The 71,808-nt window shown below is 47.4% G+C and overlaps 1 long non-coding RNA gene across 5 annotated transcripts; it reads left to right on the forward strand.

The window, feature by feature from the left end:
* Positions 1-2,442: 2,442 nt before the first annotated feature.
* Positions 2,443-27,407, forward strand: LOC112129071 (uncharacterized). 5 transcript variants are annotated; one of them, XR_010137171.1, is made up of 5 exons: positions 2,443-4,859; positions 5,329-5,837; positions 5,967-12,000; positions 18,124-18,250; positions 25,746-27,407. It is a non-coding gene; the product is annotated as an uncharacterized LOC112129071 (long non-coding RNA). The 5 variants fall into 5 exon arrangements; XR_010137172.1 differs by lacking the exons at positions 18,124-18,250; positions 25,746-27,407 and adding an exon at positions 12,310-13,134 and having other exon boundaries at positions 5,967-11,800; positions 11,881-12,000; XR_010137169.1 differs by lacking the exons at positions 18,124-18,250; positions 25,746-27,407 and adding an exon at positions 12,310-13,134.
* Positions 27,408-71,808: the final 44,401 nt, after the last annotated feature.

The raw sequence follows: 71,808 nt of genomic DNA on the forward strand, positions 1-71,808 counted from the left end.
CCACAGTGCTGGAATTACAGGTCTGAGCCACTGGGCCTGGCCTTTTTTTACATTTTTAAGTGACTGAAAATAAAATATTTTGTGAATCACAGAAACAATATCATATTTAGATTTCATTGTCCACAAATAAAATATTATTGCAAGTGCAGACAGGCTGATTTGTTTCTATATCTATGACTGCTTTCACTCTTTTGTGGTAGGGTAGGCAATGCCACAGAGAATGTATGGCTTGCAAAGCCTGAAATATTTACTGTCTGGCCCTTTAAGAAAATGTTCACCAGCCCCTGTTCTACAGTGTGAAAAGTTTGTTTGTTTCTGTTGGGCACTTGGGCTGCCTTATTAAAGACTGCATTGCCCAACTTCCCTTGCACCACCTAAGTGTGACATGGGACTAAGTTGTGCCAGTGGGTTGTAAGTAGAAGTGATGTTATCTAAGGAGAGAGGACATGTCCCTCCATCCCTTTCCTCTGCCCAGAATGTAGATGGGAGCCCACAATGGATATTCCAAGAGGGCAGAGCGGCAAGATGGGAGGAGCCTGGGTTCCTGGATGACCCTGGAGTAGGATCGCCATCCCAGTCTTGGACAATCTACCCCTGGAGGGCCGCACCAGAGAGCAGTCAACTCCACTCTGACATGACCCTGACTAAGGCACCTCACATTCATCTCCCCCAGCAGAAAACAGGCTCCTTGAGGGTAAGGGCAGAGCCTGCCTTTTTCACCAGAGCTCCCAGAACATGGCCCAGCACATTGGAGATCTGGGTGTGCCCCTTATTGGCAAGTGACCTGTGGCAAATGACCTCCCTGGCCCGTTTTCTCTTCTATGAAATGAGACTTAGCACCATACTCACAGGATTATTGTCAAGTTTACTAAAATGTGTGTAAAACATCAGCCCTGTCCTGTGCCGGCATGTAATAGGAGCCAAATAAATCGCGGCTATTGTGAGCTATTAAGTTTTCTGAAATCTGATCCTGTCCCCCACCTCCCTGCCGTAAACCATGGCTCCCTGGTTCTCTTAAGTCTGAAGCTGGAACTATGACCCGCAAGATCCTTTATACCCCGATGCTGTCCATCTCCCCAGTCTCACGGCTCATCCTCCAAATGACTCAGGCAGGTGCCCCTGTCGTGGCATCCCGTCCTTCACAGTGGGGGTTGTCTTAAGGTTGGAGTGAAGGAGAGAAATGTGCTAAGTCCAGATGACCCCTTGAAAATGTCTTCAGTCACTCATAGGTGTAGTACCCGGAGTTAGTACCTCTCAGTAAGTCCACAACAGTCTTCCTCCAATGTGGGAAAATGTGGCTATATCTTCAGATGAGCACCAGATAAAGTAGCTGGCTTGCGTTTAGGGGCCTTATGGGATCAAAAATATGCGTCTTTAATCGGCAGAGTCACCCTGAGGATTGAAAGTTCGTGCGATGCTTCTCTGCTGTGCTTTCAGTCCTTGCCGTGTGCCCTGTCTTCTCACCTCCAAGCCTTTGCACCTGCCGCTCCTTCCACCTGGAGTACCCAACCTGCCTCTCCCCACAACAAGGCCCATTCCTCTTTCAGGCCTCTGAGCAGGTGCCACTTCCTTCAGGAAGCCTTCCCTAACTACCTGGCTCCCATCCATATACCCTGAAACACCTCTGCCTGTGCAGTGGCCTCCCACCTTGTGGTCACCGCCTGACTGCCTCTACGTCTTTTTATCTTTTACACCAGGTCCTTCCTTCTCTTTTGCTCGCTGCTGAATTCCCAGCGCCTAGCATTGAATTTGGTGCACAAGAGGTGCACAGCAAACGCCTGTGGAATGAGTGAACGGTGGGGACGGTCAGGGCTGCCTCTGCTTGCACCCGCGGGCAGGCTGGGGAGGGCAGGAAGGAGAGCGCTGTGGGGCCCTCCCCTACCCGCCGTCCTCCCAAACCCTTTCCCTGCCCAACAGGGCGCCACTGGCCTGTCCCACACCCTCTCTGCCGCCTGCCCAGTGACCTAATTATTGTTTTTTCTTCCAGCCCCGCGGAGGGGAAAACAGAAATTCCTGGTGGATGACACAGGCCCGGCGGCCGCCTGCGAGCCGAGCACGGGACCGGCTGGGCCGGCTTCGCCCGCCCTGAACCCGCCGCCCGCCCCGCCGAGGGCCGCGGAACCCGTCATCAGCTAAGTACAGAGCGGGCGGCGGGCGGGGCGGCGGCCGGGGAAATTGCCGGTTCCCGTGCCCCGCGGGGCCTGCGGGCGCCCCGAGTCTGGGGGCCCGGGGCGGGCGGGCCGGGGTCCGGGGGATCCCGGGGGGTCGCGGGCGGCCCGGGTCCCAGTGCGCCGGTCCTGAGCTCGAGAACGGCCCCCGCTTGGGAAGGAGCCGCTGGCAGCGCGGGGGCCGCGCGCGGGGCAGGGGGCGGCGGCGGCGCCGGCGCGGGCGGGGAGGGAGGGCGCGGCCCCGGGCGCGGGGCCAGGTCGGGCGGCCCGGGGCTCCGCGGGGGACGCACGGCGAGGGCGCGGGGCTCTCGGCACCCCTCTCCCGTAGCGGGGCCCTGCCCCGGCTCTTAGAAAGAGCACTGGGCTCGGAGCTAGAGCCCCGTGGGGCCGGCGCCCCAGCCCTTAGTGAATTGCTTCATCTGCCGCTCATGTCCTGCGCCCTGGAAGCTGCAGAGAGAGCCTCGGCTCCCCGTGCAAGCGCTGGGCTGACAACCGACAGAGGCGACGCTTGGAATGAGACATCCAAGGGTTCAAGGGTCAACCCTTTCCTCTAGGCCTAGCAGATCATACATGCTCCTTCTTCTTAAACTTATTAAGGAAAAAGGCAGCCACTCATGCCTTCTGCCAACAAATATTGATTGAGCACCTACTATGCGCTAGACACGGTGCTAGACCTTGAGGATGGAGGGGTGAATGAGACAGGCAAAGCTTCATGTTCTTTTGGTGGAGACAAGCAATAAACACTTGAATACACATCTCAGACAAGATAGTGCTGCAGATGGTGATGGGTGTCAGGGAGACTCATCACCTGAGGCAAGAGGAAAAGACATTGTGGGAGACGGGGGAGCTGTTCTGTTTGAGACTCAGTGGCCGCAGAGGAAGGGCTTCCTGGGACAGTGCCCCTTAAGCTGAGACCTGAGCAAAGTGTGAGATTTAGCAAGGCAATTTTCTAAGGGAAGGTTTTTTAGATAAAGCAGACTGCAGGTGCAAAGTTCCCAGCCCTCTCCCCAGCCCTTGCTGGTAGAATGATCTCTCAGGCTCCTGAGCCCCCAAAGCACAAGATTGCACCCCTTCCTCTGACAAGGGAGGAGGCGTGAAGCCCAGATCTGGAGTCAGGCAGACCTGGCTTTACATTCTGGCCCTGGTACTCACTAGCTGTGTGACCTTGCACACATCACTTAGCCTCTCTGAATGGTAGTTCCTGCATCTGTCACATGGGGAGAATAATGCTCTGTTCTTTACAGGTTTGTGTGAGGATTCAATGCAGTAACACCAAAATGTTGCAAGCCCAGACTTGGGCATCCTTATGTGCTCAAATAAATGATCTCTGGGTTCCCTAAGAAGACCTCAGCTTCTGCATCTGAAAACTAGGTCTCTCTCTGACTCGGAGTGAAAAGCGAATTTACCTTTCCCCATCCTGGTGGCAACGAGGGGGCCCATGGTAGAACTGTGTGCAGCTTGGGCAAACTCTGGGAGAGGGGTCCCAGCTGGGGTCTCCTGTTGGACACCCTTTGGAACTCAGAGCCGTGTTTACAGTAGGAGAGAGGAGCAGTTGATTGGACAGCTCCCCACCCAGCCAGCCACACTATCCGAGTCTCAGGCATTTGGTGGAGTTCAGAGAGGAGGCCTCCAGCAAACGCAGGTCAGGGCCAAGCTGTCACACTGGTGAGGTTCATACTTCACATTCTTACCCTCTTCCCTAGGCTTCCCCTCCCTGCCTCCTTTGCTAAACTTGCCCTTCCTTGAGAAAGGACGGGAGGTCAGTCGCTTTACAGCGACTAAGAGAGGACGTCAGTCTTTGGAGATACTCCTTCATTTGACATGTGGGGAATCTGAAGCCCAGAGATGGCGGGGCTTTGCCAGAGGCTACACAGCAGTCCTGAGGATGAGAATTCATGCCAGAGACCCTTGATCTAGGGCTGTTTCTCTATGGTACTTCATAGCCTAGTTCTGCCCATTTTACAGATGGAACAAACTGGGGCCCAAAACTGTAACATAAGCCAGCAAAGGCTTCCCAGCCAACATTAGCAATGAGGAATGAGGAATGTACTTTAGGCAGGGGTTGGGGGAAATGGGATCCTTCCAGGACCCCTCCAATTATTCCTAGACCCACCTGCTTTGAAGATGATCTCTGCCTCCCCTCTCCCCCCAGGGAAAAGACATCTGGAGAGATCTGTAGCTATCATCTCCCCTTTGTCACCCAGGAATCCTAAATCTCCCCATCCTGACAGATCAGCCCAGTTGGGGCCCAGATCCACATTGGTGCCCTTGTCTCTCTGGCTCCCGTGAAAACTGGCTGTGATGGTTGTGCAACTGGAGGCCACTAAGGTCAGGCTGGGCACCGCCTCCCTCTGCCCCAGGGCTCTAGCCCAATGCCCAGGTGGGAGATTTTTCTCAAGACTCGGACATCAACAGCCAGGCCTGGCATCAAAAGCCTCTCCTCACCTGCAATGTTTGCTGCCAGCTGCTCTGAGGGGTTGTGTTTCACTTGTTCATTAGCTCATTCATTCTTTCTTTCTTGCATTCAATATCTCTAGAGAACCTGCAAGGTGCCAGGCACTGCCCCACACATTGAAGGTGGAGCAGCAAACAAGACGGTGAGGCCCTGCCTCCTGGAGCTCACTTTCTGGGGTGGGGAGACAGGCAGTAAATCAATATACACAAGACAGAAGGTCAGATGGAGGTAACAAGGTGAGGGGTTGGTGCATGATGGGGGTGTTCTTTTAGACCAGGTAGTTGAGCAGCGGCCATGAAAACGTGGGGGTGGCGGGTCAGGGGTTCCTTGCTGATGTCTGGGGGAGAAATTTAGAAAGAGGGGCCTGTAAGTGTCAAGGCCGTGAGTCAGAAACATGCCTGGTGTTTTGGGGGATAGCAAGGAACGCAGTGTGGCTGGAGTGAGGGGGACAGATGAGTGTGTGGGCAGGGATAAGACTGGAGAAGGGAGGGGCCGCACAGTGTGGGGGTGGGCAGATGGGGGACCCTCAAGGCACCGAGCTGCCCCACTGATTCTGTGTCAGCCTCTGTCCAGCCCCTGCCTTGGGTGGCACTGTGCTGTCCTAGGCAGCGTGGACATCCCCCAGGAGCTTGTTACAGAGCAGGCTGTCTGAGGGGCTTCTCTGCTTCCCCAACATCCTCACACCCCTTTCACCTGTCCTAAAAGGCAGGATGAAAAGGATGAGAGAGGAAGCTGGCCTCCCATGAGAAGATGCTGGACTCAGAAATCTTTGAATTCTAGGCTTCACCTCTGAGTAACTGCGTGAACTTGGATGAGCTACTTAAACGCTCTGAACTTCTGTTTCCATATCTGGCTAAATATACTGACAGCACAAATAGCTATGAAAGCTAAGGGTCCACCACCCCCTGACCCAGCAGGTACACTCCTAGCTACAGACCCAAGAGAAATGAGCACACGTGTCCAAAATGCATGGACAAGGTGTTCGTGGGGGTTGTTCACAATGGCCCCAAATGAGTCAACCCTGAGGCTCATCATCAGAAGAATGGCTGAAGCTGTGTGGGATAGTTGCAGAGTGGAATATTTCATAGCAACAACATAAAGAAACTGCTGATAGATGCAGCAATGTGGAAGAATCTGACATTTTGTTGAGTGAAAGAAGCCAGACACACAAGAATAGGAGCTGTGTGATTCCATTAAGCCGAATTCAATAACAGGTGAGGCTAGTCTGTGGTGAGAAAGGTCAGGATAGTGGTTACTGTTGGGGGTGCTGACTGGGAGGGGGACTGAGGGAAACTTCTGGCATGTTGGAAGTGGTTTATAACCTTTTTTTTTTTTTGAAACAGAGTCTGGCTCTGTTGCCCAGGCTGGAGGGCAGTGACACCATCTCGGCTCACTGCAATCTCCACCTCCCAGGTTCAAGCAATTCTCCTGTCTCAGCCTCCCGAGTAGCTGGAACTACAGGCACCCAGCACCACGCCCAGATATTTGTATTTTTAGTAGAGACGGGGTTTCACCATATTGGTGAGGCTGGTCTTGAACTCCTGATCTCACGTGATCCGCCTGCCTCAGCCACCTAAAATTCTGGGATTACAGGCGTGAGCCACCACGCCTGGCTAGAAGTGGTTTATATCTTGATCTAGTTGGTATCACATGGGTTTATACCTATGTGAAAATTCATTAAGCTTGAGCTCATCAAATAATTTGAGATTCATGCAAGTTGTACCATACGTACGTTATATTTCAATAAAAAGGTGTTTCAAAATGCCTAGCGAGCTGGTGAAGGATAAATGGGATTGAGAATGTAGCTATGCCTGCCTCAAAATAGGGCCTTGTGAATGTTCCTGCCTCCCTAGTGCCACTCTGAGGGACAAGGGGTGCCCTCCAGCAGCCAGGCTCTGTCTAGACTGTTTTGACATCAACTGCCATTGACTGCTGTGATCACCATGACAGAGCACCAGCCAGGGTCAGGTGATATTGTGCTGTGCTGTTGGGTTTTGTTTTGTTTTGTATTTTTTTGTTTTTGCTTTATTTTTTCTGTTGCTTTGCTTTGTGATGAGAAAATTATTGTGCTTATCATCATTAATTTTATTTATTTATTTTTGAGACTACAGTCTCGCTCCGTCACCCAGGCTGGAGTGCCGTGGCGCAGTCTCAGCTCACTGCAACCTCCGCCTCCCAGGTTCAAGCAATTCTCCTGTCTCAGTCTCCCAAGTAGCTGGGATTGCAGGCATGCACCACCCATGCCCAGCTAATTTGTGTGTGTATGTGTGTGTGTGTGTGTGTGTATTTTTAGTAGAGACAGGGTTTCGCCATGTTGGCCAGTCTGGTCTCGAACTCCTGACCTCAGGTTATCCACCTGCCTTGGCCTCCCAAAATGCTGAGATTACAGGCATGAGCCACTATGCCCAGCTGCTGGTTATCATCATTCAATGAGGCAGCTTGCTAGCGTTCAGGTCCCCCGGCCTGGTGTGTGCAGCAGAGACCCTGGAGTGGGGAGCCATCCCCTCCCTTTACAGAGGGGCAAGGTCCACCAGAGATGAGCTTGGGAGCCTTGGGTTCACCCAACAATAGAGTGGCAATCCCCACCCCCAGCCTCCCTTGGCCCACATCCCCAGTGCCCCCAGGAACAACTGGCTGCACCACTTATGCCCTTCCCCCCTGCCCCAAAGTCACTGCCCCAGGCCCAGAGTGGGGAGTGATGTCCCCAAGGCAATACAGGAAGTCTGCAGCAGAGCCAGGCTAGGCCAGGGGAGGCAGGGAGATGAGAGGCTGAAGGCCTGGGCCACCTAGGCCACCTTGGCACCAGCCAAGCTTCCCCCTCGAGCTCAGGTGGGGAGGCCCTTCCTGAGCAAAGGCTAGGGGTCCATGTCCTCTCTCTGCTCTGACGAAGGGGTGCAGTTATAAGATTAACGAGAGGAGGACTTTTATCATCAGCTCAGCATCGGGGTGGGCATCCATTGTACCCCTGTCTGCCAGGTACCATGTGGGGTAAACCCTGCCGCCTAAGCCTAAGCCCCTCCTATCTCAGGGTTACAATCTGGGGTTCTCCCTCTTCTTTTGGCCACTCCTTCTCACTTACCACGGAAATACCCTAGACCCATGAGGCAGGGGTGGCCCAAGAGAAAGATTCCAGAGGTGAATGTGACCCAGCCCAGGACCGAGCACAGGAACTGATCTTCCCTCCCTTCTCGCCACCCTCCCTTCTCACTTTCAATGTCACCTCCTCAGGAAGACCTCCCCTGGCGGACCTCCCCTCCGCCACCTGCCTGATCCAGCCTGTGGCTCCTTCCTTCTTCGCCGCCTTGATCACTCCCTGTGGTCTTCTAGTCGTTGGCCTGATTCTTGGGCTACAGTCTGCTCCCCTGCTTGAGACTGGAAACTCCTTGGAGGCAGGAGCTGTGTCTATTTTATTCCCCACTGGGTGTCCAATGGCCGTGTGAGGGATGAAGGCATGGATGCTGAAGAACCGCTCTGAAAGGGATGCAGACACCAAGGGGAGCCACAGCCAGAGAAGGGAAGGAAGGGTTAGTTTTGGGGTGCGTGGTGTTTGGGGCTGAGCCTGTATGGTTGCACAGGGTTCAGGGAAAGCTGGCTGGGATGGGGTTTACAGGAGAGGGCTGCAAGAGTGTAACCTGGACACCTGGAGATGCCAGGCCCTTCCTCTATGAGCTGAAGGTCCCTGATCCTGGTGAGAGGCCCGGCTGAAACCTCTGGCCAGGGGCCCTGTGTAGGGGAAGGCAGTTCCTGGGTCCACAGGTACTAGAAGCCTGGGTGCCTACTCTCTGCTGTCCACAGGACTCCCATTCCAGCCGGGAGAGGCGCTTCTCCTCCCTGGGGAGGGTAGGCCGCCCAGGCCTTTTCCACCAGTCACACTGGCCCTCCCATTAGGTCTCTCCCTTGGAGCTTCTATTTCTAGGAGTTCCCTGTGAGCCTCCAGCCCTCTCCCTCCCTGTGTGACCCAGAGAAGCCCTCCAGCCCTTAGAGAGGGTCACACAGAGAGGGAGAGGCAGAGCTGGGACTAACTCCAGGCCAGGACCTCCAGCTCCACCTCCACCAGGTGCAAGGTCCTTATTCAGGCTGGCTGCCATGGGGTGTCCCCAGCAGCAGGTCCCACGTTCTCACTGTGGTTCAGCCAGGAGTCCAGCATTCCTACACTGCCCAGGGGGGGCTGCTGTTGTCAGGAGCGTCTTCCCTGGCAGTGCTCACGGCCCCACACCTGAACCTGAGTTCAGGGCGCTGAGAGTGCTGGCTTCAGGAAAGCCTATTCTCTGGGTCTCTGCAAGGGTCTCTTCTGACACCCCCCTGAGACTGGGTCTTCCCCAGGGCAGGGCCTGTGCTTCCTCCATCAGACTGGAGACTCCTTGTTCACAGGCCCCTCAAGCTTGAACTCTCCAGTCCCGTGGCACTGAATCTCACTCCAGGATCCCCCAACACCCTCAAGGCTGGCGAGATACATCCTCATGCACCTCCTACTCCAGGCCAGGCCTCTCCACAGGCTGGGGGTGGAGGCCTGGCCTGGGTCAGGTCGGGGTGCGGGGGGCAGATCTTCTAGCCCCCTCTCCCTGGAAGGTCCTTGTGGTCATGGACCACATCTTATTTGTTCCTGTATCCCCTGTGCCTATTGCAGAGACTGGCGTAGAGTGGGCTCTGGTGACATGAACAAGGGGGATGTATAGAAGGTGACTTGGGGTGTTCTCTGAGGGCATCCAGAAAGAAGTTCCAGGCCTCCATATCCCCATCCCCGACAGCTCCCCAGGAGCCACAGTCTGGAATTCCACTGAGGGAGATATGTCTTTGACATTCTCTTCCTGGGAATAATTCAGAGGGTTCATTTACTGCACTCAGGCCCGGAGGCTTTAGGGACTTTTGAGTCAGGAAACCAGGGTGGAAACCTGGGTGCTGGGAGATCTGGGCAGGGACAGGTCTGCCAGCCTGCTTTTCAGCCTCCAGTGGGGAAGGGGTGAGCCCCCAGGGTGGGACTGATCTCCAGACAGGCTTGCGCTGCAGGAGCCCTTGGGGCCTGTGGGAATAGCGGGGCCTCTGACAGACGCTTTATCACGCCCTGTCGCCAGCGTTATCTGCGGCTTCTCAGCAAAGAAGGAGCTACAGTCACTCAGATCACTCCAGGCTGGGAACAAAGCAGCCGAGTCAGCTGGCGTCCCATGGCTCTACTGCCAGACCCGTGGGCTCGGCAGCCTGCGCCCCAAGCTGGGTGTTCAAGGAGGTGGCTGGCCCAGCCAGGCGACAGCCTGTCTGCTGGAACTCCCCCGCCAAGAGCCCCCCGTCACTGGGACCACCTCCCTTGAGCCTATCTTCAGAAGGGGGATGGGGCATGGGGTCACTCCAGTCCTTCCAGGGCCCTGCTGAAATGTCAGCCACAAAGGATGGGACACAGAGGGGCCTGTCCGGGAACAAGGGCCAAGTGTCGGTGTGGGATGAGGGCTGGGGCAGGGCTGGTCAAATGTTTACTTGGAATGATTTGAGTGGGCACCCTCAGGCCACGGGGGCAGCTGGCGCCTGGCATGGAGCCCCTCTACCCACTCCCATGGGGCACTGCAAGGATTCAGGCCCACCCCAGATGGGGCCTGAATGAGAAAGCACCCAGAGAGGGCAGCCAGCCAAGGCCTGGGCATGGTCCTTCTCTGCCAGTCTTTGCCCTCTGTTGGGGAAAAGAGGGAGCTGGGGAGGCCAGCTCCTCTCATTCAGGAAGCACCTGCTTCTCTGGTCTCCTGCAGGGCTGCCAGGAATGGTTGGGCAGGTCACACACTGCAAAAGGGCACCTTGTCGCTGAAATAAGTGGGTCTGAAATTTGTGCAATGCGGTAAGGGGCTGATTTAGCCCAGAGGCTGCTTTTTGGCAATTTTCTGCTAGGAGAGGGCGCCATTGCATACCGGGCACTGGGGATGACAACATGGTTCTTTTGGTAGGAGCTCACAGCATTTTCGGGGGAGGGTTGCCAGATGTAATACAGGATGCCCAGTTGGATTTGGGTTTCAGATAAACAACGAATATACATATATAAAATATGGGATATTATAAACGTTATATATGTAATGCTTTTAGTATAAGTCCCATGCATTATTGCAATGTCTGAAGTGTCATGAAGGACACCTCCCCCCAGCACGTAGGGTTAGGGCCCTGGGGCCACGCGGGAGGCTGAGCAGCCGGGCACTGTGGCTGCAGAGGAGCCTGAGAGGCAACAGGGACAAGATGGAGTGTGGCCTTGAAGTGCCGGGAGTGAGCGGGACCAGGAGGGGTTGACTGGGGCGCGCACCGTGGCAGGCTCCCTCTGGCGGCCGTGTGGAGAACAGGCTGCAGGGCGCCGCGGAAGAGGCCACCCCGTGAGAAGCCCAGGGCGCTGGGCCCCGGGCAGGGAGCGTGGAGCTGGAGAGAAACGGCTGACTCTAGACATCTGAACTTTTTATGATGGAGAACGGTAAACGTATACAAATGTAGTGAGACGAGGCACGCCCATGTCCTCATGACCCGCTTCAACCATCATCAGCTCATGGCCGATTATGTTTCATATAAACCTCTCACCCCTCCCAGCAACGGGATTATTTTGAAGCAAATCCCAGACTTCATATTATTTCATCCATAAAAATGTCAGTATATATCACTAAAAGATAAGGCCTGGATGTATTTTGAAGCTGGAGCCACCAGGAATTTGCTCGGAGCCTTCAAGCAGCTATTAAGAGGGAGGGGCCCCCACCCCAGGAAGCTCCACACTGTGCAGTTAGTTAGTTCCCCGCTCTTCTGACCACCTCTCCTAAAGCTTTCTAGTTTTTTTCTCCCCTGGGACAAGTCTTCCTAGGCCTGAGCCTCTTCTCTCCCGGCTCCTGACTGTGCACCCTCCTTGAGGATGACCCTTGGGCTGTGGTCTTGGACTCTCCAGAGCCTCCTCTCCAGAGTTCAGAGCGCCCACAGCACTTTCCTCTCCGTAGTCCCTTGATAACAGGATTGCCTCATGTCTAGGCCTTCCAAGATGACCCCTCCTGGGAACTCAGGACAGGCAGGCACCCTGGTGAATGAGAGGAGTTCAGGAAGTCACAGAACGAGGAACAGGGACAGAGATTCAAACATGAAGATACTGCTAAGTGCAGAGGAGGCTCTTTGCTCTCCAGAAGGCCACCTCCTCCAGGAAGCCGTCTGGCTCTGCCTCCCTGGGAGATTTTGGGTAGGTCACTTGCCCTCTCCTGGCCTGAGACAGGAACCAGTTCCTCACACAGAGCTTCTCCCTTCTCTCCCTCCTCTCAGATTCTGCACCTGCAAAGTCCATGGGACGGGAGGAGCTGAGGGGCAAACTGGACTCGGAGAGAAACTGCCAGGCCTCTAACTTCCGACAGGCATAGTAACCCCACTTTACAGGAGACGAAGGTGAGGTGAGAGAGGTAAAGTGACTTGACGGGTCCGCCAGTGTGCAGGGCGCACAACCAGGATTTGAGGGCAAGGCCAAACCCTCAGCCCTGGGCCCCAGGTGCCAGCCAGCTTTCAAAGGCCCACACCTCTGGGCAGAATCCGGCTCCGCGGTCCAAATCCCGCAACCCCGCTACCTCCCAGCCTCCCCCAGCAGCTCTGGGAGGCCAGCACCTCCCTCCTCACTTCATTTTACTCTGGCCGCCTTCTGTGTGCTGGGCGCCGTGGGCACCAGGCACACCATGCTTTTCTCTCATTCAATCCTCGCAGCAGCTCAGTGAGGGACTGTCCCCATTTCACAGAAGGGGAAACGGACACTCCGAGAGGCGCCAGGAGCTGCCCAGGGCCACACAGCTCTGCAGTGGGGGAGACAGAATGGAGACCGGGTCCTTTGACGGCAGGTGCTCCTTCCACTGCGTCGCAAGAACCTGCTTAGAACAGTCACCCAGTCTGAGGACCCGAGACCGCGTGTTCGTCCTGGCTTCAGCCAGCATTTCCTGTTTTTTCTTTTCTTTTCTTTTTGCTTTTTTTTTTTTTTTAGATTGAGTCTCTCTCTGTTGACCAGGCTGGAGTGTAGTGGCGCGATCTCGGCTCACTGCAACCTCCCCCTCCCGGGTTCAAGCGATTCTCCTGCCTCAGCTTCCCGAGTAGCTCCGGGACTACAGGCACCAGCCACTACGCCCAGCTAACTTTTGTATTTTTAGTAGAGACGGGTTTCACCGCGTTAGCCAGGATGGTCTCGGTCTCCTGACCTCTTGATCCGCCCGCCTCGGCCTCCTAAAGTGCTGGGATTACAGACGTGAGCCACCGCGCCCGGCCTTCTTGTTATTTCTTACAAATAACTCCTTTATCATGTTTCACCCACATGCTCACACTTGATCTTCCTAAAACCCACGCGAGGCAGGTCTGATGATAGTTCGACTTTTATGGGCGAACTGCCGCAAGAGACCAGCCAGGGTCGGGGACCTTCTTCTGAAACTTTGCAGATTGTCCCCAGGCTCGCGTCGCTCCCGGGAACGGCCAATGGACGCTTGTGTTCTTCCAGCGCCCCCTACAGCCTTGCAATGGCATTAAATCACCCTGCCGGGCCAGTTACTTTTGCTTGAAAAGTTTTCTTTCTTCTCAATACTTCGCTGCTGACTCTGGGCTTTTCCCTTACAAGTTTGGTTTGTTTATTTGTTTGTTTGTTTATTTATTTATTTATTTTATTATTATTATTTTTTTTGAGATGGAGTCTCTCTCTGTCGCCAGGCTGGAGTGCAGTGGCGCCATGTCAGCTCACTGCAACCTCCGCCTCTCGTGTTCAAGCGATTCTTCTGCCTCAGCCTACAGAGTAGCTGGGACTACAGGCGCGCGCCACCACGCCCAGCTAATTTTTGTATTTTTAGCAGAGACGGGGTTCACCATGTTGGCCAGGGTGGTCTCTATCTCTTGACCTCGTGATCCGCCCACCTTGGCCTTCGAAAGTGTTGGGATTACAGGCGTGAGCCACTGCGCCCAGTCTTTTTTTTTTTTTTTTTTTTTTTTTTTTTTTTTTTTTTTTAGAGACAGGGTCTTGCTCTGTCTCCCAGGCTGGAGTGCAGTGGCACGATCATAGCTCGCTGCAGCTCAACCTCCTGGGCTCAGGCGATCCTCCTGTCCCAGCCTGCCAAGTAGCTGGGACTGCAGCCCCGTGCCACCATGCCCGGCTTCCCCTCACAAGTTTGGACCCACCTTGTCCCTCCTTGCTCAACATATTTAGCAATAGTTAAAGCATGTTTATTTTCTGTAACTTCGTCTTCAGGAAAGTAAGATATAATAAAGGCTTAACCAATTGGGGAGGTCGTCAGGCTTGAGAATCACAAGGCGTGTGGATCGCCACCTGCCTGGGAACTTTAAAGGGTGAGGTCTGTGTTCCCCCATCGTCCTAGACCAAGGCTCTCCCAGGAAAGGGACTGTGTCTCCCTCACGCTCCCCTGCCCCCCACATCTCGATGAGGCTCTTCAGAGCAATGACAGGGGCAGTGAGTGGGGAAGAGGTGGCCTCTGGCCTCTGCTTACACCTTGCAGTGGGTGACACCCTGTGCCTGCAGCAGAGGAGGGGAGTCCTGTGTTCCCTGAGGCTCGGGCGGAGATTATAAAGAGCAAGAAAGACCTGGCAGGTGCAGCCTGGGGCTCTCTCTGCACATACAGGCCTTTCTCAGAGCCCAGAGGAACTTGAACCTGGGCAGCCATATGAGTGAATCTTTCTGAGGGGGGCATATTTGAGTGGAAGACTGCTGTTCTAGGAGGCGGGAGCCTGGGATGGCATTCACTGGGGAAGGGGGAGGGGCCAGGAGAGGAGAGCGGGAAAGGCCAGCCCATGTCAAAGGTCCCATGGTACCCAGGTCTCCACTCTGAATGTCCTGCCGCCCACTGGTCACCCCAACTCTGAGGTCCTGCAGGTTCCTCAACCCCCATCTCCAACATTCCCGCCCACACCTACCCCTCCTTCTGGGTTATTCCTTTTGATTCATTCATTCATCAGGCATTCGACTGACACCTAGTTGATCATTTATCAAGTGCCAGGTGTATTTTGTTTGTTTGTTTGGTGGGGGTTTATTGAAGTATAATTTACATATTGTAAAATTCACCCTTTTTTAACGTACAGTTATATGGGATCTGACAAATTTTTAACAGATGTGTAAACACTGCCACAATCAAGATATAGAATATTTCCATCAACCCAGAAAATTCTTTCGTGCTCCATGTAGTCAACCCCTCCTCCCACCTCCAGCCTCAGACAACCTCTGATCTGTTTTCTGTCTCTATAGTTTTGCCTTTTCCAGAATGCCATGAACATGAAATCATACAGTACATAATCTTTTTAATCTGACTTCTTTTGCTGGGCATCAATGCTTTTGACAGTCATCTATGTGGTTGCATGTATTCATAGTTGTTCCTTTTCATTGGTGAGATGGATTGCAGTGTGTAGGTATATACTACAATATATTTTTCTATTCATCAGATGATGAGCATTGAGTTGTTTCTAGTTTTTGGCAATTATTAATAATGCCACTGTAAACATTCATGTGTAGGTTTTTGTGCAAACATAAATGTTCATTTTTCTGGGATAGACGCCTAGAAGTGGAATTGTGGGGTCTCATGTAAATGTATGTTTCACTTGATAGAAATCTGCCAAATTCTGGCCAGGCAGGGTGGCTCACACCTGTAATCCTAGCACTTTGGGAGGCTGAGGTGGGCAGATCACTTGAGGTCAGGAGTTCGAGACCAGCATTGCCAACATGGTGAAACCCTGTGTCTACTAAAAATAAAAAAATTAGCTGGGTGGTAGTGGCGTGCACCTGTAATCCCAGCTACTTGGGAGGCTGAGGCAGGAGAGTCTCTTGAATGCGGCGGGGTTGGGGGTGGAGGTTGCAGTGAGCTGAGACTGCGCCACTGCACTCCAGGCTGGGTGACAGAGTAAGACTCTGCCAAAAAAAAAAAAGAAAGAAAAAAAGAAAAAGAAATCTGCCAAATTCTTATTCAGAATGGCTGTACCATCTCCAAAGCCATAATAACCTCTGAAGTTTAAACTTTAATTTGAGTGTCTTGAAAAATACCAGGAAGAATCTTATTCCTAACTGGAAGCATCACTTTTTTGGGCAAATGAAAGTTTTCCCTTCTCTAGGGTAGATGCTGGGTGTGGAAGTGATGGCTTGTACATTAAGCATATTCTATAAAAACTGCCAAACTATTTTCCAAAGTGACTGTAGCATTTTGCATTCCTCTAGTAATGTCTGCATTTTGATTTTTCCACATCTTTATCAGGTGCTAGTTTTTAAAAATGTTTTATTATGAAAATTGGTAACATCTGCAAAAGTAGAAAGAATAGTATTAATATAATGGGTCTCCATGTGCTCATCACCAGTTTCATCAATTAACCTTTCATGGCTTATCTTTTTTTTTTTTTTTTTGAGGTGGAGTTTCACTCTTGCTGCCCTGGCTGGAGTGCAATGGTGCAATCTCGGCTCACGGCAACCTCCACCTCCCAGGTTCAAGCGATTCTTCTGCCTCAGCCTCCTGAGTAGCTGGGATTACAGGCATGCGCCACCATGCCTGGCTAATTTTGTATTTTTAGTAGAGACGGGGTTTTTCCATGTTGGTCAGGCTGGTGTCTAACTCTGGACCTCAGGTGATCCGCTCACCTTGGCCTCCCAATGTGCTGAGTGCTGAGATTACAAGAAATTACAAGCATGAGCCACCGCACCCGGCTATTTTTTTTTTTTTTTTTTTGACAGAGTCTCACTGTGTCACACAGACTGAAGTGCAATGGCATGATATCAGCTCACTGCAGCCTCAATCTCCCAGGCTGAAAGGATCCTTCTGCCTCAGCCTCCCGAGTAGACAGGACTACAGGTGCCACCACACCTGGCTTTTCATGGCTTATCTTGTTTCATCCCCTGCTCTCTCACAATGACCAAGTTACTTCTGAAGCAAATCCTAGATGTCGTATCATTTCATTCCTATTCAATATTACATCTAAAAGACATGGATTCCTTTTTTGTTTTGTTTTGTTTTTGAGATGGAGTTTCACTCTTGTTGCCCAGGCTGGAGTGCAATGGTGCGATCTCGATTCACTGCAACCTCTACCTCCCGGGTTCAAGCCATTCTCCTGCCTCAGTTTCCCGAGTAGCTGGGATTACAGGCATGTGTCACCACGTCTGGGTAATTTTGTATTTTTAGTAGAGACAGGGTTTCTCCATGTTGGTCAGGCTGATCTTAAACTCTTGACCTCAGGTGATCCACCTGCCTTGGCCTCCCAAAGTGCTGGGATTACAGGCGTGATCCACCACTCCCGGCCATGGATTCCTTTTTTAAAAAGCCACAATACCCTTATCACATATAAAATGTGTGCTATTATCACTCTTCCTATCATGAAATCTCCTGTCAGTGCTCACATTTCCCAGTGTCTCATGAATGTCATCATTTCTTTATTTTCAACTTGTTTGTTTGAATCAGGATACAAATAAGGTCGTTGTGTTCCAATTGGTTTATGTGTCTTTAAGTTACTTTGTTTGAAAGTCATTTGGAATAGTTTTTCTCTTTGTGGTATTAAAGTAAATTAAAATGAAGACCAGGCCGAAAGAATCCCTGAGCAAACAAAACCAGTTAGGCCTCATAAATGACCTCAAACTTGCTTGATGTGCAAACAAGCAAACTTAACTTGACCTATTTATTGTAAATGCTTATATTAAAAAAAATACCAGAACCTAAACATAACCAATCAGAAATAGCCAACAAACTTATAATTATATAATGAGGGACTTTCCTATGGGATAGATTAAATAAGGCAACTGTGTAACTGTAACCAATCAAATATTTTCTTTGCTTTACTTCTGTGTTCCTTGTATAAAAACCCACCCCTTGTGTTCCCTCACTTCTGGTCTGGAACTGCCCAATTCATGAATTGTCGTTTGCTCCTATAAATTCTTTAAAATGTTATTGTGCCTCAGTTTACTTTTTTCTTAATTTTAGAGACAGGGTCCAGCTGTGTTACCCAGGCTGAAGTGCAGTAGCATGATCATAGCTCACTGCAGCCTCAAATTCCTCAATCCTCCTGCATCAGCCTCCTGAGAAGCTAGGACTACAGGTGCACAACAGCACACCTGGCTAATATATATATTAGAAACAGGGTCTTGCTATGTTCCCCAGGCTGGGCTAGAGCTCCCAGCCTCAAGTGATCCTCCTGCCTCAGCCTCCTAAAGTGCTGGCAGAGGTGAGCCACTGCACCTGTCCTCAGTTTAATTTGAATGCTGGTTAAATCATTAATTCGATGTGTAGATTTATTTGCTTTATTTTGCTTTAGGTTTTTAGAATTTTTAAAACTTTTTATTTAGAAATTTATTTAAAGATTTTAAATTTTATTTCTGGTTCCAAAATCTATCATACAAATATATTCAGAAAGGTCTAGCTTTTATGCCCCCTTCAATCCGTTCCCTTCCCCATAACTATTAATTTTTAAACATTATTCTTTATTATTACATTAATTTCGTATGTATCACATATATAATGCATATGTATTCGTATCCCTCCCTCCTTTTTTTTTTTTTTTTTTTTGTTTGAGATGAGGATCTCACTATGTTGCCCAGGCTGGACTCGAAATCCTAAATTCAAGCAATCCTCCTGCCTCAACCTCGAGTAGCTGGGACTACAGGTATACGCCTCCACATTTGGCTCTTCCTTCCTTTTAGGTAAGGATTAGCATGCAATGACACTTCTCTGCCTCTTGCTGTATTCACTGTCCATCCCACTCCAGCTGTCTCTCCCCAGTAGTTGGTCAAGATTGTCCTCAGTCCCCTTTACAGCCACAGAGTCCTCCATTGTGCTGATAACCACAGGCCTCTGCTGATGGACATTTTCCTTGCTCCCATTCTTTAGCGATTACAAATTGAATTGCAATAAAAAGCCTGTGCTTACATCTTTTGGTATTTTTGCTAGTGTCTCTCTACAGTAGATTCCCAGCAATGGGATTCTCGAGTCAAAGGTTGAACATACATGCAATTTTGCTATAGCTATTGCCAAATTCCCCCGCAGAGGGCCTGCATCATTTTGCATTCCCGTCAGCTCTGGCTAGGAGTGCCAGCAGAACGCATTGCCAAACTTTTGGATTTTTGACAATCTGATAGGTAGGAAATGGTATCTCTGAGTAGTTTTAATTTGCATTTCTTTTGTTTGAGCAATGTTGATCATATTTTCATATTTTCACAGGGTTATGAGCCATCTGCATTTCTTTGTCTGTGAATTGTCTGTTAATATTTTGTTTTGTTTTGTTTTGTTTTTGAGACGGAGTCTTGCTCTGTCACCCAGGCTAGAGTGCAGTGTTGCGAGCTTGGCTCACTGCAAGCTCCGCCTCCTGGGTTCATGCCATTCTGCTGCCTCAGCCTCCCCAGCAGCTGGGACTACAGGCGCACGCTGCCACGCCTGGCTAATTTTTTTTTTTTTTGTATTTTTAGTAGAGACGGGGTTTCACCGTGTTAGCCAGGATGGTCTCAATCTCCTGACCTCGTGATCCGCCCGCCTCAGCCTCCCAAAGTGCTGGGATTACAGGCGTGAGCCACTGCGCCTGGCCATTGTCTGTTAATATTTTTAGCCCATTTTTCTAGGAAGTTGTTCATTTTTTCCTTCTCTACTTTTAGAAGCCATTCACTACAGACATTCATGCTTTGCCTGTGATACAGGTTGCAAGTATTTTCTGCCGTTTGTCATTTGTCTTCTTTCTCTGTTTGTTTGTTCGCTTATTTATTCATTTATTCTGGGGATGTAGCCATGAACAGGGTGACCCTGAGGGGCTCCACTGACATGCACAGCCCAAGTCAGAACTTTGGATGGTCCTGCATGCACCTCCTCCCACCCCTTCCCTGTGCTGTCCTTTCTGCCTCTGACCCCTCTCCTGCTGCCCAGTGACCACCCTGCCCCTGTCCTTCCCTGCCTGGGCCCTCAGCATCATCCAGTCTGAGCTCAGAGGACTGGAAACAAACCTGGTTGTCTCTGTATCCCCCGCCATGTGCCGGGCAACTGATCAGTGAGTGAGTGAATGAATGAATGAATGAATGAATGAATGAATCCTGTGTGGCTAAAACAGCCTCTCCGCCCAGGAAGCCAAGTCAGAGAGGAGCTTGGAAGAGCACTTTCAAGATCAAGGTTTCTTCACCCCTTGCACTCTCTTCAGACCTAACTCAGGTCTGAGTTTCTACTCCCAAATGCCTCACAGGCAATATATGATGCCTGCTTCTTTTCATGATTTAAAAGAACACTTGCTTATTCTAGAAAATTCGGAAAATACAGAGCAGTACAAAAAAAGAATTAGCAATTCTCCATTAACTCATTGCCCAGAGGAAATGGCCGTGGACATTTTGGTGTATTTTTATTCAACTTTAAAGACATATTTTATTTTTACATATTTTATTTTATACGGTATAGATATACATATGCATACACGCTTCCTCTCATGACATTAAACTTTTGCACAACTTCACAATTGTAAATGGTCACAGAAAAATGCCTCAAAATGAATGTATCATATCCTAGCCCCACCACTTAACCTCTCTGTGCCTCAGTTTTCTCCTCTGTAAAACGGGGATAATAATAGTATCTACTTTATAAGTTGCTTGTAAGGGTTCAATGTGATTATGGTGTGTATGTGGGAAGCGCTCAGAAAGTATCACTTTCATTATTATTAGAACTATTATTCCTTAATTGCAAACCTTTAAATTCTAATTTTATTCTATTGCAAATGACACTGTAATGAATCTTTCTGCTTGGGAGGGTTGTATGGGAAACTCCGGGAGCTTTCTTCACCCCCCCATCCCCCAAACTAAGCACAACAGGGACAGAGAGAGCGAGGTGTGCTGGGAGGCCCCGTGGCTGAAAGTTAGGAGAGCAGATCTTGGCACTGGCAGCCTGGGGAAGGAGGGCAGAGGGGTGGGGGTGTGGGGAATGGCATCTGTGAAAGCTCAGAAGCTTCTAGAAGAGCATGGGAAGTTCTGATGTGGTTGCTGGGGTGGCAATTCTTGTCCCTATTTGACCAATGGGTAACTGAAGGCCGGGAAAGGGGTGACTTGTCTGATGACGTGGGTGGGCACCAAGTCTGAGCTTCCTGGCTCTCCACATGCCTGAAAAACATCTGTGTTTGATGGGAGAAGGAGATGAAGAAGAGGAGGAGGAGGAAGAATTTGGGGCTTTCGAAGCTTGCATGCCTGTGAGCCCCCGCCCAATCAAGGTTCAGCTGTCCCGCAAAGCAACCCAGGGGGTCCTGTGAGCTGGAGGCCAGTTTGCCCTGTTTGTCTCCACGGGTCTTTTCCCTGATGTCTCCCAAACACAGACCCTTGGGCTGGCAGCTGGCAGGTCTCCTGAGCTCCACCCTCACCTCCCATCCCTTCAACCCAGTGGCCTTGCAGACAAAGGCTGGAAAGCCAGGTCCCATTTCCAGTCATCATCCACAGTGCATAATTAGGCGGTGCCTGCCTTGTGTTTATTTAAAGAAGGATTGTGACCCCGGCATCAGTGCTTCTGCCAAGAGAGAAGAGCCCAGGAAGGCCCAGAGAAAGCTGGGGGCTTGGGCAGCAGGGGTTTGAGGCCTGAGAGGCCAGGCCGGCCTGTGGTATAGGCATCGACAAGCAAAGTTTGAGGACTCCTGAAAGTTCTCCAAAATCTTACCTGCTGCCTGTCACCATTCTCAGTCCATTATTAGAACTGTAGATTCTCAATAGCTTTCTAAGCTCCAAAGAAAATGCAAATTAATACTTCTTGGAGCACTTCTATCCTTTATGGTCTGAATTTGAGAACATTGCAATAGCAGCCTCATTGCTGCACTAGTCCAAACACTTCTGTGTAACCCTCTTCCACATGCAGTACTGAGGAGTTCTTGCTGCCTACTGTTTACAGAGGGTGGTCCAAGGAATAAGAGATGTCCATCCCACATGGTGAAAACTCTGCACTCTAGGGCTTGGGAATTATCTGCTAATAAGACCCGACATTTCTCAAGGCCATTATGAGTTAAACCTCAGGCTCAGAATGTATAATGGGGAGGGGATTCCGGATACTTCTAGACTACTCTTCTCATGGAGTAGAAAAAAATGTAGAGAAACCTCAGAGAGGGGAAGGGACTTACCTACACCAGTTAATGGTAGAGCTGGGACTAGAACACAGGTCTCCTGATTTCAGTCTCAACTCTCTGGCACCATGTTGCTTCCCTCCACTCAAAGAGCAGTGAGGGGGCAGTCAGCACCAGCTGGAGTGTGGCAATGAAGAGCTCACAGTCCCTGCCCAAAAAGAGCTTCCAGAGGCTGACAAAGGTACGGGAATAGGGACTCATCTGAATCAGGGTGGGTGGAGTTTAGGCAGGGGTGGGTCTGAAGAACTGTGGGGAACAGGGTGGTGAGACAGACATCAGCAAATTTCCCGAGGGGGTTAGCACAGGAGGTTGAAGGATGAATGGGACTTCTTCACCAGGAGAGATAGGGAAAGGTGTTCCAGGAAAAGGGAAGGGCAAACTCATGGGAAAAGGAGGCTGATTTCTCCTGTTCCCAGGTTACAGTGCATTCCCTGCGGGCTTAACCAGGATCCACAGCGCTCAGTGCAGACCCTCCCACGGCAGGGCCCGAGGCTGTAATCTGTAACCTTATGGTGACACATATAGTTACAAAGAGATTGGTTGGACAGGATGGATTTTAATTGAAAAGAGTTAGCCTCTACTGGTGGAAATGCGGGCATTGTGGCAAGTGATGAGAAGAATCCTTTTTGGGGTAGCAGTGGTGAAAATGCTTGCACGGGTGCGCTGGCATGCGCGCAGGGGCACCTGTTCCTTGTTCTCAATTCTGTTGACTTTCAAATTGCAGTTTAAGAGCCATCTTCCCATGTCCAACTGTTAAGGTGGTCACTACCCCCTCCCTCTTCTGGACCATGCCATCCCCCGCTGTGAGTCTCAGTTTCTCCACATGTAAAATGAGGCAGGTGGACTCGCTTGTCTTAAAGGCCCCTTCTGCCTGGGGCTGGTTCTTTAGCCCAGTCTCTGCTTCTCCCTCTGGGGGATGTCAGAGGCGCCCTCTCGTGGTCAATATTGGCCATGCATCCTTGGACTTGGCGCAGGTTTTTGCTTGGTCTCTGAGGGTGTGTGCTTGTGTGTGCATGTGCGTGTGAGCGTGCCTGTGTACTGGGAGTGGTTACACAGCGGGTGCGTGACAGGCTCATGACACATAGAATGGAGAGCTTCGCTAACTCTCAGACCCTAATGAAAACACAGATAAGGAGGTGGGGGTCATTTAAAATAAGGGCAAAACCTGCTAAAAGCTGCCTGGGGTCTTTGCCTGGAACACCTAGAGTTCCAAAATGCCTTAGGCCACCCATCTTGCTAATACACTTTGAGAGCATCACTCCTCTGCTCAGAATCTCATCCTGCCACCCCTCTGCTGAACAGAGTAAACATCAAACTCCCGGCCCTCCATAATACCTGTGGCCTCACTTCTCACTCTTCTTTCCTATACCACTCCAGGTGAACTACTCCATCCTTCCCATCCCCTACCCTCTGCTTATGCTGGGATTTTTTTTCCCAGAGCATCCTACCCTCTCCTTTAGTCCCCCATAGCACCTTTCAAGATGTGGCTAAAATGCCACCTCCTCCAGAAAGACTCCCTGAATTTTGCCACTTGGATCTGTGCTCTCTTTCCTCTGAACCTCCTGGCAACTTTGTCTATAACTGTCTCCTGGGATGTAGACAGTTTTAGAGTTTACCCAGGTAATTTAGGTCGAAGATGTCCTGTTTTGTTCCCCCTACTCAAAAACTGGCTCCATGTCTGCTTTATATCTGGGTCCTTCTAAATACTGAGCCTTCCCCATGGCATCCAGGCATCCCTCTGCAAGGCCCTGATTCCCACTCCTTCCCTCTGCCTCCTCCTTCAGTAGGGGCTGCTGTCATGGAAGGAGGCCTGGCAGTGGAGGAAGAAGACATGAGCCTTGGGCCAGACTCTTACTGGATTCCCACCCCACCTGCCCTGTCTTCAGCAGACAAGTGGGTACCCAGCACAATGGCTCCAGCTGCTGAGCTGTGTGTGGGAGCCTGGACTCTGGGTGCCCAGAATGAAGGGTCAGATCCAGGTCACTGCCTGACTCTTTCTTTCAAGGACAGAAGTAAGAACTACAGGCCTAACAGTAACATCCCTGGCTATTTGTAGAAGTCCGCTTGATCAGTCCATGCTCTATAACATGAATTTCTCATACAACCCATTTTTAGATGGGGAAACAAGATCTCAGAGAGGCTAGGTAACTTGTTCAAGATCACACAGCTCTGAGTGCAAGTGTTCAAATGTAGTCCCCACTTTCCATCCATCTCCAAATCCTGTGCAGTTTCTGGAATATTCTGCTGTCACTGTGCCTTGCATAAATCCAGGATTTGATAAATTCCCGGATAATAAAAGGCAGGCATGAATGAATATATAACCAGCTCTTTCTGTTTGACTTCCACATTGCCCCAGGCCCACACGCGCACCTCTGCATGCGGCAAGAGTGACAGAACTGGGTTTGTCTGAGAGGGTGATGGCTCAGGGGGCCAAAGGGAGAGGTGAACCCTGCATCCCAGGAGGGGTGAATTCTCTGATGTGAATCCTCTGGGTAGTAGGGAGTAATGGGTCCTGGGCATGACGGGGACTGGCACCCACTGATGCGCTGTTCCAGTTAGGTTGGATCTGGTGCCAAGGCCCATGAACTTCCCACAGCCAGGACTGGCCTGCAGGGTCAGGACTTGTAATTAATCCAAATTCTCTGAGAAGCAGATGCCAAGTCAGGATTTGATGTGCAAGAGATTTATTAGGGAACATGGCTGTGAAGGAAGATGGGGAGGGAGCTAGGGGAGGCTGGGAGGGCCATCCGACCACAATGCAGGTCTGTTGCGGACCTCAAGGAGCCTGCAGGGAGTGCAGCCACCTCAGGCACACACCTTGGTGATAGATTTTACAGCTCAGCTGCTGAAGCCATTGATCAGTGATGCTCCTCACAGCCAGAGATCTGAGAGGGGCATTTTCACAGCCACCGCAGACCTTCCGCCTCCCAGGGCCTCCTCACCGGCCTGGCCTGGAGGACTGTCACTGGCACCCACAGTTAGAGGGAAAGAAGTTTCAGGCCTCTGTAACCCAGGAGAGAAGTTCACCAGTCCAGTCCAGGCCAGGTGTCCAGCTCTGGTGGGTGGAACCGTGTGCCCAGCTGTCCTTTGGCAGAGGGTTGGGGCCTGACCTCTGAAGTGAAGGCACCCACAGAGCTGACCATTGAGGCAAATGCTCAGCATCCTGGGGCATGGGCACCGGCAGGGGAGATGAGGGCATGTGAGATGTAGGTGCCACTCTCTTGCAGAACCCACCCTCGCACCTTGGCACACAGTGGCTCCACGAGGCCAAGAGTTGGTCTCTTGTTTATCTGGGCGTAGGGTGTGCACACTGCCTGGAACTGACAGTGTCAGGGACTTCTGCTGGCTAGGACAGACCCCATGCCTACTCAATGGCCATCACCCCTAGGGCAGCAACATCAGGATCTGTCTTCCCCATTGGTCAGGGGGCTTGTGGTAGGTTCAAACCACTGATGGGAAGCAGTCCAGGCTCTAGTGTTGGTTTTAGGTCTGACTCTCTCACTAACCTGAGCAAGTCCCTTACATCCCCAGGCCTCAGTTTCCTTATCTGTTGAGTAGAGATCATCACACTGATGGCGAAGAGGCCTTGTGGTATGGAGGATTTGGGTTCAGCATTTTTTTTTGAGCTGATTTGAATCCCATTTCCCCAGTTATTTGCTATACGGCCTCAGGCAAGTTACTCAATCTCTTGAAGACTCAATTTCCCGTCTACAAAATGGGAGTGAAGAAGAATCTCTTTTTCTTTCCAAGAAACGTACATGTGAGGATTCAGTAAGGGAACGCTCAGGCAGCTCTGAGCACAGCATCTGGAGCGTCACTGTGATGGGGCAGCACTCTCTGCAGCATGCAGGACAGACACACTCCTTCCTCTCTCCTCCTTCACCTCTTCCCCAGCCCCACCCCTCACATCTCCTTGGCTAATGGGTCAAGCAGTGGTCAGTGTCTGGCCAACAGTGGAGACTCAATCATGCACAGAGAGTGAAAATGCAGTGCGGACCTCCTGTCCAGGTAGCCCCAACCTCATTCATTCACTTCCTGTCCAGGTAGCCCCAACCTCATTCATTCACTTCCAGAATGGCAGGTGCTGTGCTGAATGCCTGGGAAGACGGCCCCAGTGTTCCTCCCCAAGGGATTGCCAGTCACATCAGCACAGCACAGGATGGGTCCTGCTGTGCCAACGCTCTCTGCAGGCTTGTGGGGATCCTGGCTGAGATGTCTGGACACCTGGTTTCAATCCAGTCTTTGTCATCCATTCCCTGTGTGGCCCTCCCCCACAAACTAAATAAAAATTTCGTGAGTTGGGGAAGGAGACTCAAGGGGAAGTGAGACGAGAGGATGGAAGTGAGTTGAAGAGCAGGGAGGAGCCTGGAGCCTGGGCCTCCCTTCTGTCAGAGTGGAAGCAGAAGTGGAAGCAGAAGCAGAAGTCGTCCTGCCGGTGGGTGTGACTGGCCTCACAGAGCTGCCAGGGCAGCAGGATGCGCCTGAGTGCCCAAGAGGGTTTCCCACAGCCCCAGGTGGATTGGATTCAGAAGCATGTTTCTGATGTGCTCAAGAGTGTGGCCCAGACAAGGCACAGAGGACAGGAGTGTCAGAGGCATTCAAACCAGAGCGACTCCATCCTTAACGGGGGCTGGGTAAAATGACGCTGAGTCCTGTCAGGTTGCATTCCCAGGAGGTTAGGCATTCTTAAGTCACTGGATGAGATAGGAGGGGGGCACAAGATACTGGTTGCAAAGACCCTGCTAATAAAACAGGATGCAGTAAAGAAGCTCGCCCAAACCAAAATGGCGATGAAAGTAACCTCTGGTCATCCTCACTGCTCATTATACGCTAATTATAATGGATTAGGATGCTGAAAGACACTCCCATCAGCCTCATGACAGTTTACAAATGCCATGGCAACATCTGGAAGTTACCCTATGTGATTTAAAAGGAAGAGGAACTCTCAGTTCTGGGAAATTCCCACCCCTTTCCTGGAAAATTCATGAATAAACCACTCCTTGTTTAGCATATGATCAAGAAATAACCATAAAAATAGCCAACCAGCAGCCCTTGGTGCTGCTCTACCTGTAGAGTAGCCGTTGTTTTATTCCTTTACTTTCTTCATAAACTTGTTTCTGCTTTACTCTGTTGACTCGCTGATTTTTCTTTCTTGAGACAGAGTCTGGCTCTATCGCCTAGGCTGGAGTGCAGTGGCGCAATCTCTGCTTATTGCAACCTTCACCTCCCAGGTTCAAGCAATTCTCCTGCCTCAGCCTCTCAAGTAGCTGGGATTACAGGCATGCACCACCACACCCGGCTAATTTTTGTATTTTTAGTAGAGACGGGGCTCCACCATGTTGGCCAGGCTGGTCTCGAACTCCCCACCTCAGGTGATCTGCCCGCCTCAGCCTCCCAAAGTGCTGGGATTACAGGCGTGAGCCACCACGCCTGGCTGGAAGATACTCATTTTATGGGAAATAATTCCTGGGTCCAAGCAAAGTGGGAGGTAGGTTAGAAGACCCCTGCATAAAGCTGGGATCCCAAAGGGCTACATCCTCAATAAAGTAGGGAAAAAATGTCCACACAGACTTGTCTGCTTCTGTCTCAACTGCAGTTGGAGCACAGGAAAGATGGGTTTTCCCTGGAATCTCTGAGACAAGCCCAGTTTCTTTTCTTTTCTTTTCTTTCTTTTCTTCCTCTTTCTTTGTTCTTCTTTCCTTTCTTCCTTTCTTTTTTTTTTTTTTTTGATGGAGTCTCACACTGTCGCCCAGGCTGGTATGCAATGGCACGACCTTGGCTCACTGTAACCTCTGCCTCCCAGGTTCAAGTGATTCTCTTGCCTCAGCCTCCTGAGTAGCTGGGATTACAGGCACCCGCCACCACACCTGGCTAATTTTTTGTATTTTTAGTAGAGACGGGGTTTCACTATGTTGGCCAGGCTGGTCTTGAACTCCTGACCTCGTGATCCACCTGCCTTGGCCTCCCAAAGTGCTGGGATTACAGGCATGAGCCACCACGCCCAGCCTCGACAAGCTCAGTTTCAAGTGGATGTGGCATCGGAATTCACACTGCCTATATTGCTTCCCTCTCCGACTCCAGAAAAAACTAACTGAAAATATAGTTTCAAGTGTTCCCCAGATGCCTGATGTAGCAATTGTGAAGACTCCCTAGAGGAACACATTTTAAATCTAGGCTTCAAAGTATTCTCACAAATAAACTTCCAGGAACAGGAGGTTACATTAAAACATATATATATTTTAATGCACATACATGTATATTAAACAGAAGAGAAAATAAGCTACATGAAATGAGATTCAGCAGAAACAACATTGCTGAATCAGACCAACAACAACCAAAGATATTGGAATGATATGTTGTATGTATAACATAAAATAATTATGTGTGGTTTGCTTAAAGAAATTAAAGATGTGATCAAATGTATGACAAAAGAATGAGAGACTATCAAAAGTGATCAGGTGAAGTTGAAAAAGACCAAATAGAATTTCTAGAAATGACAAATAAGTTAAAATTTAAAAATTAAATTGAAATTAAAGCCTAACACATGAAGAGTCAATTCTGGAAAAGATAGAGTAAACACACTCTACCTTATACCTACTGACTGTGATTCTAAACTACGGACGGGATGCATGGGCCAGCTATCTGAGAACTTGGAAACTGCATAGTAGCCAATATATTGGAGAAGGAAACAAGAATTTGAAGTATGACTGAACTGGGGTTGAGCTTCCCATTTATTTTCCCCCCAGTTTTGCCTGACCTTGACTCACAGGTAGCCCAAAACCTGGAAGAGTGCACCAGGTAGGGGCAGATAGAGCTCCAAGAGAATAGAAAGAACTCCTTTTCTGGTTTGAGGAGCAGGAAGGGGGCTCATAAAGATCAGATGTGGGAAGTTTTCCTGTTTATGTTTTTTTTTCTCCATCGTCTCCCACTCAAGCTGCCAGGTAGTATTGCAATGGAGGCAGTGGCAATGGTGATAGCAGCATTAGCTAAGTAGATGTCTAAAATTCTTAGACAGAAAAAACTTCTCCTACCAGAAAAGCCGTGAGCCCAAGAGCATGGGGAAATTCCTGTTACTTCTGTCTCCACCGTCACACCCCAATCCCTCTGCCTTCTGTTCTCCTGCTGCTTGGCCCCAGACACAGATGCAGTTATAAGCACATAGCAGAGCTGGGAAATTAAAGTTCTAGATTTCTGGCTGAGGGACTGGAAAAGGAGGCCCCAAAGAGCCAGAAACTGATGACGGAGATTGTAGAGAGGAGACAGCATAAAAGAGCGATCCCATACCTTTGTGTATAAACTCCCAGAATCACCTCCAAACTGTGCAGCAGGGATCTGGTCCCAAACAAAACATCAAAGTCCTTGAGAACTAGTCTACATATGAAACCCATCTGAACAGCACTGCAAATGGCTTTGAAAACTGAATTGATATTGGTACCAGAACCCAGAGAAGGTAGGTGGAACTGGCAGCCTGGACCTAGCCTGGTCACTTGTCTGCTAAAATTAAAAAAAAATTCAGCATTCTCTTTAGGAATTAAACAAGACCACTCACTGGTTCTGTGAGTTAAAAAAATAAAAATCAAGATCCAGAGTCTCATAACATATGATTCAAAATGTCCAGGATACAATCTAAAATTACTTTGGATATGAAAAACTAGAAAAAACTCAACTCACAATGAAAAGACAATCAAATAGATGTCAACCCTGAGACAACACAGATGTTGAAATTATCAAAGACTTTAAAGCAGCTATTATTACCTTACTCCAAGAAGGAAGGGTGAATACTCTGGAATGAATGAAAAGATAGCAAGTCTCAACAAAGAAATAGAAGATACAAAGAAGAACAAAACTGAAATTACAAAACTGAAAAATACAATTTTAAAATAAAAAAAACAATAACTGGAAAAACTAGCAGAATGGAGATAAGAGAACAAAGAGTCAGGGAACTTGAATATAGATCAATAGAAATTATCCAATCTGAACAACAAAGAGAAAAAGGATTGAAAAAATTGAACAGGGTCTCAGGGACCAGAGGGACAATACCAAAATGTCAACTGGTCATGTAATCAGAGTCCTGGAAGGAATACAGCAACAGTGCAGTTCAGGAAATAATAATTGAAAAAAAAAATAACAGCTGGAAACTTCCCAGAATTACAGCTTCACGAAATTCAGCAAACTTCAAACAGGGTAAACTCAAAGAAATGCCCTTCAGGGATATGGTGGTTGAACTTCTTTAAACTAAAGAGAAAGAAATCTTGAAAGTAATTAGAGAAAAATATAGCATTACTATCAGTATCTCATGAGCAACCATGGAGGCTAAAAGGAAATGAAACATTTTCAAAGTGCTAAAAGAAAAGAACCATCAACTCAGAGTTCTATATCCAGTGAAAATATCCTTTAGGAATGATGGTAAAATAAAGATATCCTCAGATAAAGGAAAACTAAGAGACTTTGTTGCTAACATACCTGTCCTAAAGTAAATGCTAAAGGAAGTTTTTCAGATGGAAGGGAGATAATACCATAGGGAAACTTGGAAACACAGGAATGAATGATGAACAACAGTAGATTTCTGGGTAAATAGTCTATTCCCCTTCTCTTGAGTTATCTAAAATAGATTAATAGTTGAAAGCAAAAATTATAACATTGTTTGATGAGGTTTTCAATGTAGACCTAATGTATAATATATAAGATAGCCATAATAGAAAGGAAGGAGAGTAAAGGAACCTATATGATGGGAAGGTTTCTATATTCAATTTAAAGTAGTAAAGTATTTCTTCTAAGTAGATATTTCTATTTAATCTGAAAAGTTAAATATGCATATAGTAATACCTAGAAAATCCACCAAATTTTTTTTACAAAAAATATAGTAAAAAATGCAATTTATAAAGTAGAATAGAATACTAACAAATGTTTAAATAACCCAAATAAAAACAGGAAAGGGGAAACAGAGGAACAAAAACCAGAGGGAGCAAACAGAAATAATAAAATGACAGACCTAAATGCAAACACAGCAATAATTACATTAAATATAAATGGTCTAAACACACCAATTAAAAGACAGAAATTGTCAGAATGGATTTAAAAAAACAAGATATAACTATATGCTGCCTATAATTATATTGATATAAAGATATGGATACATTAAAAGACTAAGATACATACACTAAAAACCACTGAACAGCACTCTTCAAATAGGCAAATTTATGCTATGTGAATTATATCTCAATAAAGCCATTTAAAAAAAGACTAAGATAAACCATTCAAACACCAATCAAAAGAAAGCTAGAGTGGCTATATTAATATAAGATAAAGTAAAATTTAAACCAAAGAAAATTACTAGGGATAAAAGGAGACATTACATAATGATAACAGGACCAGTTCACCAAGACAACATAAAAATCCTAACTGTGTATACATTTAATAACAGGACTTCAAAATGCGTGAAGCAAAAACTGAACTGAAAGGAGAAATGGAAAAATTCAATTACACTTGTAAACTTTAATATTCCTCTTTCAATAATTAATAGAACAAGTAGATAGAAAACAGCAATGATACAGAAGATATGAACAATCACTGACCTGGATCTAATTGACATTTTATAGAACACTCCATCCAACAACGGCAGAAAATAAATTCTGCACAGTATAAAAGAACCTTTGGCTAGGTGCAGTGGCTCATGCCTGTAATCCCAGACTTTGGGAGGCCGAAGCAGGTGGATCACTTGCGGTCAGGAGTTCAAGGCCAGCCTGACCAACATGGTGAAACACCATCTCTACTAAAAATACAAAAATTAGCCAGGGATGTTGGTCACATGCCTGTAGTCCTAGCTACTCCAGAGGCTGAGGCAGGAGAATTGCTAGAATCCGGGAGGCACAGGTTGCAGTGAGCCAAGATTACGCCATTGCACTCCTGCCTGGGCAACAAGAGTGAAACTCCATCTCAAAAAAAAAAAAAAGAAAAAAAAGAATCTTCACCAAGAAAGACCCTATCTTGGGTTATGAAAGTGGTCTTCACAAATTTAAGATAACCGAAATCACACAAAGTATGTTATTTGATCACAATGAAATCAAACTAGAAACTGATAACAGAGCAGTAACTGGAAAGTCTCTGAACACTTTTAACACAATTTAAAATAATGGGTCAAAAAGAAACTTCGTGGGAAATTAGAAAATATTTTGAACTGAATGAAAATGAAAAAACTTCAAAATTTGTGGGATGCAGCTCAAGCAATGCTTATAGGAAACTGACAGCATTAAATGCTTGTATTAGAAAAGAAGAAAGACTTGAAATCAACAATCTAAGCTCTCATTTTTAGAAACTAAAAAAAAAAAAAAAAGAGGGAGAGAAATATAAACCCAAAGCAAGCAGAAATAACAAAGTTAAGAGCAAAAATCAATGAAATTGAAAACAAGAAAACAATAAAGAAAAATCAATGAAACAAAAGCTGGTTCTTTGAAAAGATAAATTAAACTGATAAACCTCTAGAAAGACTGACTAAGGAAAGAGCAAAGACACAAATTACCAAAATCAGGAATGAGAGATGACTTACTACATCAGACCTCACACACATTAAAAGGCTAATAAGGAACTACTATAAACAACCCCACAAAATAGGCTGACAACTTAGATAAATGGACCAATTCCTTTAAAGCCACAAACCACTAAAAACTCACCCAAGATAGACAACCTTAACAGTTCTGTATTGTTAAAGAAATTAAATCTATGGTTTAGATTTAATTTCTTTCTTCTGAAAAGAAAGAAGAAATTTCTTCTGAAAATAAATCTCCAGGCTAGATAATTTCACTGGCAATTTCTACCGAATGTTTAAATAATAGATTAGACCAATTTTTTTCATGCATAATTTCTTCCAGAAAATATAAAAGAAGGAAACACTTTCCCATTTATTTTATGAAGTCAATTTTATCCTGATACCAAAACCAGGCAAGACAGTACAAGGAAAAAAACCCCTGCAAATCAACATTTTTCATGAATATAGATACAAAAATATTCAACAAAATAGTAACAAATTAAATCCAGTAATATATATTAAAAATAATAAGTGAAGCTTATCTCAGGAATTCAAGGCATTGAAAAACTAATCATTGTAGTTCATTCTATTAACAGACTAAAGAAGAACAACCACAAAATGATACCATTTCATGCAGAGAAAGTATTTGACTAAATTCAATATGCATTCATGAATATCAATAAAACACTCCCAGAACATCTATGAAAACTCTTCTAAACCAAGAATAGGAGACTTCCCCTTAATCTGATAAAGGGATATAAAAAATATCTACATGGTACCTAATTGTAAAGACTGAATGCTTTCTCCCTAAGATTAGGAACAAGATAAATATGTTCATTCCCACCATTCCCATTGGACCTTATGCTGAAAGTTCTAGTCAGTGCGTTAAGACAATAAAAGGCATAGACGTTGGAAAGGAAGAACTACAACTATCACTATTTGCAGATGACTTGATTCTAGATAGGAAATCTGCCATGGTTTGAATGTTTGTTCCCTCCAAAATTTATGTTGAAACTTAATCCCCAATGTGACAGTATTGGGAGATGGGATCTGTAAGAGGTGACTGGGTCAGCTGGGCACGACAGTGACTAATGGCTGTAATTCCAGCACTTTGGGAGGCCAAGGCAGGCGGATCACCTGAGGTCAGGAGTTCAAGACCAGCCTGGCCAACATGGTGAAACCCTGTCTCTACTGAAAAAGTACAAAATTATCCCGGCGTGGTGGCACACGCCTGTAATCCCAGCTACTCGGGAGGCTGAGGCAGGAGAATCGCTTGAACCCAGGAGGTGGAGGTTGCAGTGAGCGAAGATTGCACCACTGCACTCCAGCCTGGGCGACAAGAGCAAAACTCCGTCTCAAAAAAAAAAAAAAAAAAAAAGAGGTGACTGGGTCATGATGGCTCTACCTTTATGAATGGATTAATCCATTTATAGATTAATGGATTAATGGGTTATCACAGGAATGGGGCTGGTGGCTTTATAAGAAGAGGAAGAGAGACTTCAGCATGCTTATGCCCTTCACCATGTGATGCCCCATGGTGCCTTGGGACTCTGAGAACACCCACCAGCAAGAGGAACCTCAACAAGTGCAGCCCTTTGATCTTGGACTTCTCAGCACTGTAAGAAATAAATTCCCTTTTAAAATAAATTACCCAGTTTCAGATATTCTGTTATAAACAACAGAAAACAGACTAAGACAAGATCCCAAGGAATCTACCAAAATAATCTAGAGCTTATAAGAGAGTTTAACAAAGCTGCAGAATACAGAGTCAACACAAAAATCAATTAAATTTCTATATACTAGCAATGCACAATTGGAAACTCAAGTTTAAAGATATTTGCAATAGCTCCAAAAACTGAAATAATTAGGTACAATCTGACAAACTTGCAGGATCTGTTCTGAAAACTACAAAGCACTGCTGAAAGATATCAAAGAAGACCTAAATAAACGGAGAAACATACTGTGTTATTGGACTAGAAGACTCAATATTGTTAAGATGTCAGTTCTCCCCCGATTGAACTATAAATTTAACACAACTCAAATAAAAGTGCTGGTAAGATTTTTTTTTTTTAGACAGAGACAAGTTGCTTTTAATATTTATATGGAACTAGAGTAACCAAAATAATTTTGGAAAAGAATAAAGTTGGAGGACTCAGCTACCCAATTTGAAGACTTACTATAGAGCTAAAATCAACCATGTTGTAGGACATAAATCAAGTACCAATATATTCCAAATAATCTGTATCAATCAGAAAACATTTCCTGAGCATAATGTAATTAATTGATTAATATTATTATTATTATTGAGGGAGAGTTTCACTCTATAACCCAAGCTGGAGTGCACTGACATGATCATAGCTCACTGCAACCTCAAACTCTTGGGCTCAAGCAATCCTCCCGCCTCATCCTCCCTAGTAGCTGGTACCACACGTGTGCACCACAATGCCTGGCTAATTTTTAAAAATTTTTTTGTAGAGATGGGGTTTTGCTGTATTGCTCAGGCTGGTCTCGAACTCCTGGGATGAAATGATCCTCCTGCCTCAGCCTCCCATGTAGCTGGGAATACAGCCGTGAGCCTCCATGCCCAGTGTTGCTTATTGTAATGACTAATAAAATGGACAAATTTCGTTCCAGTTTCCTGGAGGATAATGGAAACCATCCGAGTCCAAATATCTACATATAGCCTTCAAAAAACATGTAGACCCACAAGAAGAACAAATGCAATAATTTTACAGCATGACAAACTTCAATATATATTAGAGTAGAGAATCAATTTAGATGTGCACAAGAGTAGGAAAATAAACATTTGAAACCAACAGAACCAGCTCCAGGGCCTGTGCTACAGTGGAGTCAGGTAGAGGCTACAAGGAAGAAGGAAGCCTGCAGCAGGGGTCTAATTGTGGTAGAGTTTAAGGAAAATCACTCCCAAAACGTCAGAGTCTTACCCTGAGTGAAGAAACACTGATGGATCAGAGCACTGTCAATTGGGGAACTGAGGGGAGCGACTTGAGAATGTATAGGAGAGAGGTGTCCAATCTTCTGGCTTCCCTGGGCCACGTTGGAAGAAGAATTGTCTTGGACCACATATAAAACACACTAGCGATAGTTGACAAGCTAAAGAAAAAAATGCAGAACAACCTTATAATGTTTTAAGAGAGTTTATGAATTTGTGTTGCACCGCATTCAAAGCTGTCCTAGGCCGCGTGCAGCCCATGGGCTGAAGGCTGGATAAGCTTGGTACAGGACAAGAAGTGCAATATTTTAAGGAACCATTTTTGTGTGAGAGGGAGATGACTTGAAGGAGGAGGAATCTGTTGGATCCCTGAAGACGAAGGGAAATAAGGAAGCAAGTGGTGGAAATTAAGGGTTCTACAGAAACAAAAGAAACTTTCCATTAAAGCAACTTCATTTGCTGTAACACAGAAGAGGACACCCTGGAGCTAAGACACTTATTGAACCCCCCAAATCCTTATCCTTGCCTGCAAAGAATCACCTGTAATTGCTGCTCTAGAAAAATATAAGATATTTAGAATAAACATAAAATGGTATGCAATATCTACACAAACCTAGTATAAAACAGAAACTGAGGATCAACATATTTCAGTGGCCAAACTTCTGTCTCCAAAATCAACGATGAAGCAGAGCAAAACTATATAGCAGAATACCCCAACCTAATTAAATATTATTTAACAAGAATTTGCAGGTATAAAAAAATAAAAACCCACCTCAAATCAGAAATGGGAATGCTCAGAAAAGACATGACATGAAAGAATAGAAAGATACAAAATGACAGTTTATCAAACTCAGGAAAGAAATGGAAAACACAAAGTCATCACAGAAATGAAGACTAAATGACAAGGTGCCCATGGGAAAATAGACTGAAAATATTATAGGAGAAAAATGAAACAGCTAAGAGAACAAAAATGAAATAAAGAGATTAAGAAAGATCAGAGAGAAATTGATGGATAGAGAAGGCAATCAAAGAAGAGTCAACCTTTTTTTTAATCATTGGAATCCCTAAAAAGGGAGAAAAAAGCCAACAACTAAACGGAACTAAAATTTAAAACTATCATACAATAAAACTCTCTGGAAATAAAGTAAGACCTGAATCTATGTATTAAGAGGGCTTACTCTGTTCATGGGAAAATAGATATTGAACGGTCCATTCCAAGACTTTAGACCTCAAGGATATAGATACACATTCTCTAGGCTTCAAGTTTAAAAAGACCAATTCCCTCATATTGGAAAGAAGATTAGGTTGGCATCAGATTTCTCAATAGCAACATATGAAGAAAGGCTACAGTGAAACAATATTTTTTTTTCTTTGTTTTTGAGACAGAGTCTCAATCTTGTTGCCCAGGCTGGAGTGCAGTGGCATCTCAGCTCACTGCAATCTCCGCCTCCCAGTTCAAGCGATTCTCCTGCCTCAGCCTCCCAAGTAGTTCGGATTACAGGCGCCCGCCATAATGCCTGGCTAATTTTTGTATTTTCAGTAGAGACTGGGCTTCTTCATGTTGGCCAGGCTGGTCTCAAACTCCTGACCTCAGGTGATCCACCCGCCTTGGCCTCCCAAACAGCTGGGATTACAGGCGTGAGCCACTGCGCCCGGCTTTGAAACAGCATTTTCAAGAATCTCAAGGAAAGAAAGGGTAAGCAAAGGATTTTAGGTCCAGACACATATAAACATAAAGGCTGCCCAACAGTTGCGAACATGCAAAGACACAGAACACTGTTCTTACAAATCGTTCTTGAGGAATCCACTGGAAGGCCATTATTATTCTAACAATGAGACTTGGGTTCTTTCCTGTCTTTCCTGGGCCACTGTTGTGTGACTTTGGTAAGTCACTTTCTGTATTTGGGCTGTGACTTTGAGATCTTTGAAGCCCTTTGGTCTCAACCATGTTGGTTTTACTTGGTCTTAATAAAGATCCCGGGACTGAATACTTGGTGAAATGAAGTAGAGAGAACAGAGTCCTGTGGTCAGATGATCTTGTGTTGGAATACTTTCTGTACCCACAACCAGCCATCCATCCGTCCACCCGTCCACTCGTCCATCCACCCATCCACCCATCCATCCACCCATCCACCCATCCATCCACCCATCCACCCATCCACCCATCCACCCATCCATCCACCCATCCATCCATCCATCCATCCATCCATCCACTTGTGAAATATTTGAGAACCTCCAATGTGCTAGGTACACTGCTGGGCTCTGTGGATACAGAGGTGAGCCAAGCACATCCCAGGAGCTTATATTCTAGTGGAGGAGGTAGACATTTAACTAGTAATGACAAAGATGTATTATTACAAATTGTGGTAAGGACTCTGAAGAAAGTATGCAGGATTCTTTGATCATGAATAGAGGTTGGGAATGGGAGATGCCAGGGAAGGCTTCCCTGAGAAGATGATATTTGGGGCTGCGCTGGGAAAGATGGAGAGTCTTCCAGGGGAAGGGGGTTGGGCAGGGCATTCTGGGCAGAGGTGAAAGCATGGACCAAACTTGCTGTGGTAAGAGGAAGCACAAATCTTTGAGGGCAATGTGGCAGGAGCCAGAGACCCAGTGAGGTGAGAGAGATGGGGCCAGGCCCCTGGCTGAGGATGGGGTCTTTCTATAATAGCAGTGGCAACATTCTAAAGGGTCTAAAACAGACAGGCATGATTGAAATCATGTATTAAAAGGATCATTCTGACTGTACTGGGGAGAATGACTCAATGGAGGTGAGGGTGGGCAAGAAGGGACACGAGAAAATCAGGTATTTGTTGTGTGGCCTTGGGTGTGTCATTCAACTTCTCTGTGCCTCAATCTTCTCACCTGTAAATGGGGATAACACCAGCCAACAAGTCGCTGTGAAAATAAAATGACATCAAGAGTATAAAATGGGCTGGGTGCGGTGGCTCACGCCTGTAATCCCAGCACTTTAGGAGGCCGAGGCAGGTGGATCACTTGAGGTCAGGAGTTCGAGACTAGCCTGGCCAACAGGGTAAAACCCCGTCTCCACTAAAAATACAAAAATTAGCCAAGTGTGCTGGCATGCCCCTGTAATCCCAGCTACTTGGGAGGCTGAGACAGGAGAATCACTTGAACCTAGGAGGCAGAGGTTGCAGTGAGCCAAGACCACGCCACCACCCTCCAGCCTGGGCGACAGAGTGAGGCTCCATCTCAAAAAAAAAAAAAAAAAGAGTGTAAAATGCCCGGGCACAGAAGAGAAGTTCAGCAACTAAGTCTCCATTTTGCTATTACCTTAGAAAAGGTGAGGTCTCTGAAAAGAGTTTACTCTGTCTTCTTTTCCTGTCTTCTCTCTCCCTTTTTGGGCTTTCCACTCCCCTCCCAACTTTAGCAACATCTATGATGGGAGTTGAATGGAACTTGAGTTTTAGTACAGCAAAGTCATGCTTTGGAAGACAGTGTAAGGCCCGTGTATTATTGAATAGGAGAGGGTCCCTGGGATCAATTTCCCCCTCTCCTTTCTTACCCCTGGCAACATTTGTGAGGCTGTAGCTCAGAGCTCTCCAGATCTCTAAGAAGAAGAACGAGAGTAAAAACTTTCCTTGTGGGACTATCATTTCCCAGGGAAGCACAAAAAGTTCCTATCTCTCTTGCTTTCTTTTTTTTCTACCTCTTCTCCCCTCCCCTTTCTTCCCCTCCCCTCTCTTCTCCTCCTCTTCCCTTCCCACTTTTTGTTTTACTTTTAGTTGTGGGATACATGTGCAGAATGTGCAGGTTCATTACATAGGTATACATGTGCCATGGTGGTTTGATCCACCTATCAACCTGTCATCTAGGTTTTAAGTCCCACATGCATTAGGTGTTTGTCCTAATGCTCTCCCTCCCCTTCTCCCCGACCCCCCAACAGCCTCCAGTGTGTGATGTTCCCCTCCCTATGTCCATGTATTCTCATTGTTCAACTCCCACTTACAAGTGAGAAGATGCGGTGTTTGGTTTTCCATTTCTGTGTTTGCTGAGAATGATGGCTTCCAGCTTCATCTATGTCCCTGCAAAGGACATGATCTCATTCTTTTTATGGCTGCATGGTATTCCATGGTGTATATGTGCCACATTTTCTTTATCCAGTCTATCTTTGATGGGCATTTGGGTTGGTTCCAAGTCTTTGCTGTTGTAAATAATGCTGCAATAAACATATGTGTGCATATGCCTTTATAGTAGAATGATTTATAATCCTTTGGGTATATACCCAGTAATGGGATTGCTGGGTCAAATGGTATTTCTGGTTCTAGATCCTTGAGGAGTTGCCACACTGTCTTCCACAATGGCTGAACAAATTTACACTCCCATCAACAGTTTAGAAGTGTTCCTATTTCTCCACAGCCTCGCCAGCATCTGTTGTTTCCTGACTCTTTAATAATCACCATTCTAACTAGCGTGAGATGGTATCTCATTTTGGTTTTGATTTGCATTTCTCTAGTGACCAGTGATGATGAGCTTTTTTTCATAGGTTCCTTGGCCGCATACATGTCTTCTTTTGAGAAGTGTCTGTTCATGTCCTTTGCCCACTTTTTCATGGGTTTGTTTTTTTCTTGTAAATTTGTTTAAGTTCCTTGTATATTCTGGATATTAGTCCTTTGTCAGATGGGTAGATTGCAAAAATTTTCTCCCATTCTGTAGGTTGCCTGTTCACTCTGACGATAGTTTCTTTTGTTGTGCAGAAGCTCTTTAGTTTGATTAGATCCCATTTGTCAATTTTGGCTTCTGTTGCAATTGCTTTTAGTGTTTCAGTCATGAAGTCTTTGCGCATGCCTATGTTCTGAATGGTATTGCCTAGGTTTTCTTCTAGGGTTTTTATGGTTTTGGGTTTTACATTTAAGTCTTTAATCCATCTTGAGTTAATTTTTGTATAAGGTGTAAAGAAGGGGTCCAGTTTCTGTTTTTTGCATATGACTAGCCAGTTTTCCCAGCACCATTTATTAAATAGGGAGTCCTTTCCCCATTGCTTGTTTTTGTCAGGTTTGTTGAAGATCAGATGGTTGTAGACCCTTCCCACTTTTCATGTTGCTTCAAGGAACACAAACTGTAGGTTGAGAATTCCCAATCTGAAATCCAAAATCTGAAATATGCCCGAATCCAAAACTTTTTCAGCATCCACATGATACCACAAGTGGAAAATTCCACACCTGACCTTGTGTAGGGTGTCACAGACACACAACACACACTTTACTCAGCATCCCCAGTTGATTATTGGCAGCAAACGAATTCAAAGTCAGGAATGATGGTGGTGCCAAACAACCACAGACTGTATACATGGGTGGCTGAGATCATGACACCTTTGCTTTCTGAGGACTCAATCTACACAAACTCTATTTTATTTACAAAATTTTTAAAAATGTTGTATAAAATTGCCTTCAGGCTATGTGTATAAGGTGTATATGAGACATAAATGAATTTTGTGTTTAGATTTGGGTTTCATCCCCAAGATATCTCATTATGTACATGCAAATACTCCAAAATCCAAAAAAAATACAAAATTTGAAACATTCCTGTTCCCAAACACTTCAGATAAAAAAAAAAATACTCAACCTGTAGTTTGAAGTTACAACTCATTGACGCCTGAGACAGTTAGAACCCAGCTTTGTAAAATCTCCTCCATCGTGTTACATAGTGGGAGAATGACAATTGGAACAACCATTCATTGTATGCATATGGGCTGCAAAGGCTGGGCTTAGAGTCTTGCATGGCGATGCTTTTATTTATTTATTATTTTTAGGGGTATGATGATGCTTTTTAAATTGAGGTTTAGGTTTAATGTACATATGGTAAAGTGCACTACACGCTTTAATCTTGCGTGCACAGCTCAATGACATTTTGCATATGTAACTGCCACTCTAATAAAAAGCTAGACAATTTCCAGCACTCTAGGAGGTTTCCTTGTGTCTTCCTCCCAGTCAATACCACCCCTACCCTCAGAGGTCACAGTTATTCTGACTTCTGTTACCATTGATTAGTGTTGCCTGTTTTTGAATTTCACAGTCAGGGAATCTACAGTATGTACTCTTTTACTAAATCTGATGTCTGTGAGATTCAGTCATACTGTTGCATGTAGTTGTACATTGCTTATTTTTACTGCTGTATAGCGTTCCATTATATGAATACACCACACTTTACTTATCCATTATCCTATTGATGGACATTTGGGTTGTTTCCAGTTTGGGGCTGTTAGGAGTAGTGTTGTTATGAACACTCTCTAGCACAAGTCCTTAGGTAAACATGTGCACTAATTTCTGTTGGGCATAGGCCTAGGAGTGGAATTGTCAGGTCATAGCTTATGTGCATGTCCAGCTTTCGTAGATATTGTCAAACAGTTTCCAAAGTGGTTGAACCATATTGCATTCCCACTGGCAGCTGAGTGACAGAAATCAAATTCAAACTAGCTCAATCAAGAAGTGTATAGGTTTAACAACCAAACAATGGGACAAGGGAGGGTGCAGCTGCCTTGAGATGGAGGAGACCCGCCGGGTTCTCTTTGCTTCTCTCTGTATGTCAACACCATTCTCTCTGGCTAAAGACTGCTTTCCTCTACAGGCCAGCCTGTCTTCACATGTCCCAGCTTCGCTATCACAGAGAGAAATCCCCTCTTCCTTTAATTTCAATTCAAAAAGTTCCAGGGAAGGCCACTGACTGGCCCAACCTGGATTTTGTACCAACCCTCGAGGGCCTGTGATTGGCAGCCTCCATTAGGGTTGGAGGAGGGGATGAATAATTCCCCTCAAAGATAGGAGGTGTTGTCCCCATACTGCTGGGGAGTTGTCTACAGCTCTGCTGCAGGGGCAGCACAGTTTGGTGGAGAGAACAGGGCAGTGGAGTCAGCTGTCTGAGCTCCATTCTCAGCTCTGCCACATCCTCCTCCTAGCTGTGTGACCCTGAGCAAGTCGCCCCACTCTTCAGTTTTCTAATGGATAAGATGGAACAAATGCCTACCTCACAAGGTTCTTGTGAGTATTAAATAAGTCCTAATAGTTGAAGCCTCTTGCCCATAATAGATGCTTAGTAAATGTCCTTTCTGTCCCTGCCCCGTTAGAGCAGGAGTTCCTGCAGTGTTGGGATGTGAATCCTCTAGGACAGTGTTCTGTATCTAAGAATTGCTTCTTCTTGTGGCTGGTTAAGGAAATAATGACTGAGGGAGAAGGTCACCACTGGGGATGGAACATATGCCTCCTGGTGGCTCCATCAAATTGTGGGAAAGGAGAGATTTGGAGGCTGAGCCAGTTAGGAATTATGTTTTGAGTGATTCCCCAAACAGCAACTTAAACAAATGAAGTGTCTTTTGCTTTCTTTGAGTAAAAGGAATACGATGGGTCCTCAGTGCTGTCGAGGTCCCAGAATCCTTCCTGCCACTCCTGGTCCCAAGTTGGCTGCTCTGCCACTCATAGAGCACCCACAATCCTGGAGCAGTGAGGGTCCAAAGGCATGTGTCAGCTGAGCTTGTCCCCTTTTAAGGGGCTTTCCTAGAAGTTTCACCCAACAATCTCCCCACCTCATTGACTGTGCCTCCTCTGTGAGAACTGCAAGGGAGATGAAAAAATGTCCTGCAAGGGCACCGCAAATAATAGCTGTTACAGTCCTGAGACGATGCCAAGACCTCATTGGCAGAGGCTGGCAGTTTCCCCTGAGTAATTTTGGGAATGTCATCTCAGGGTGGGGAATAATTAATCACTATGGAAGACACATTTTCCCTTCCAGGATGTCCACTTAGTTGGACATGGAGAGCTGGTTCCAGGAACCCACGGTAGGGCATCAATGTCAGACAGGCAATCAGCAGAGAGAAGAGCTGCCTGGAGGAGGAGGAGTCACTAAGTCCAGGCAGCAGCTGTGTGCAGACTAGACCTGGGCCACCAGTCAGTGCCCACTGAGGCCATCACCATAGCCTCTCCTAAGGAAAACTCCCATGTGCTCCAGGCTGCCATGTTCTGTCCCGAGTGAGTCTGCTCCACCCCCTGCCCCTTGGTCTCAGCTGATTGGACAAAAGGCTGACATTCAACCCACAGACAGCCAATACACAGGCCGGCCAGCCACTTGGCTCAAAAACTTATCTAGGCTGTTCAGATTGCTGGGCTCAGGAACTTGACCTAACTGGAAAGAACTAGCAGGTGGGAGCAGAAGAAAAAGGATGTTGACAACAGGGAAATGTTCTGTGGCTGGGCACGTGGACTTGTCCTAGATCCCTCGTGGTCTTTCAGCATCCTGTCCAATGAGGGATCCAGCTCAGATCTCTCTAACTTCCTTCCCAGCTCCCGGTGATCTTCCCCACAGCAAACTCCCCCAACTTGAGCTAGGTCGGGAGGGCTTCTCCTCCATGCCTCCTGCCAGCCCTTGGCAGTTTTACACCAAGGTCATCAGGTGCTTCAAATAGAAAAATCAGTTGGTTCCAATGATGAAATTACAGTCAAGCTTTGGGAAATTCGTTCCAGTGAGGATGAAACATCTGACATTATTGAGAATATTCTTGTAAATTCAGTTTAAAAGTTCAACATTAAAGACAGAAGAATTTGTGCTTGTAAATATGGATACACATTTCAGTAGAACATAGCAGCAAAACAATATTCACATCCAATTAGGAAATCCATAGTAGAAATGAACTTGAAATTGATGGTGGAGCACATGTAATTGAAAACTGGAATAAAAGAAGCTGTTATGGTGTATCAATTGAAGCAGAAACTGTAGTTGTCTATAAACTTATAGACATATGTGTGTATATAAATGCATACACAAAACAGTAATTACACTACAATATTTTTGAGGCAAAGGTGATGTTGAATATAAAACATATTTCAGCACAACGGCAGGGCCATGTCTGGGCACCTGCCTCAGGTACAGATTTTAAGAGGGCACGAAAAAACACAGTAATCAAGACAACCAATATTTTTAAACAATATTTTAAAAATCTAAATTAATGCAAAAATTCATGATGAACAAAATAATCAAAATTTTAAATAAAGGGAAGATCAGTATTATTGATTTTTCTTTTGCCTCAGGCTCCAATATGGCTTGGCACAACCCAGCACAGCAATATGTTTTCTGTTTTTGATGTCTGTCATCAGTTGAACTTTTTAAAGTTTGAGTCTTTGAAGAATTGCCTTGTAGATCATTTTAAGTGTGTACAATGGAATTGAACATTTTGTAAATGAGTCCTCTAAATTTTGTTTGAAAGCAATTGAAAACTTTTAATCAGAATGTTCAACAAGTGTGCCAAAATACATTTTAACTTTTGAAACTTGTGTCAAATTTCAGATATTGAAAACAGGGTTTTTAGCAAGTTTCATTTATTGCACACTGGAAACCAATTACTTTTATGTCCCAAAAGTAAGGGAGGAGCTGAACAAATTAAGTAATGGCAGTTCAAATGGTAAGCAAGATTTAATTTAGAGATTTTATAATTTTTATTTGGAATGTCTTGACTTGCAGGAAGAATATTTTGAAGGTCCTCCTACTTTTAATTGGGAAAATTTATATTTTGTAGTTGGATTGAATGGAAGACAGATGGCTTATGGTTTTGTATCATCTATAATAGGCAAAATGTTAAACAAAACGACAAAGGCAATTTATGAGATGAATTTTAACTTCTCATAGCATTTGTTAAAGAAAGGTATTATAGCCGGGCATGGTGGCTTATGCTTATAATCCCATTTTCTGGGGACGCTGATGGGAGATGGTCACTTGAGCCCAGGATTTCAAGGCGCAGTGAGCTATGATCTCACCACCGCACTCCAGCCTGGATGACAGAGTGAGATCCCATTTCTAAAAAAATTTTTTTTATTTTTTGAAGGTATTATAAATGGTGGCAAAAAGACACTCCCTGTGAAAATATTTGGGCTAAAGTAGTTAACTTGTTTCTGTCTAAAGAAATTAGAATTGAGAATATCTTCCATATAGTAGATTTTTCTCTGAATTTACCAGGTACTTTGGTAGAGAAACTATATTCTCATTAAAAATATTATGATTTATAGAGAAGAGTCCATGATGGATGTCAACAGTTTCCATTTTACTAATCATAAAAAGTAACTTAGAGATGGTTATAGGCAATTCTTTGAGGGGACTTTTTTAAAAAGATCATGTTTTAAAAAACACACATTCTTTGGAAAATTCCGGTGACACAGTATTAGACACATATGACTAAGAAATTGATTAAAGTACATGAATATGTACCAAAATTTTTCTCTTATGCTATTTTTAATGCTTGGATAATAATAAATATAAAATTAAAAAATATAATTTACACATTTATGTTATTTTTTAATAGTTCTTAGTTTTAGAATAGTTTTATATTTCCAGAGAAATGGTGAAGATTACAGAAAGCTTCCATATACTCCACACCTAGCTTCCCCTATAATTAACATCCTGCATGTTAGGTACACTTGTTATAATTAATGAACCAATATGGATCCTTTTTTTTTTTTTCTTTTTTTAAGGCGGAGGCTCGAGTGCAGTGGCTTGATCTCGGCTCACTGCAAGCTCCACCTCGCGGGTTCATACCATTCTCCTGCCTCAGCCTCCCCAGTTGCTGGGACTACAGGTGCCTGCCGCCACGCCCGGCTAATTTTTTTGTATTTTTAGTAGAGTCAGGGTTTCACCATGTTAGCCAGGATGGTCTCCATCTCCTGACCTCGTGATCCACCCGCCTCGGCCTCCTAAAGTGCTGGGATTACAGACGTGAGCCATCATGCCTGGCCTGACACGTTTTAATTAATTAGAGCCCATACCTTATTCAGAGTTCCTTAGTTTCAACCTAATGTTGTTTTTCTCTTCTGCGCTCCCATCCAGGATGTCACATTGCATTTAGTTATCATGTTTCCTTAGGCTTGATCACCTGGCCAAGGTAGTGTCTGTCCAGTGTCTCCATTGTAAAGTTACTCTTCCCCTTCCCATCCTGTAGTCTTTGGAAGGAAGTCACTATGCACATTCCACACTAAAGAAATAGAGAGTTATGCCCCCCTTCTGAGGGTGGAGTATCTACAGAAATTATCTGAAATTCTCCTGCCCTGGAGATGTATCTCTTCTCTCTCATTTATTCATTTATTCAATCATTAATTTGGAGCACTATGGACTCATGGATATTTATTTTATCTTTTGGGTTATAATTAAACACTTCCTTATTTTGTTGCTTAAGTTGCTCCAGCTTTGGCCATTGGGAACTCTTTCAGTTGGCTCCTGTGTCCCTTTGACACATCTCCTCATTGTGGTTTTTTTGTTTGTTATTTAGCATTTCCTTATTTTCTGGAATTACAAGATGCTCCAGGCTTCTCTAGTATATTTTCTACCCCAGTCCTAGAATCGGCCATTTCTCCAAGGAGCCCTGGTGCCTTTAATTGGAGGATGAGGTAGAAACATGGGAGCTACATGTGCTGGTGAGGAGTCATTGCTTCTAGGCCCTCTCAAAGGTTTTGTTGCTTCTAGGCTCTCTAAGCTGGCAGAGCAAGGAAACTTAAGTGTGTATATTAACCCATTTATGTACACGCAGTTATAAATATTTCCATATGTAACCATCTATATCTATATCAAGCTAAACATGGGTTCATACTGATGTGCTCAGCTCTAATTCATTACCACATAGATCATTCTAGCCCTGACCCTTGCTTATCTGTAACCCCCCACTCCAAAAGTGAAAAACCTGGCTCCCACCATCCACCATCCATTTACTTAATTGTTCAATTACAGTGTTACATTAGAAGTTTCAGAATTGCTCATCTGTACCCCCACGAGAAATCACTTTATCAACTAAAGTACTGTTCTTATGTGCAGGTCCATTTGCCTTTCGTCTTAGAGACGCCATTCATTCCCAAAGTGACTTAGATCAGCACCTCTTTCCCCATCCCATTCAGTGAGGCTGTTCCATACATACAATTAGGTTCTTTTATCACAATCTGCACTCCATCTTCAGATTTCCCTAACCTCCTAAAGTGTTATTTTCAAATTTTGTATACAGTGAGAATCACACTTTGTGCTGTAAAGTTCTGTGGGTTTTGACAAATGCATAGTGTCATGTATCCATCATTGCAATATTATAGGATAGTTTTACTGCCCTAAACAATCCATCCCCTATGCTTCATTCATTCAACACCTCCCCCCACAAACCTCTGGTGTCCTTTCTCTTTAGTTTTGCCTTTTCTAGAATGTTATATAAATGAAATCATACAATGTCTAGTCTTTTTAGGTTGGCTTCTTTCACTTAGCAATATACATTTAGTATTACATTACATGAATGTATGGATGTACCATAGTTTGCTTATCCATGAACCCACTGAAAGACATCTTGGTTGCTTCCAGTTTTTGGCAATTATGAGTAAAGTTGTTATAAACATTCACGTGTAGGTTTTTGTGTAGACATAAATTTTTAACATCAGTTGGATAAATGCCCAGGAGCATGATTTCTGGATCATATGGTAAAACTATGCTTAACTTTGTAAGAAACTGCCAAAATACCTTCTTAAATGGCTATACTATTTTGCATTCCCACTAGTAATGAGTGAGAGTTCCCATTGCTATGTATCTTCTCCAGCAATTGATGTTGTTGGTGTTTTAGATTTTAGCCATTCTAGCACGTGTGTGGTAGCATCTAATTGTTGTTTTAATTTGCATTTCCCTAATGATAAATTATGTGAAGCATCTTTTTATATGCTTATTTGCCATCCTTATAGCTTTATTGGTGAGATGTCCAGATCTTTTGCCCATTTTTTGATTGAGTTGTTTACTTTCTTATTGTTCAGTGTTAAGAGTTCTTTGTGTATTTTAGATACAAGTTCTTTATCAGATATGTGTTTTGCAAATATTTTCTCTCTGTCTGTAGCTTTTCATTTTATTCCCTTAACAGTGTGTTTCTCAGAGATGTTAGTTTTTAGAAACAGTTTTACTTTTAAAAATAGCTCTTGAATAGAAATATTTTATGGATCTATGAATGCAAAAACAATGTCAGACAATAGTAAATATTTCAGGTCAGGCATGGTGTCTCATGTCTGTATTCCCAGCACTTTGGGAGGCCAAGGGAAGAGGATTGCTTGGGGCCAGGAGTTCGAGACCAGCCTGGCAACATAGTGAGACCCCATACCTATTTAAAAATAGTAAATATTTCAAAATATTACATAATTTAAGTTATTTTTAGCATCCTCTTTCACTACTAAAAGTACCTGGTTTGGACAATAAATAATCACCAAACTTCAGAGGCAGTGGCCAAGAGTATGGTCTAGCATGTGGAGATGGCAGGCAGCAGGGGAGTTCTGAGGTGCCAGATGCCTGTCCTGCTGTAGGTTCTTACTAGCCAGCTTAGCAGCCACTGCCCTTCCTGAATAACATGAAGCCTAGGTTTGCTCTGCTCCCTCCATTGGTTCCCAGGGGGACAGGTGACAGGCCACCATCACCAGCCTAACCTCTTGGGCAGGCCTCCCTCTTCGGCTTATTGGCTCTTCCTGGTAAAGCTCATATCATTGAGGATGTAGGGCCTTGGCTCTAGTTAAACAGATAACTCATTCACAGACTTCTTCATTCCTATAGGACTTTTCCCTGCCAAATATTTCACAGGATCTCAACCTGACATGTTAAGATCAATTGCTGGCCAGGTGCGGTGGCTCACACCTATAATCCCAGCACTTTGGGAGGCCAAGGCGGGCGGATCACCTGAGGTCAGCAGTTCAAGACCAGCCTGGCCAACATGGTGAAACCCTGACTCTACTAAGAATACAAAAATTTAGTCAGGTGTGGCGGTGTGTGCCTGTAATCCCAGCTACTTGGGAGGCTGAGGCAGGAGAATCACTTGAACCTGAGAGGCAGAGGTTGCAGTAAGCCGAGATTGCATCATTGCACTCCAGCCTGGGAAACAAGAGCAAAACTCCATCTCAAAAAAAAAAAAGATCAATTGCTACATGCCCTTGACACTTCTCATTCGAATATCTGCCATCCTACTGCAAACAACTATGATTCTGCTTGAGGATTTTTTTTTTTTAGCCTGTCCTGAGGGTAGAGGAAAGGGCTGGGGAGGTCAAGATCCTGAGAGCAGCTGTCAATCAATAATGGGAGATAGAGGATAAAGCGTTCCTTCCTCCTCTCTTCTCAGGTGGGGCAACTTTGAAGCGTGTTCTATACAGGCTCTCCTACAGTTGCCAAGTGGGATGAGCTTGGCTGCCTACAGCTGCGACCAGCTTATTAATGCATGGGTATTTGTTTCCTTTCCTTCCCTCTCACTCATCCTCAATTTCCTTCCAGTGCTTCCTGAGATCATCTCCCAAGTCAATTGCTTGCACTCAGATTCTTTTCTCAGTATCTGCTTTTCTCAAAGAGGTGAAACAATGAGCCAAAGTCACATTGCAGCAAGTGCTAGAACTAGACTTTAGGTCTTTTGCTCCTGAACTGATCCGGTTTTATATCATAAAGTGAGCAAGCTGCTCCTGCTCCATCCCAGCTCCTAAGAGAGACCTGAAGCTCATTCTGCTGATGCCTCAGGGGTCAAGAATAAGCAAAATGAGACTGGCCACAGAGGAAGTTGTACTCAAATGGGGGACTGGACTTCATCTGAAGCAGAGATATTGATGCTTCCATCCAGCAGCCTCCGGGAAGACAGCACACAGGCACTGAAAGGCGGGTGCAGCTGACGCAGCCACGATGAGCATAAAAGTTATGTGAAGGCTCGAGTCTTACCTTAAATATGGTACAAAGTTTGCTTTCTGCTCTCTCATATGGCCAGGTGCGGTGGCCATAAGAGTTTAAAAATAGGAAAATAATGCTTGAAATGACTTCCTAGCAAGTCAATGTGGGCTCCAGGGAGGGCCCTGTCCTTCCCACAGTCCTGAGCTCTCCAGCAGGAGAGGGCAGAGTGAAGAGCAGGCAGGTGGCTGAGGCCATGCTATTTTTATCATGCCTCCTTGTTCTGCACTACACTTTCATGAATGATTTTTCTATATCATTAAAATATCTTCAAAAAACATTATTGTCGTGGCTGTATAATTGTCCACCCAGCATCTGTTTCACAATTTGCTGACCCATTCTCTTATTATTGAATATGTGGTTAAATCTCAGTGGCAAACACGCTGTGGTGAACACCTTGGTACATAGGACTTGAAGTTAGTTCCCGTGATTTTCCTTGGGTGGTTTTTAGGAGAGTACAGTGCTCCAAAATGTGGGCCCTGGAGCCAGGCTCCCCTGCCAGACAGTGCCCCTTCCAGCTATTGGACTGATGTGATGTCAGGTAAGTGACAAGGGGCCATGCCTCAATTTCTCATGGTATGGGAAAAGCCCAGCTGGGAATCCTGGGCACCTGGGAGAGGGGCTCCAATGAAGAGAACTCAGGTGGAAACGGGAGAAGGGTGGGGAGGGCAACGTGGGGAGGGCCTGCTTCTCTTGATTCCTCCTAAATTTTCTTCTACTTCTACACACATTGACACTCTGTCAGGGGCAGAGGTGTTATCGGAAAGGGGTCCAGATCCAGATCCTGAGAGAGTTCTTGGATCTCATGCAAGAAAGAATTCACGGCGAGTCTGTAGAATAAAGTGAAAGCAAGTTTATTAGAGAAGTAAGGAAACAAAAGAATGGCTACTCCATAGGCAGAGCAGTGGCATGAGCTGCTTGACTGAGTAGACTTATAGTTATTTCTTGATTATACGTTAAACAAGGGGTGGATTATTCATGAGTTTTCCAGGAAATGGGTGGGGATTTCCCAGAACAGGATTCCTCCCCCGTTAGACCATACAGGGTAACTTCTCCACATTGCCGTGACATTTGTAAATTGTCATGGCGCTGATGAGAGTGTCTTTTAGCAAGCTCACTGAATTAGAATTAACATATAATGAGTAATGAGGATGACCAGAGGTCACTTTCATTGCCATCTTGGTTCTGGTGGGTTGTGGCTGGCTTCTTTACCACATCCTGTTTTATCAGCAGGGTCTTTTTGACCTGTATCTTGTGGTGACCTCCTATCTCGTTCTGTGACTGAGTATGCCTAATCTACCAGGAATGCAGCCCAGCAGGTCTCAGCCTTATTTTACCCAGTGGCTATTCAAGATGGAGTCAGTCTGGTTCAAACGCCTCTGACAGAGGGATCAGAAACATCACTTGCTCCAACTTTCCGCCTTTATAGGTGAGAAAACTGAAGTGCACAGTGACCTAACCAAGGTCACATAGAGCCAGCAGAAAACCCTGCATCTTGACATTGAGCCGAGTCCCCTGCCACCCTGCAGCCCAGGGGCCGGAGCCCAGTCTCATGCTTGTCCCCTGCCAAGACATCTCATTTTCTCCCTCCCCCAGGATAGAGGTTCAAACGAAAGCCCCTCCTGATCCAGCTAGAAAATGTGCAGCCCCTGTCAGAACAGCACCCTTGGCACAGGGGGTCTGGGGAGTAGTTCTCCAAAGACAGAGCGTGCTGTTTATGGAAGGGAGGCCGCCTAGCTGAAGACTGTCGGCAAAGGGGTATTTGAGTGGGGCAGATATACCTGCTGGCACTTTGGGAAGCTAGGTAATGTCTCCGGCCCCAGCAGGTGCAGCCTGTGCCTGGTGCTATAGGCACTGTCACCGAGATGCTGAGGCCAGCCCCCTTTCTCACTGATAGTGCACACGAGAAACTCACACCCACCCAACCTGCTTCCAGCCCTTAAGCCTTTTCCTGTCCCTTATCCTGCTTGCCCCTCACCACAGCCCCAGAAGGAAGGTGATCTCTGCATTTTACAGATAAGGAAGCTGAGCCTGGAAGACATCACACAGGCTGTCCAAGTACGGGAGACACTGTTGATGACCACCGACTCTCTGGGGGCCCTCTCTTCCCAAGCACACCAGCAGCTTCCTCCTGCGAGGAGCTGCAGCTCAGCCCGTGGGCTCTCTCTGGCTACAGGAACATGCTCAGCCCAAGCTGACATGCCTGGAAACACCCTCCGCCTCACAATTAATGAAGGTCGGAAGTTGGGGAATAAATACCCAAGCTTCTCAGCCTTAGGTGGTGGGCAGGGTGGGGGGACAATGCTGAGGTGTGTTCCACACCACCTCCCAGCAGTCCCCTGTGGGACTGGGCTCCAGGACTTCCAGGTTTCCAACTCGGAGCTGATTCCAATGCAGATGCTCTTGGAACATGGGAAAGAGTTTATGAACTATCAAGTGAAAAAAAGAACCTTCAATTATTTGCATTTTATAACCACAGCTATGTAAAAATGTGTGTCTAGCTTGTGGGTAAATGTGAGAAGAGAAAGCACACATCTGGGTGTTATGTTGGGTTTGGGTGGTGGGATTTAGGGTTAGCATCTTCCCCCTCTCTGATGAGAGTTCTAGAATCAGACTGGCATGGGCTGGAATCATACCTCCACCATTCATTCTAATCTACTGGTCATATTGAGAGACAAACCATGCCAGAGCATGCAGAGGAAGGACCAACATTTTGGGCAGCAGATATGACTGACTCCTCAAGCCTTCTTTGAGCTCCAGCTTGCTCAGGTCTTCTCTGCTCACCCCTCTATTCCGGCTGCTCCCTGAATCAGCACCTGGTTCCTGGAGCAGAGGCCCTGGTCAGAGAGGGCCTGGAAGCTGGTGAGCTGGGCACTGGGGCCTGATTGATCCAGGGCCATCCCCTCAATGGAGGGCTGACACTTGGAACTTACTACTAAGCCCCACTGGTTCCTGGGTATCAGGAGCAGTGCCTTGCCCCTCAAATTGCCCTCCTGGGAGGAATTATCCACAGCCCAGTGTTGCCCTTGTCTGATGCTGGATGATGTCACCAATAACAATGGTGCTTGTCTTTAGATGGCCCCCACCCAGTGAATAAATCCATCAGTGGGACAGATGGGCTATGGGAGGGGACATACTATGTAATGCTGTCCTTTGGTTCAGGCTCAGGGACATCAGATTCCAAAGGCCTCTGGTATCAGGAATGCGGGGATGTTGTAGCCCAGAGCTGCCAAGCTAGATGGGGCCTCAAGGAGATGGGAGGAGAGGAGAGGGAGGTCTAAAGAAATCTGGCTGGGAGGCTGAAAAGAGGCAAGAAAGTGATAGAATGGATCAACGGGAATTTGCTTGTGAGTTGGGAATTTGCTTGTGAGTATAAGAGAAAAAAGGCAAGTCCTTGACTGATCGCTGGGTGTTGGTTATAGGAAGCCTAGAGTTGATGCATAGTAGGTCTTCAAAAAGTATTTGTGGTGCTAGACTGTTGATCTATCAGCTTGGAACACCTTTCCTCCCCCATTGCCATGTGTTTAGCTCTACCTTTCTGTCCAGAGTCTGCTGAATTGCACCTCCTTGATGAAGCTTTCCCTGATAACACCACCTTCCCCGCTATGGTCCATGTCATTTCCTTTTCAAGTTTACACTTACCTATATTCATTGCTCACCTTTTCTTTTCTTTTTTTTTTTTTTTCAGACTGAGTTTCACTCTGTCGCCCAGGCTGGAGTGCAATAGCACGATCTCAGCTCACTGCAACCTCTGCCTCCCGGGTTCACGCGATTCTCCCGCCTCAGCCTCCAGAGTAGCTGGGATTACAGGCACCCCCCTCACCATGCCCAGCCAATTTTTTGTATTTTTAGTAGAGACCAGGTTTCACCATGTTGGCCAGGCTGGTCTCGAACTCCTGACCTCAGGTGATCCACCCGCCTCGGCCTCCCAAAGTGCTGAGATTACAGGCATGAGCCACCATGCCCAGCCCATTGCTCACATTTTCTACCAGGCGGCAAGCTTCTTATCTATGATGGATTCATCTGGGTCTGAATACTGTAACTGCTCATAGAAGGTGTTTAACGGATATTTGTTTAAATGAATAGAAAATGTGTCAGTGTTCACCAGGCCAGACTCCCTTGGTTGAGCAGGGTCCTGGCCCCATCCACCCTGGCTGTGGTCAAAGCCTGAGAGTCGGCCTGCAGAGCTTTATCAGACTTCTCCAGTTTACTCTAAATGCTGGTGAATGGGGTGGACTTTGGCCCTGTGATGTCTCTTGTTGGTGTTTCTGAGATTACCAACCAGATCACAGAGGAGCAGGGTGACAACAAATGTTTGGGGTCATGAATGTGAGGGACAGGATATTTAGAAGCATCTTGGATGGGAAAGACACATGGGCAAGCTGAGGGGCTGTGCCAGCAGCCATTCACACCCATCTACAGCCCCTCACCTTCACCCCTTCCTTAGTTCCCATCCTCATCTCCCAGTCTTCATAGTGGCTATGGCTCTGTCCCCACGTGGCTGCCAGTTGCACGTTGTGGCTTCTGATATCTTATGGGTTATCCCTCCAATTGAGCCTCTGGCCTCATGCTCTGAACTCTTCAATCCATTCCCTGTCCACATGCAAGATGTCTGAAACAAGGTGCCAACAATGGAATAATAATCTAGCTAGAGAAACAGGCACACACACAGGCAAAAAAGGAATGAATGACCCCAGGCTGGTTAAATGTAGAGTAGTGGCACCTTTAGAAGACCTACGAACACATAGGATCACACCTCTGGAAACTGCCTCCCAGTGCCACTGATGGGGGCTGCTCAGGGATCCCAGTGTTAGGGGACCCCATTCCCTGGCCACAGGGAATTGGGTCAGTGATGAATGTGTCACCCAAGATGGACCTGGCAGATTCCTGCCCACGGATGGAGTCCCGAGGTGCTACCGGGCAGGCCCCTCAAGTTGTTAGGTTGATTCCATGTACACTTGGGAACGGTAGGATCTTTCTAGACCTTGTTTCTATTTCTCCTACTACTTTCTTCCCTTCTCAATGCACACTGGCTTTCTCCACCTGGGAGGAAACACAGCTGCTGAACAGTCCTGAATTTTTCCTCTTGAGCCTTCAGCTACTGGAGAAGCGCTGATTCCCTCAGCCTTATGAGAAACATTCCAGAAGGGATTCTGACTGCCCCAGCTTGGGGCAGGGGCCTATTCCTGGCCCAGTCACCTCTGGTCAGAGGTGGTGGGGCAGAGTTGGGTCATGCCAGCCTGTCCCTGTCTGGGAGAAGAAGTTATCCCATCCCCCAAGGTGGCTTGCTGCAGACACAATCTTGAACAAAGGTTGGGGCACAGAGCAGTCGGTCAGGAACTTGCACTCCTGTTATACCCAGCAAGAACATGTGGGGACGGACACTCATGGACACTTGGGGCCTGTGGAAGACTGTGTCTCCCGACAATGCTGTGAGGTAAAAACTCATGACCTCCATTACACAGGTCAGGAAATGAAGGCTCAGGGAGCTTCAGTGACTTGCTTGAGTGCTCTCACAGTGGGCAAGTGGCTTACTCTTTGTTGGGGACACGGAGGTGGGAGGTCAGGACTGGCCTGTGGACTCTGTCACAAGGTACTGGATTGAATATTCTGGGGGTTCAGAGAAAGACCACAGATACTGGGTCAGTCTCCTTAGGCTGCTGTAACAAAATACCAGAGACTGGGGGGTTTAAACAACAGACGTTTATTTCTCACAGTTCTGGAGGCTGGGAAGTCCAAGACCAGGGTGTTGGCTGAGTCACTTCCTGGTGGGGGCTTGTGTACTTGAGATGAGGGGAGAGAGCGAGAAAGTGAGAGAGAGAGAGAGCTCTCTCCAATGTCTTTTCTCATAAGGACAATGTTGTAGACTGAATGTTTATGTCCCCCCAAAATGTATATGGAAAAATCCTAACTTCCAATATGTTGCTGTTAGGAGGTGGGGCCTTTGGGGGTGATTAAGTCATGAAAGTGGAGCCCTCATGCGTGTGATTAGTACCCTAACAAAAGGGACCCCAGAGAGCGCTCTCACTCTCTTTCTGCCACGTGAAGATACAAGGGGAAGTTGGCAGTCTACAACCCAGAAGACAGACCTCACTAGAGCCCAACCATTCTGACACCTGATCTTGGACTTCCAGCCTTCAGAAACATGAGAAATAAATTTTTGTTGCTTATAAGGCACCGAGTCTATGGTATTTTGTTATAGCAGCTGGAACTGAGACAGACACTAATCCTACTGTGAGGGCCCCACCCTCAAGACCCCACCTAACCCTAATTAACTCCCAAAGGCCCCATCTCCTAACACCATTGCACTGGGGATTAAGATGTCAACATATACATTTTCTTTTAAGAAGATTGCATGTATAATTTTTTTGAGACAGTGTCTCTGTCTGTTGCTCAGTCTGGAGTACAGTGGCACGATCTTGGCTCACTGTAGCCTTGGCTTCCTGGGCTCAAGCAATCCTCCCACCTCAGCCTCCCAAAGCAGCTGGGACTATGGGCACCCACCACCATGCCTGGCCAATTTTGTTTTTTTTTTTTTTTTTTAAGAGATGGGGTCTCACTATGTCGCCCAGGCTGGTATTGAACTCCTGGCCTCAAGCAATCCACCTGCCTTGGCCTCCCAAAGTGCTAGGATTACAGGAGTGAGCCATTGCACTTGGCCAAAAATATATTTTACTTTTCTTTTACTTTTGGCAAGCTGTGATCAACATATAGATTTTGAGGATATGCAAACATTCAGTCTGTAACAGATACTTTAGCCCAAAGCAATCTGATCCTTGTTAATGAACTACTGAAAGCATCATCTCCCCTATTATAAAAGTAACACATGCTTGTGTTAAAAAGAAAAAAATTGTAATAGAAGCAAAGAGTAGAACGTGTCAGGCCACCTCCAGTCTCCCTCCCCAGAGATAACCACTATCTTGTGTACAGGGAGGCCTCTTACAAAACTTAAAGAGACTGGAAGCAAGTGGAAATCACAGTTTTTTGATGTTTCAGACAAAACATCAGTAAGGCTGTGGGAACCTTTGGATTGTAGCATTTTAGACAGCTCGACAATTATATTTTATATATTGATTTTTTTAAAGTACAGAAAGTAGATGTAAAAATCTCTAGCCTAAGATTTTTCCTTATTCTTGAAAGATGACTGGAGGCCAATCCCTCAGGGTGATCCCCTCTCCAGGCCTTGGGCTCATGACCTGAGGAGGATGACATATGTGACCCAGGGCTCTGGGACCACCCCAAGGATTCAGTAAGTTCTCAGCTGCCCTCTGCCAGGAGCCCTGCAGGCTGAGCTCTAGGAGACCCTGAGAGATCACTGAGTCCAGCTCCTTCACTGCAGCAAGGAGGAGTTAAGGCCCAGAGGGGGCGAGTTACTTTCTCAGGGTCACACAGCCCAAGGGCTCATGCTCCCAACCAGGGCTTCCAAAAGCCCTCCATGACACTATAAAACTTACACTGGACTGGGCATGGTGGCTCATGCCTGTAATCCCAGCACTTCGGGAGGCTGAGGCGGGTGGATCACCTGAGGTCTGGAGTTTGAGACCAGCCTGACCAACATGGTGAAACCCCGTCTCTACTAAAAATACAAAAATGAGTCAGATGTGGTGGTGGGCGCCTGTAGTCCCAGCTGCTTGGGAGGCTGAGGCAGGAGAATCGCTTGAACCCGGGAGATGGAGGTTGCAGTGAGCCAGGATCGCACCACTGCACTCCAGTCTGGGCGACGCAGCGAGACTCTGTCTCTAAAAACAAAACAAAACAAAACAACAACAAACTTATACTGAACCTGAAAGATGCACAGCCACAAACCTAGGCCACTTTTCTCTCTGCTTTCCTCCTTTCCCAGGGCAAGGAGAGCTTTAGAGGCGAATTCCCCATGAGCACAGGCCTAAGCAAAGGAACGGATCTCTGGTCATGGTCACCCAGGCATTCTCTTCCCAGGCACGTACCTGGGAAGCAGTATAGGTTACCTGTAGGAGGCTTCTGGAGCCACACAGGCCTGCACTCAAATGCTGGCTTCCTATCCACTTGCTACAGGACGGTGGGCAAGTCACTTCACCTCTCTCTGAGCTTCAGACTCCTCATTCTAAAATTCAGATCCAATAATACCCCCGTTGGGGGCCAGCATGAGGATTGAAGGATATACTGTGTGTAGGTATATCCTATAATATAGGATCATTTGAGGTCAGGAGTTCAAGACCAGCCTGGCCAACATGGTGAAATCCCATCTCTACTAAAAACACAAAAACTAGCCGGGTGATAGTGACACATGCCTGTAATCCCAGCTATCAGGAGGCTAAGGCAGCAGAATCGCTTGAGCCTGGGAGGCAGAGGTTGCAGTGTGCCGAGATCATGCCACTGTACTACTCCAGGCTGGGTGACAGAGCGAGACCCTGTCTCAAAAAAAAAAAAAAAAAAAAACTACAATGAAAACTAAACTGTTACTAGGTCCCAGCTAGGCACACCAACCTGCTGGAGGCTCTGAGTCTGGGAGCTGAGCTTTCTTTACTAAAAAGTGGAATTAGCAGGGGGAGTTTGAGAGGCACTAAAGACCTATGAGCACCAAGCCCAGGGTTTCCCTTGCATTCACTCACCAGGATTGAAAAATAAATGAAAAAGAAAGAACTTCAGATAATGCTATTCCATGCCGAGTCTGTGTACCTCATCCCCTACACTTGTGTCCCAGGCCACCAGCATTTATCTCATTTCTCATGAAGGTGTGTGTCTGTGTGTGTGTTGGGGGGGTTGATTCCTTTTCTAAGAGAACCTGCAACTCACTAGCTGTGCAAGCCCAGGTGGGTGACTTAACCTCTCTGTGCCATAGTTTCTTCAGTGGCAAAGGAGGAAAATCGATTCTCTCTCTCTCTCTTTTTTTTTTTTTTTTTTTTGAGACGGAGTCTCGCTCTGTTGCTCAGGCTGGAGTGCAGTGGCGCGATCTCGGCTCACTGCAACCTCTGCCTCCTGGGTTCAAGCGATTCTCCTGCCTCAGCCTCCTGAGTAGCTGGGATTACAGGCGCGTGCCACCATGCGTGGCTAATTTTTATATTTTTAGTAGAGACGGGGTTTCACCATGTTGGTCAGTCTGGTCTACAATCGATTCTTATTTGCAGTAAGTATGTTCTATAAAGTCACCAAGAACGCTGAATTAGCAATACTGAACCTTTGCTCCTAGGGGAAATACAGAGTTAGGTTTCTGTGAACCCCTGGTCACATTTTCATCAACTGATCAGTACATCGCCTTGTTTCATGTGTGTTTCTATTTAAAGACACCTTATTTAACATTGTTGATTCATTAACGCTGAACCTGCAGCCACAGCGCCGTAACCCAGGGCTGAATGAAGCTGATCTAACACACCATTTTCTCTGTAAGACATATTACAGCCTTCCTGTATTTAAGAACACCAGACAGCACCTTGCACTCTGCATGGAGGCAGTTTGAAATAGTGAAATCACCAAGAAAGTGCGCAAACATGTGACGAGCGGGACACTAAATAGACCACACAAAGGACACTTGTTTGCCAAACGAGAGCTGGAACAAGAAGGCAGAGTGTCACCTTGTTCTACTTCAGCTGGTATCAGGTTATATCAGGTGACTCAAAATTTTCGCCACTTTGTATATGTCCACGAATCACCCTGAAAGCAGTGTGAGTACTGATTGGAGGATGAAAGTGAATTTTTTTGAGTAGGCGAACCACAAATAGGAAGTCCATGAAACATGAGGGTCTAGTGTAGGCTCATCCCTCGGGTTGTCACACAGGTGACGGTGACAGCCAGAGCCCTTTAGCACAGTGGGTCGTAGCAGATCCTCACTCCATGTGGGTCATTACTGTGGTTGTTTCGCTCCTTGCAGGTTCTCTGACTTCAGGTGATTAGACTTGGGGTGTGAGGCACCTGCTTTCAAAACCACTCTGCGAGGCCGAGCAGCAGGATGTGCGAGGAATGGCCCAGCATCAAGCTGGCGCTCAGAGCCTTTGCTGATTCTGAGTTAAACTTCCTGCAGCACCTTCGAGTTCAATTCTAAGGAGGATATGCCCACTCCTCTGCCAGTGGAGGCGGGGATGCCAAGGTGGGGAGACTGAGGCTGGACCCTGAGAGTGAGGGCCTTCAGAAGCTTTGCAGTCTAGGCTTCTCTCCCCACAACCTGGTCTCTGCCCTGGCACCTACCTTGAAGGGTGTCTGGGAGGCAGATTGGGCCCAGGTGGTGGAGGATAGCTGGGCACAGAAGTTGGGTTGTGTGTTTAGGGTAGAAGGGAACCATGGAAGTTGGTGGTACAGGACTGTGATCAGGATGGCGTGGGCTTTCAGAAGGCAACTTGGGTGGGAGCAAGGAGGAGTGGGGCTAGAAACAGGGTGGGGAGGAGGCTGTGGCCCTGCCCCCGGGATGGGGAAGGCCGAGAGAAGCCAGCCAAGGAGGCCTCCTGAGGTCTCCTGGGTCTTGAGAAGCCTCATATTTCCCCCTGTGTGGTGGCTGCGGTTCACCCCGAGAGAGTGCTGGGGGGCTGCTCCTCTTCCTGGGGCTTCATCTGCCAAAGCTGCTCAATGCAAAGGACTCCTCAGTGCTCAGCCACCATTCCTCTGCTCGTTAAATTTTTCATTAAGAAAAATGGTCACCAAAGAGTGGCGAGGTAAAGTTTCACCAGTGCTTTTGTGGGAGATGAACAAGCCAGACGCAAGTGTGCAAGCGCCTCCCTCAGTCTTCCACAGCAAGCAGTGTGCTACCCTGCCTACATAAATGCACACATAACACCGCTGGGGACACACGTGTGTCCACAGACATGCATGCATGTGCACACCTACATCAACACCATCAGGTGGACACATAGTGCATAACACACACAGTACACTGTGTGCCACAGCCACAGGCACACACATGACACGGCACAACCCGGGGCTAGGAGCAGGGGCGTGGGAGTCAGGCGAGCTGGGTTTGTATCCTAGCTCTGCAACTTTCTAGGTAAGTTACTTAACCTTCCTAGCCCTAATTTCTCATCTGCAAAATGGGGGCTGATAAGAGATCCTCCCCTGGATGGTATTGGGGGGTTGAGGGAGTTCACAATGCATAACGCCTGGCACGAGGGCTGGCACACATAGCCTTCTTTGGTGTTGGGTATTGCCATTTCTCATCATTCATAGAAAGGACATACATCACAGAGCACAGCTCCAGAGGCTCCTCCTCCACCAACTCTTCCATCCCTAACTCCCAACACCTTCATAACCGCCTGAGGGGTGGGGGCCTCAAGGCTATCTGAGTGGTGCTGACTGCTTACTTATACATTGCCTACTGTGGGCTGTTCACTTGTCACTTTGCTAATGGCCTATCTATCATTTTAGGGGCTCAGCAAAAACCTCCACTTTAAAATCCTGCAGAGACAGGAGAAAGAAGCAGGGATGAGAGATGAAGGGGAAGTGTGGAGTGCATCCCCTTTCCAGCTCCAGCCCTTCCTGAGGCCAGCTGCATCTTCTTGGCTCCTCTTAAACCACATTCATGGCCTTCCAGCAAACTCCTCTTTTTGATTAAGGAGTATTAGTTGGTTTCTGTTCCTTGCACCCAAAACCAATCCAGAGCTAGGTGAGTGAGGCACAGCTCCTCCCTTCCTGGAGCAGAGTCCAGCACAGGACAGGCAGGTGGGCAGCCCATGGCAGTCCCCTGCAAGCTGTGCTGGGACAGGGAGGGTGGGCAGCATGGAGCACAGAGCAGGGGCTGACCCAAGCCCAGGTGGATGGAAAGGGGCTTTTTCCAAGGTCAAACAGGAAGGGAAGGAAGATGGTAGCCAGGGCAGGGAAGCAGCTTGCCAGACCCCGCCAAGCCAAGAGCCTGGCATGTTTTACACATCAGCACTGATTATGTTACACCCATCACAAGCGTTAACGATCCATGCTGCTGGACGAGCTCACAGCCCCCATGCCTTTCCCCTCACGTGGTCTTGGTGCACACAGTATTATTCCTCCATTCCCAGGGGAGGAAGCTGAGGCTCAGACAGCCCTACCTTTTCCTTCCAGCAGATTCCAGGAAGTAACCCCAGGCTGAGGTCGCGCTGGAACATCCATCTGAGGCCACAGAGAGAAGAGAAGGAGGGGCCTGAGGCCTCCACAGAGCCAATGAGGGCCAAAGGGACCCCCGTTCTGGAAGCAGCAAATGCTTCCCAGGGGAGGGTGCTGAGGGGAGGACTGGGGGCTGACAGAGGGGAGCAGGCCGTGGGCACCCAAGCAGAGGATAGCAGGGACTGCCCACAGGCCAGGCAAAGTCTACGGGGTCTGTGTGGAGCCCTTCGGGGCACTCTGGGTCTCAGAGAGGATATATTAAACTGGGGGTGCAAGGAAGGTGCTGGGGGCTAGGGGAACTTCGATGGCTGACTGGATTTATCCCACATCTGTGCACCTTACCCTAATTTAAAAATATTTATATTTAGATCTATTTATAGAGAGAGATAGAGAGAGAGGCAGAGACAAAGCGGGAGAAGGCAGGTGATTACTTTTTGCAAGGCAGGTGTGTATCACCATCTGATTTCATTGTTTCAGCTATCCTGTGAGATAAGCATTCTTATTCTCCTTTTTCAGATGAGGAGATTAAAGCCAGGCAAGGTGGCTCACGCGTGTAATTCCAGCACTTTGGAAGGCCGAGGCAGGTGGATTGCTTGAGCCCAGGAGTTCGAGTCTAGTCTGGGTGACAGAATGAGACCCTGTCTCACACACACACACACACACAACAAGAATAAGAGATCAAGACTCTGACAATAGGGCTGCTGCCCAAGGTCACACAGCTAGTAAGTGACTACACAGCTGCCAGGCTACAGTAAACCATTCTAGGCCAGTGCACGTCTTGCCAGCTGACCCACTGCCTGCAACTGCACCTGTGAGCAGCCAGGAGAGGCGTCATGGGCCCCACTCAGCACAGCTCAAGGGCTTCACTCATGTGCGTGCCATCCTTGCAACAACTCTGTGTGTCATGAACCTCACTCGTCCCCACCTCCCTTCTGAGTCCTGCTCTTCTTTCTCTCAGAACTTATTCACTCTTGGTTTACACACACTTCTAACAAGCGATAGGGCGTAAAGAGCACTGATCCGTTAGAGTCCCAGGGCAAGTCTGTTAGTATTTGTTTCTCTTCCCCCATCTGGAAAATTGAGATAAAAAGAAGTGCTTAGGGCTGAGGGTCTCTCCCAAGGTAGAGAATCGCAAAGTCACAGTATCCTTCATAGAACACCATGACATTTTACAAAATTAATACCATAGTTTAAAAAAGAACAAATTTGTGGAAGAAAATATGACTACATATCATATCTGTGGGGTATCTTATTTAAAAATTACACACAGAAATCAACAAAATGCTTCCCTTTCACTTTAATTTTTTCTCTATAAACTGGGCGAAATCTCACCATATGATGCTCCAGGCAGGACACCCGGGGCAATGTGTTCCACGGGTGCCCAGTTTGAGAACTCCTGGGCCGGAGATAGGAAACTGGGGTTCCAGCCCCTGCTTGGTCATTACCCTGCTGTGTGACTTCGGACAAGTCACTCACCTGCTCTGGGCTTCTGTTTCTCCCTAGACACAGTGAGGGGTGGGAGTGGCTAGAGATCATCTGAGGTCCTTTTCAGTTCCAGCCTTCAAGGATGGACTTGAGGCCTGCACCTCGGTGTCACATCCAGGATTCCCATGGGCTAGGGTCAGGTTGGAAGTCATCCTTCCCTCAGGTTGCCACCATGCCTCCACCCTCCCCGCCCATGGGGAACCATAAAAGGGAGCTCTTGGGCCAAAGAAATGCTGCGCCCCTCCCTCAGCGGAGACCCTCATCTCCCTCTGGCTCCCCAGTCTCAGGCCTCAAGCCCCTAAACAATTGTCTGAGGGGGATCCAGGCTATTAAAGTCATTTACATAGTAATTAACAAGGTTCCATTAGCTGATTCCTGGAGCCAGAACACTCTGCCTCCATTTCCCTTTAGGGGTCCACCGTCCCAGGATGGGACTGGGGTTTGGCTGGGGTTTGACTGCAGAGAGGGAAAGAAGGAATTTTCCATGATGGCGTGTGGCAGCTCCACACCCAGGGAAGAGGAACAATGACTGTATGAGGGCCCAGCTGGCTGGGTAATGAGGTCTGGGGCAAGGAGGTGCCTCGTGAGCACTCAGGGCCTGAAACCCTGAGAAGAAAGACAATCAAGAGGCGGCTGCATGTGTTCCGCAGCCCTGAGCCTGGTGCCTCCAAGGAGTCCTGGTTCGAGATGACATAAAATGTCTCGTGTCCTTCTGGGCCTCCTGATGATAAAATCTATGTTTGACCATAAAAAGGTACAACCTTGGTCATCACCTGTGAGCCTGGGAGGGAGAGCCTGTCTTCTCCACCGTGAGGATGAGGAAACTGAGGCCCAAATAAGTGAGGTTCCCAGGGTTACACAGCCTGGAAGTAGCAGAGGGAAACTAGAACCTGGATCCCCAGACAGAACCCAGCTTCTCCCCACTTGGCCAGGGGTTTCTAAACAGCTCCGTGGAACCCCAGGGGACTCCCAGTGTGGTTTGAATAAGGGGTTGTTGAGAAGACCCGAAAGCTTTCCCCCATAGTTCCTCACATCAACTAGGACAATATTTCCAAATTGAACTTTTAAGAAGGATTTCATTTGCATCCCATTGGCTAGAAAAGCTTTTAAAAGGATTGTACTCCTACGAGGCTGTCCCAAGAAGGTCCCTGTCACGGGGCCACTTCATCACATGCCTCTACTCATGAATGGAGGCCCCTGAGACTACACAACCCAGCAGAATAGAGACCCCATCTGCACAGGGGTCCCATATTTCTGGCCTTGGTCTCCCTTCAGACTCCCTGCCAGTTAAGTCTGTGCTCTCCTGTCCGCTGGGCACCTGCCCTGGTGGTGGGACCCCTGCTTCCCCCACCGGGCCTGGCTGGGTGGGCCCTTCTCTTGTTCACTCTATTGTCTCTGTGGAGACTGGCCAAGGAAAAAGAGACAACAAGGGTAGGGAATGACAGTGATGCTGGGGTCTCACTAAGAGTTGAGTCATTTTCCTGCATGTGTTCATTGAACACACATTTCCAGGGCTATATAAGCTAGGATCTGAGGATAAAAAGATAAATGAGGCTGAGTACTGCCCTGGGAGAGCTTTGGGTCACCTGTGGGAGACAGACTCCTCGACAATGGTCCCCCATAGACTATGTCCTGGGGGCAGTGCTGGGGGTCTTCTGGAGCTCAGGAAGGGACAGGAGGAGGTGAGTTGGTCCTGATGGGGACGGCAGGGGAGATGTCGGGGTAGGCCATGCAGAACTGAAGAAGCCTTTTTGAAGGAGTTTGTGAGGGGAGGGGTGGGAGCACACCCCAGCTAGAGGGAATGGCATGAGCAGGAGAGCAGAAGGCAGTTGATGGTTTAGCCTTAGTATGTGATGTGCATGGCAGGAGTGGCGCAGGGGGAGGCGGGTGGCAGCCAGGCCAAGTGAGGGCTCTTTGGCCCTCAGGCCCCATTGGCTTCCTGCTCTCCTCTGCGGTTCCCCTCCAAAGCCCCTCTCCTTGGGGCACCTGAGAGGCCAGTTAAGCTTTGGGTAGGGGTCAACAGGGGATTCAGAGCCCAGAGCACCCCACGTTGGTGCTCCACAATCTGTGCTTTCCTGTCCCCTGGGCACCTGCCCTGAGCCTTGCCTCTGGCTGGAGGCGGGGGCAGTGGGGCTCAGCGCTGCTCTCCTGGAGGCCTGGGGACATGGTGGAGAGAGCCACAATAAGGGAGTTAGCAATTTCTCCTTTCTGGGCCTCCGTCGCACTTTCTAGACAATAATGGGGTGGTAGCTGGAGATGGCTGAAGCCCCTTCCAGACTGGACTCCACATTATAGACAAATAAATAACTTGGCTCCCCAAATAAGTGTGGCTCCCCAAGAAACAGAGCCTGAAACAAGGATCTGAGTGCAAGGAGTTCATTTGGAAGGGGTCCCAGGAAGCCCCAGTGGGGATGTGAGTGAGGGATGGCAAGGAGAGAACGCAGGTGCCCCAGGAGCAGGTGCCCCCATGAGCAGCTGGGGCTCGTGCCTCCAGGGAGCCCCGGGACGCGTAGAACACACGTCTTCAGAGTCATCCTGTCCGAGGGAGAGGAGGCCAGGGTCTTCAGCCCCCAACTCCTATCTGTCTTTTGTTGAGGGTTGCTCTGGGGGGCGTGAACTTCCCAGCGTTTCTGGCCAGCCCCACCTTGGGGACAGCCTCCTCCTGCAGCCAGGAAAGGTGTTCAGGCAGAGAGTGGCAGGGGCTTGCCACTGGCCTGAGGGCAGCAGTGCGTAGGAAACAGTGTTTCCAAAGGGAGGCCAGCCTGGCATGGAGAGTGCATTCCCCACACACTAAGACCCGAAGGGGCACCAGTGGCGTTTCCTGGGTTGCACTACCAGTTAGCAACAGGCCACACTGAGAAGCCAGGTCCCCTGACTCATCAGCCTGTGCTCCTCCTGCCACTATGTTTCTCTTCTTGTCTCCTTTCCCCCGGGAGAGTCCAGGCTCTGCATCCTCCTCGTCCATCCTCCCTCACGTGGCTTAGCAATAGCACTTTGGCAGCAGACACAAATGTCTTGAGAAAAAAAAAAAACACCAAATGGTTCAAATCTGTGAAACTTTGAGCCCTTCACAGAAAAAGACCTTGTCATCTCCATGTTTCCACCCCAGTCCTGACCCAGTGCCCAGCACAAGGTAGGCCCTCAACACGCAGATGAACTGACATCTCAGCCAGTTGCTGTGTGGCATGGGACAATTCCTACACCTTCTTAACTGTTCCCTCATTTGAAAAATGGGTGCAGGGTCAGGCTCGGTGGCTCACACCTGTGATTCTAGCACTTTGAGAGGCCGAGGCAGGCGGATCACTTGAAGTCAGCAGTTCAAGACGAGCCTGGCCAACATGGTGAAACCCTGTCTCTACCAAAAATACAAAAATTAGCTGGGCGTGGTGGCATGTGCCTGTAGTCCCAGCTACTGGGGAGGCTGAGGCAGGAGAATCGCTTGAACCCAGGAGGCGGAGGTTGCAGTGAGCTGAGATCGCACCGCTGCACTCCAGCCTGGGCTACTGAGCCAGACTTTGTCTCAAAAAAAAAAAAAGAAAAAGAAAAAGAAAAATGGGTACAAATGCCTGCTCTGCCAACTTCTTTGGGTTGTTGTATCAGATATTCAGCAGGATGCATGGAAGGCACTTAGTAGGTGCTCAGCAAGTGTTTGCACCTATGAAGAACATTTGGGAAACTGCACAGGGCTTTCACTCCAGAGGGAGTGGGGGCAGTCGCTGAGGTTAGCGGCAAGAATGCATTCTGAGTCAAAAGATCCACCTCTTTCCTGGCTGGTCTCCTCTCGCCCTCCTCCCATCTCCCCGCAAACCCACATTCCCAAGTCCCCAGAGATCATGAGTCAGGTTTTCCACCTCCTGCAATTTCAAAGCTCCCTGCCAGCCAAGCTGTTTTGCAGACCCAAGTCGATAATGACAAATTCTTCCCTTCTCGCCCTCCACTGGCGAAACCATGGAAAGTATTCGAAACACGCAGCCTGGGAATGTGCAAACTTCCATTCGCCTGGCTTGGCAGGGGCCAGCAATTTCTCAGCCAGCATTTTTGACTAAGACTTCTGCAGCTCAGGTTTCCAATGAGCTCATCAGCCCAGTCCTCCAACAGTGTTTATACCTTTTTTTTCCTTCAGAAAATTAACCCTACAACAGATTCTGAATCATACAATCCTTAGGCGCACAGCTCCCTTGTTGAGATGGAGGCAGGGTTTCAGACCCACCTCAGGAGGGCTGGCCTTGGCTTGCCCAGCAGGGCTCCTCTGAGCACCCATCAGGGGCCTACGTGGCCTGAATCAGAGGATTCTCTGCTGAAAGGGACATCCAGAGGTCTTCCCATCCATCTTTTGCCTCCATAAAGATCTGGTTAACCCATTTCAGGTCTCTGCAACTCTGCTTTAAAAATATCCTCCCGGGGGATGAAGGAAGGGAGAGAGGGTGAAAAGACTGGAGACTCTGAACCTAGATACACCTGGACGTCAATTGCACTTCTGTCTCCACTCAGTTTCTTCATCTGCAAATGGCAATAGTAATCCCCACCTCCAGGTTATTTGGCGGTTTAAATGGCCCCCTATGAACGCATCTAATATGATTTCTGCCTACAGTAGATGCACACTAGTTTTCTCTCTTCCTTATTTCTTGGTCACAAATTCTACTCTCTCATCACAACGTTATTTGGTGAATGAATGAAGGAAGGTCTTTACATACCCAAATCCTCCCTGCTCTTGATGATCCCCTACTTCTCTCAAGTCGACAGTTCAAGGGCCTGCATCGAATAGCCACTGAGCATCATTCTGGGCAGAGAGCAGAGCTAGGCCTCACGGACTCGCTGACAACCACGGTCCATGTTGCAAAGGCTTTTCTGGTCTAATGAGGGAACAGGCACCATGAGGGAAACAAGAGGATGGATAAAATGTTGTCAGCTGGAGAGATGTTCAGAATTATTTTGCTCACCCACTTACACATTTTCCTTCATTTCCGAATAAGCATTTACCACAGGAGGAGGACGTGGCCACCCCTCACCCATGGTGATGAGTCTGGGGACTTCTAAAGGAAGCCCTTTTTGTTTGACATCCTTGGTTCTATTTGCTGTGAAGTGATCTATAAAAGCGCTTTGGAAATTAAAAGACATGATTTTCCTTCTTCCTCGAACACTCTTCCCACCTCAGCCACCTTGAGCACACAAGGCCCAGCAGAGAGAAGATGGGCTATGGGGGATTCCAAAGAAGGTGGTTTACTGAGGATGGCTTCTCAGGGTAACGGAGCGAGGGGAGCTGGATGGGGAGTGAGGATGTGCTCTCAGCTGGAGTCCAGCTCAGCCTGACCCCATGGGATGCTGGGGCAGGAACTACCTCTCCGAGCTCGAACCCCTGGAACCTTCAGTCAAGGGGGCTGGCCTCTGTACCCCTGTGTCACTGAGTCAGAGAGGGCAGGGAGGGGTACCTTTCCAGGTGAGGTGGCTTCTCTTTGGCCAAAGGCAGTTTTCTGCAGAAAGGCGTGGCTGTGAACTTTAGCAACCAACACTCGCAGCGGTGGAGAGATGGGTGTCCTGGCCATGTCATGTGTAGGGGGCCTGGGTGGGGCACTCACAGCATCCACTACGGGAAGGGGGGTAAGGAAAGATTAGGAAGGAGCGTCAAGAACTCCACCAATTTTTTCCCAAGCTGTATACAAGGTTCTACGAATTTGTCCCCATCTTTCTGTCTTTTGCTGAGCATACTGAGAAGGACCAAGGAACACAGCAGAAGCCACATACCTGTGGGTGGGGCAGGGCCACTGTCCAGGGAAGATGGACTGAGTGGGCTTTAGGGAGATGGGTGCAGGTCTGAGGGGGCAGCATGGAGGGGGCCTGGCCCTTCCCCATTCAGCACCTAGAATGTCCTGCCGTCATTTACCTGCTGGGTGAAACTGACCTCCCTGCCCCTCCCAGGCCCAGCACATCTTTCCCTCTGTCTTAGTTGGCTCAGGCTGTGGTAACAAAATACCACAGGCGGGGCAGCTAATAAATGGCAGAAGTTCATTTCTTACAGTTCTGGAGCCTGGGAAGTCCAAATCTGCACTGGCAGATTTGGCATCTGGTGAGGACCCGCACCCTTGTAGACAGCTGTCTTCTTACTGTAACCTCAAATGAAGGAAGGGGCAAGGGATCTCCCTTGGGCCTGTTTTATAAGGCACTAAATCCCATTAATGAGGGCTCCATCTTCATGACCTAATCACCTCCTGATGCCTTCACCTTGAAGCTTAGGATTTCAATATATAAATTTGGGGGAACACACGTGCACACCACAGCACCCTCCTCTGAGCGCCTTCTGCATTTGGAAGGCACAGACCTACCTGGCTGCAAGGATGTGCTCTGCCTCCCTGAGCTGACTGGGGACTATTAAAACAAGAACTTCATTTTTTTTTTTTTTTTTTTTTGGTAGAGTGGTTTCCAAGTTGTAGCTCAGTGCCTTGGCTTACAATAGATGTCTGATATATATTATTGAGTAAGTAAAATAATAGATTCCTTAGTTTTTCTATGGAATGGGGAAAGATCCTCTCTGATGTCCCCCATTCACCAAGGGCTGCACTCATATTCTTGTAGGGCCTGGGCTGTCCTTGCCCTCTGTGCCAACACCACCAGCCTCAGCCCAGCCAGGGCTGAAGCCTCCCCTGGCCCCACAGAATCCTGCATGGAAGCCTCAGGCTAGGGTGCCCAGTGGGATGTAGCAGGACAAAGGGCTCCCGCTGGTGTACTGACTCCACAGCCTTCATTTATATGAAATGTGACTACATCACTCAAAACCTAGTGCCTGGCCTTGGTCGGTGCAGGTAATGATGATATAGGCTCATTTATGCAAGATTATCCTTTTATCACATTTCCAGACTCATTTATGAGGCTCATGTTTCTCCCTGAGGGCGTCATCAAGCAAGTTAAGTTGTACTATTTCCCTCCCGCAGCGAACTGGCGGGAGCCTCCCTCGTTGACGGACGAGGCCCGCTGCCTTTGCCAAATAGGGTCGGCATGATGGATCTTTTACTTGTGAATATTATAGCTGGAAATTAGCATGTTTATTGAGGTAGAATGTGTTTGTTTACATTCCACTACCCATGGCATTACCTCTTATGACCTGACTTATTTAGTTGAGGATAAGCACAAATGATCCGCATTTTGGCACCCACAAAAAATTAATGAACTTCCAGATATAGAATTCAGCCTTAAGTAAACATACTAGCGAGGTGAGTGGGGGCAGAAGGGCTGGGAAGGGGGCTGGGGAGCTGGCTGCTAAGCAAGATAGCCCTCCTGGTCCTCTGCTCTGACCTGGAAGAGGCTGGAGGTCGGGGGTGAAGGAAGCTGGGACTGTGTGATCCAGCATCCCTAAGAAGTGCCCAGGGCCAATGCCCCACATGTCAGCTGAGTCGAGGTGGCTTCTGGGTGATGGAGGAAGGAGGTGAGAGAGGACCTGGGTTGTGAACTCGTTTCCTGGGGATTCTCCTGGGCTACCTGTGTCTTTGATCAGGAATGAGAAGCCTGGTCCAGGCTACAAACCTAGGGTGGGGAGGGAGGGCGTGTGGACAAGGATGATGAAGATTCAGGTGACGGATCACAGCACTTGAGAGTCCAAGCTGCCACCTGAGCCTGCTCCTCTCCTAAGCCTTCCGTCTGCTGTGTCTGTGAAACCTAGCTTTTCTCCCCACCCCATTTGCTTACAGGCATCATGATCTCAGGTGAAAACACTCACTAACTCAATATTTTCTTGTTTTATTTTATTTTTTTTTATTTAAAACAAATTTTTTTTTTAGATGGAGTCTCGCTGTGTTGTCCAGGCTGGGGTGCAGTGGTGCAATCTCGGCTCACTGCAATCTCTGCCTCCCAGATTCCAGAGATTCTCCTGCCTCAGCCTCCCAAGTAGCTGGGACTACAGGTGTGTGCCACCACGCCCAGCTAATTTTTTTGTATTTTTAGTAGAGACGGGGTTTCACCGTGTTCGCAGGATGGTCTCCATCTCCTGACCTCGTGATCCACCTGCCTCGGCCTCCCAAAGTGCTGGATTACAGGTGTGAGCCACCGCGCCCAGCCAACATTTTCTTATTTTAGAAGAGGAAACTGAGGTTCAGAGAAGTAGAAGGATTTGGCCAAGGTCTTGGAGGCGGAGGCAAACCAGAAGCCTGGCTCCCGAGTCTCCTGCTGCCCACCTGATGTAATCGCCCAAGGGGTTCACCTTGCCACTGCCTAGACAGAGCCGATTCATCAAGACAGGGGAAATGCAACAGAGAAAGAGTAATTCATGCAGAGTCAGCTGTGTGGGAGACTGGAGTTTTATTATTACTCAAATCAGTCTCCCCGAGCATTCAGGGAGCAGAGTTTTTAAGGATAACTTGGTGGGTGGGGTGAGCCAGTGAGCCAGGAGTGGTGACTGGTCAGGGATGAAATCATAGGGAGTTGATGCTGTCTTCTTGCACTGAGTCAGTTCCTG

Source organism: Pongo abelii, chromosome 16 (assembly GCF_028885655.2).
Source record: "Pongo abelii isolate AG06213 chromosome 16, NHGRI_mPonAbe1-v2.0_pri, whole genome shotgun sequence".
Classification (NCBI taxonomy): domain Eukaryota; kingdom Metazoa; phylum Chordata; class Mammalia; order Primates; family Hominidae; genus Pongo; species Pongo abelii.